Below are 72,089 nucleotides of genomic sequence, written 5' to 3'. Positions count from 1 at the left end.
AGAGGACTTTTTATATTTAATTATTTGTAAATATTTTAAACAGAGTGTGTATAACTCAGATGTTTTAATGTTTTAACGTCAAAATATTCATGAGTTCCACAAGAGACCGAGAGCGTGTGAAAATGAAGTGATTCAAAGGGAGTAGAAGAGCAGTAGAGAGCGATAGACAGGGAATGATCTTACAAAAACAATTCCTCTTATTGTACTGTTTTTAAATATTACGAAGTTCTCTCTCAGTTCTATTACTATAATTATTATTGAAGAGGATTGTAAAAGTGTGTTATGTTGTTCCTGTACGCTTTAAAATACAGAGTGTCACCTAATGTAAGAGACGGTTGAAAAATATTATTGACTCATTAAACATTAGAGTTACAAACTAAACATGCTTTTAATTATATCTTCCATTCGACTTATAATCTCTTTAAACATTTTCCTCTGACTCCTTGCGGGCCGTCCTCCTAGAATGTTGCTATCCACTGAATACATGATAATAATTTGTTATACGCGCAAATAAAATATAAAGTTTTGTAGTTCTTTCTGTAATTGTTAAAGTAAACATTATGCCATTTCCAGGACGAAATTGTCAGCAAGTATACGATCATAATGCTATGTATCTAGTGGTACATTGTATGCTAGGTCTAATAAATGTATTGTAACAAATCATGAGAAAGTAAAGATTGTTATTACGTTTATTTGTTTTAAAAGAAGTATAATAAACCAAACAAATAACTAGTCCATTATAAAGTTGGCAAGGATAATTGTTTGAAATAATTTAATTTTCAAATAAATGTTTTTACTTCGTATAAATATTTATTATGAATATTAATATTGTTATTTGCAATTCCTAAGTAATGCGTAACAGAGACTTTTCGTATGGTTTTTTCAATGTTATGACAACAAAGTCACAACAAGAATCTGTAGTAGTAAATCTCCTAGAGACTCAATACCACAATACAGTCACGTGATGCAGTCTGGTCACGTGACCGCTTATTCTCCCTTTCCTCCTCACTTCCTTCTGTAATCCCCAGACAAACTCAACTCATAGTTGATCAGGAAAAGTGGCAACTATATTTTCACAGTGATTCCTATTTTATAACATGGTCTAGCACCTTATGTTAATATATGTGTTTTATTTTTTTAATTAATAGTTAAAAATATCCATAATTTTACTTATATTGCCATTTAATGTCGTACAATTGTAACATATCTGGGGTTAGTTATATAATAGCTGTGCCTGCCAAATTAAAATTACATTAGTACAACTTATGGATAACCCTTAAAACAAATTAATATATCAAAACTACGCAAACCTCAGGAATATACATTTTTAATAAACAAATTAAATAGGATTAGATCAATGAATATTTTATATTTTATTCACTGCAAATGGCTAATGAAAATAATATAACACAAATTGCAATACTTATCTGTCCTGGTAAAACATAGTATTTAGCTTTGTTCGCATAAAGAGGTATTTTGGAATAAACATCATGACAGTTAAAATATAATTTTTGAGATGTAACATCATGACCAAAAACACAATTATATGTTCTTGTTTTGTAAAAATTCATTGCCAAAATATTTATCGAGTTGTTTTATGAGGCATTGGACCAGTTAAACAATATCGTGTCAGCAATTGCATATCTACGCTAATACAGAGTACCTAAAACTGATGGCTGCTCAGGATTATATAAAATGGACACATGATAAATGTCTAATGAGACATTGGCATTACTGAAATGCAGACATGAGAACATCAATGTTACTCGTATTTTATCTATTCGAATTCTGCTAAGCGTAGCATCATCCATACCTCTGGACTGTCACAAAGGGGAGGAATGAAGTATAAAGAATTGATTGAAATAATTTCCTATTTCCTATGTAATCTTGTAGTACTTATCCAAATGTTGTGTTTAAATTATATATATATTTCAAATGTGTGAGGAAAATGAACACGTATAAAATAATGCAGTATTTTTAAAACTGGCAATAATATAATATAAAATATTTTAGTACAGATATATATAAGCTATTACAATAATGTTATAATATATCAAAAGTGGAGACAGCAAATTACTTAAAACACAACTGGTCAAGTAAAGTGAACTTTTGCTAAACTTAGCACTCACTACTTATTTAATATAAACATTTATTTTGAATTTATTACAATTAACTATTAAGGATAATAAGATTTCTTTGATACGTATGATTGCATTTCAAAAACAAATAGCATTTTAATTTAATGCGGTGATAAATATAAAACGTGGATTAGTTTTCTGAAGCATATCAAGCAACCATTTAATCCATTTACAGTAGTAGGTATGTTCTATATGTATAAGAAAAGTGTAGTTAAAACCTAATTCTGTTGTGAAAACACGAATTAAAACGTATTGTTTTACTCCCATTTTTTGAGAGCAGTAGAGTGGGGAGTAAGGAAGAAATATAATGTACGTACAACTCCGTATGAGTATAACAATTAGTAGCCTGTTGTAAATATCTGCATATATACTTGACGTGTTATTAATGATGAAATGTGGAATATAGTAAAAATTAAAAGGTGAAAATAATTAGAATAATAGAGGATATCTATTGTGCGAGAGGTAGAAAACCCAAAAACTTGTGTGAAAGCTGTTAAATGGACCTAACAGACTGGTCGTGAACAGAACCGATTAGCCGGACAGTCTGTCTCATGACTTACGTTCTGTCTAACCAGGTCTCGTTGTCACTCGCACTTTAGCGGTATTCTAAATTACACCTACGTCTATTCTGATAGGTACTGAAAATACTCTTGTTGTGTGATGTACGAGTATGCCTTGATACATGAATAAACATATTTAATTCTCGTTTACGAATTACTTTTCTAACGGTCATTAATAATTTACGTAAATGAATTAGAGAGTATTAAAAAATAGTTCTTTGGGACACTTAAGAAAATGCTTTACCATAATGAAACAGTAATATATTTCATCGTCAGCGTCGAAAAAAACCGAAATAATAAGGATGTATTTACTAGGGAAAACATAGCTTTATGATTATTGTACAATAATAAACATTTTTGTGATTCAATGTTTATTGAAAATTAAATAGGGCTATTGCTATTTTATACAATTTTAATGTATAGTAATATATTATATATAATTTATATATATATATATATATATATATATATATATATATATATACATAAAGATTATTTGTGAAAGTTTGGCCAAACTAAACGTAATTACAATATTCCGATGATATATATTTATACATGATTTAACTTAGATATCTATATCATATAGTATATACTAGATATATATATATATAATGATAAAATCATATAATGTATAGAAATATATGTATACAGAGACTTTAGTGGTATAACCTATAAGAAAATTAAACAGAATTGAAAAAAAAAAAAATCGTTTTAGGTACTCTGTATTAGCGTAGATATGCAATTGCTGACACGATATTGTTTAAAACTGGTCCCAATGCCTTCGATAAATATTTTATAAATATTTGGCAATGAATTTTTACAAAACAAGAACATATAATTGTGTTTTTGGTAACATGTTACATCTCAAAAATTATATTTTAACTGTCATGATGTTTATTCCAAAATACCTCTTTATGCGAACAAAGCTAAATACTATGTTTTACCAGGACAGATAAGTATTGCAATTTGTGTTATATTATTTCATTAGCCATTTGCAGTGAATAAAATATAAAATATTCATTGATCTAATCCTATTTAATTTGTTATTAAAATGTATATTCCTGAGGGTTTGCGTAGTTTTGATATATTAATTTGTTTAAGGGTTATCCATAAGTTGTACTAATGTAATTTTATTTGGCAGGCACAGCTATTATATAACTAACCCAGATATGTTACAATTGTACGACATTAAATGGCAATATAAGTAAAATTATGGATATTTTTAACTATTAATTAAAAAAATTAAAACACATATATTAACATAAGTGCTAGACCATGTTATAAAACAGAATCACTGTGAAAATATAGTTGCCACTTTTCCTGGTCAACTATGAGTTGAGGTTGTCTGGGGATTACAGAAGTAAGTGAGGAGGAAAGGGAGATAAGCGGTCACGTGACCAGACTGCATCACGTGACTGTATTGTGGTATTGAGTCTCTAGGAGATTTACTACTACAGATTCTTGTTGTGACTTTGTTGTCATAACATTGAAAAACCATACGAAAAAGTCTCTGTTTACGCATTACTTAGGAATTGCAAATAACAATATTAATATTCATAATAAATATTTATACGAGTAAAACATTTTATTTGAAAATTAAATTATTTCAAACAATTATCCTTGCCAACTTTATAATGGACTAGTTATTTGTTGGTTTATTATACTTCTTTTAAAACAAATAAACGTAATAACAATCTTTACTTTCTCATGATTTGTTACAATACATTTATTAGACCTAGCATACAATGTACCACTAGATACATAGCATTATGATCGTATACTTGCTGACAATTTCGTCCTGGAATGGCATAATGTTACTTTAACAATTACAGAAAGAACTACAAAACTTTATATTTTATTTGCGCGTATAACAAATTATTATCATGTATTCAGTGGATAGCAACATTCTAGGAGGACGGCCCGCAAGGAGTCAGAGGAAAATGTTTAAAGAGATTATAAGTCGAATGGAAGATATAATTAAAAGCATGTTTAGTTTTGTAACTCTATGTTTAATGAGTCAATAATATTTTCAACCGTCTCTTACATTAGGTGACACTCTGTATTTTAAAGCGTACAGGAACAACATAACACACTTTACAATCCTCTTCAATAATAATTATAGTAATAGACTGAGAGAGAACTTCGTAATATTTAAAAACAGTACAATAGAGGAATTGTTTTGTAAGATCATTCCCTGTCTATCGCTCTCTACTGCCTCTTCTACTCCCTTTGAATCACTCATTTTCACACGCTCTCGTCTCTTGTGGAACTCATGAATATTTTGACGTTAAAAACATTAAACATCTGAGTTATACACACTCTGTTTAAAATATTTACAAATAATTAAATATAAAAAGTCCTCTACACCAGTTACACTTAGATAAAAGTCAACTTTGTAACGTATAACTAAATTTAGGATAGGTTCAAAAGGAAAAGCAAACGATGCCCATATATCCTCTTGGGAGTACTGCTCAATACCAAAAGAGAAAACAGCCGATCCTCCCTAAACATGTTACGTTTCAAAAGTAAACTGGAAATAAAACCCTTCCTAACATTATTTTGTCATGCTTCGAAAACGTGTATCTGCGATAAGGTAAAATCATGCTTTTACGACTATGTACTTTATCAAATAGTTAAAAATATGAAGCAGAAAATTAATGTAGTATATAATATTATTTCTTATGAAACTTTCTGTGACAGATGAGAGTTATAATTGTTTACTACTTAATAACAGCAACCTTCCAAAATACTATGATCATGATTTAAGGCTTGATTTATATTTCATGGTTGATGTATAAGGAACTGCTATATATTTTTTTAAAAGGCCAATTTTTCAGTATTTAATTAATTCATGTGTTCCTGAGAGTGTATTGGTTTCACACTGCCATGATTTAAAATGAAAAGCTATCAGACGAGAAATGTCTGCTATGGTAAAAAACCAGATTTGATAAAAAACATGTTTATATCTTTTGGTATACTGCGTAAAGTTCTACAATAATTATAACAATTGTATAACAGTGAGACGAGTTGTAAGTTACTGCAACAAACCATGACAGCTACAAGGGACGCCGCAACTTACTGGCACAAAAATAGTAGAGGAAGAGTTAGAGACTATTAAAATGCAAATCTTGAGCTTACTGTACTGCTTTTATCTCCGTGTCCCGTCTTTCATGTTAATTTTTATAAATTTGAGCTGTGTTTCTAAAGCATTAATAGATGTTTTATCTCCTTTCTACAAAACTAAATATACATTTATTGTACTGTTTAATCACAAGCCCAATCTTCATAACTAGTCCCGTCAATTTAGACACTGACCCTTGCAAAAATTCCCAGAAAGCTTAAAATTTGCATAGACGTTAGGGACACCATTGTTATCAAATTGTGAAAAGTCCCCATCGATCCCATGTCTGCACAGATTTTTATTCAAGGTCAAATTTCATAAAATGGGTTTTTGAATTTTTCAGCTAAACGGTTAGTTATATAATAAAATATGTCAGACAAAAATTGGGTGTGTGTTGGTTCCAATACATTATTGACATGTTTCCAACCCATTGTTCTGGGTCTAGTTAATTACCAAGCCACACCTGAACCTGGTAATATACACGATAAAAATGTTGGTGAGCAGAAGCCGTGGTTGGAGGAAGGCCAGCTAATTGCACACGTTTTTTATTACGTGTATGTTTTGCAAAAGATAAGTAACGTGATATGTCTATGGAAGTAATTTTTTTAGAGCTCCATATACAGACAGAAGAAAGAAAATTCCATTGGTGATTAGAGTTTCTGGTGAAGAGTTGATATCTTAAAAAGATTGTTGCACAAGTAACAAATGTTTCAAACAAATTAAAAATTTGTTTAATACCGCCTTTGAAACATTGCTGACGTTGTATCAAAGCCAGTCATAGCATGTAAAACAGTATATGATTGTACGGATTGAATATCTTCTACATTAATTGCTGCCACCGTTGCTAGGACCTTCAATCCCTCTTCTTTGCCTTTAGTTTGTTCCTTTTCACTCCAAGCTTGATTGACAATAGTATCATAATTACCAAGTAAACATACCAATGTTAATTGTCCTTGTTTCTCAGTAATAATTACTCTATTACCATAATTTTAACTCCAATCGTAATTTAATTGTCCTGTTATCAACACTTATATTTGTACAAATATTTTTTAATTCCTCTAACGTAAACTGGTAGTCATCACTACTTTCAATATATGAAAATATTTCCTCCATGGCGAGATTCAATGCTTCATCTTGAGGACGACCGACTTGGCCTCTAGTGGTCGGATTTAAAAATGAAACAAAGCAATCATTATGGTACTAAGCTTCAGCAGCAACTAAATCGTGTTAAAACCGATGCGTGTAACAATAATTTTTGCGGTATCATCAGAACAAGACTGAGCTGTTTTCATAACTGAGTTTATAAATGAAAGAGTTGTAATGTTACAAATTTTTTCTACGAGATTTCTGTGCTTATTTCTTTTTGTATTTCTCATTCAACTCATCGCCGCAAAATAAACATCAATTAAAAAAATTATATGACTCACTTACACGTGCTCTAGTACGAGGAGGACTTTTTGAGAGATACTAGCTGATTCCTCTTCATGTTACTGTTTTGCTGCTGCAATTGTACTCTTTCGAGTGTATTGTTTGCGACACTGCACATGAATTGTCACAGAATTAACGGTTTTCAAGCAATCAGTAAATTGATCCCCCCCTTTGAATACTCGCGTTAATTAACGTCATCATGCTGCAATCAATAGTAACACATTCACAAGAAGATCTAAGATTAGAGCAAATAAAACAGAATTGCAACATATTTTCATCAAAAAGTAAATACAGCACAAACTTTAGCAGAGAATATCTTGAAATAACTACGTGTTTTCACTATGAAAGAATTTTCAAAACTAACGGTGATTAAGGTGCGACCTCAGAAAAGCAGGTAGACAGAACGGCCAAGCGAACGGAATGGCAGGTAGATGTTGTTCAAGGGCACATGATCCCCTAAAATTAGGGACTCCGTTTTTTTTAAGTCATATTCTAAGAATTATTGGTCAATATGAATGTATTACTCTCGCAGACTTTATAGTTTTACTTATATTGCAAGTCCAATGGTGTCATAGGCAGCTTAGTCATGCTTATTATGGACAATTCAGCGGTAGAAAATTTTGTAATTACTTTTTCTAAAAAATGGTTAGTGTCATGAAAAACGCTAATGACAATTTTTGTAGTTAATTGCATGATCTAAAATTGTTTTCTGACATATTTTATCATAAAACTAACAGTTTCGCTGAAAAATTAAAAAACCTATTTTTACGAAATTTAACCTCGAATAAAACTTTTTGCAGACATGAGATCGATGGGGACTTTCCACAACTTCATAACAATGGTGTCCCTAACATGCGTGCAAGTTTTAAGCTTTCTGGGAATTAATGCAAGGTTATCCCTATTTTTGGGCTAGATTGACCGGACTAAATATCTACATTATTGTACAAAAAAGAGGCATTCAAAGTAAAAATTTAGTTGTTTTGCTGTGTTAAATGCCAAATAATTATGAATTACTTCAAGAATCACTTCAAATAAAATAAATTATGAAGCACCTTAATGAGAATAGTTATTATTAGTTTAATACTACTGATTAATATTTATGAGAAATAAATGGTAATTTTGGGGTTAGTGGCATGTAGTTTTATGGTTGTATGGTTCTAAATATATGTAAGTTCAGAAATTCTTGACTAATGTGGATAATGAAAGACAATATCGGTATACCCAGGTTGTATTAGAGGCCTTAAAAAATATGTTGATAGAGTGATTTGTAAACTTAGCAAATAATTCAGTACTGTGAGATAATAAAAGGATTACAAGCCCATTTAAACTGTAAGTCCTTAGTTTTCATTCAATAGTGGAATGTAATTGAACCATAGCATTGATTTGCACATTTTTGTGTAGTAATTTACTAATAGATTTACCAGCTTATTTAAAATGTATTAATTAATTAAAATATTATAACATCATAGGTTAATCCATAGTATCGATGATTGAAAAATTACAACATCCATCATGATGCTCAAGAATCAGTACACTATATATATATATATATATATATATATATATATATATATATATATATATATATATATATATACGGTAATGAAAGAAATATTAAAATATAACATTTATAACTTATTCGTAATACTCCACTTCAACGTGCAATTTGTTGGGGGAATTTCGCTACGTTATTTTACTACTGATCATCGGTACTAAAATTATTATTATTATTACTAACTGAGGTTAGTAGTTACGGAATACATTAGTATAAAAAAGCATCAACAATAAGGAATTGTTTTCTATTTGATATAACAACGTTACATGAAAACAAAATTCGCTGAAATCGAAGATAATAATTTTGATTCTAACTTAAAATGACAATGGTAGTATAAACAATACATTTATTGCCTAAATAAACGAAGGATGTTTGTCGATAGAAATAATGTGTCTGTATTATTATTCTATAGGGTTCGTTATAAATTATTCCTACATAGGCTACTCAGATATTTCAATCGTAGCATACTGACAAGAAAAGTTGTAAGATGTATAGTACACATTTCTCAGATTGCATCTCGAATCGCAGTGTTACTGGTCTCTTAAAATATACGTATTTTGGTTCCAGTTTTCAACAATAATGTTTGAAGAGTTCGCTTAAGATCGTTTAGGACCAAGAATGTCGGGGAAAAATTCTTCAAACAACGTAAGCAACTCCTAGAATTAAAAGCAAAACACTGCTGTTTCCTTTAATAATAATGCCACTCATGCAGATAACAGTTTTTCTAATCCCTACACAAACTTTGAGGCATCTAACCAATTATATTTTACATATCAATGAATTATGCATTACAATCCGCAATTGCACAACAATAAATTTTACAGATTAAATATTTCCTTGTAGTTTGTAAGAAATCAACCTGCCGAATATCTTTAACCATTCTCGTCTATATAAATTCGTTTGTTTACAAACATATCTTAGCATATGAGTACACGTACTTGCTCTTTGAGCCCACTTGTTGTGACATGTTGGATAGTATATATACTATCCTAATGACTATTTGTAATAGTCAGTATCGCATTTACACAGAGAACTACTGCTAATAGAGCTGTGAAGCAATCAGCCGATACAAATTGAACTTTATTAAGTTATTCTTTTTTTAAACGATCTGTTGATTGGTTTTAATGTGAAATAAAGTTGAACAGTGTAAATTTTACTGTATGACTGAGGTAATTTTAAGCACATTCTCATATTAGAGGACTGAGTTGTTGTTGCAGAGTTGGAGCAATGACATTCTGAGCAGTTACAGATTTGTTAGAAAGGCTTTGGGGCGTCATTAGGACAATCGTGAGTGAGAAACCGATGCTCGACTTCGTCACGTAAATAACGCAGATATAACAGTGGATGAGTGGTTCGGAACTCTCAATAATATAAGGAGTCTCAGTTTCTTTTTCTCTCAGGTAGTTATTAATATTATATATTAGGAGTACGCCTAACCATATGTCAGGTATGTCTTTGCTAATGTAAGTTTTGAGGCTATGGGTGTTATATCAAAAACCTACTGGTGGGATATGGTTTATTATGCATTGTAATGCTTTGGCATAACTACCCCTACATTGTATAACCTATGATTACATCAGGGAAAATGCTGTACCTAATGAAAACTCTCTATTTTTTAAAGCAATGAATTCTTCACCAAATGCGCTACCTTCACTAAAGTAGATCTTCATGAATTATTTACATAATTATAAGAGTATCAAGGATTCCAACTAGTTTAAACTTAAAGAAGAGAGCATACTTTCTTACGAGTATTACCTATCTATCATAAAACTTTGGCTGATACTATTACCACATTTTTGTATTCAAAGGTAAAAGTTTCAGTTACTGAATAGGTGAATACATGTTTTAACAAAGACGATTTTTTAATTATTAAAAATTCTAAAAATATTTTTATTTGTTACTTACATAGCTTACTTTACAGCTATCTTTTAAAATATAATGGTAAATAATAAAAGCCAGGGTGAACGATAAAAAGATAAATAAGAGCAACAGCTTACTAAGTGGAAACAAGCAACGTGATTACATGAAACAGTGTGAGTTTAAAGTGAAAAGAACTCTGGGAAAAAATTGCGGAAAGCAATTTCCTGTGCAAACATAGCACGCCGACGTGGTGGCGTGACGTGGCGGAAGAATGCTTGTAACTCATGTGTTTGTTTAGAGAGTTATATCAAAGTTTTGTTCTATAACTGAGTTATATAGTTTAAGTTTTTTCTCAAAATGTCATATCCATACATGTATAAAATTAACAACCTTAGTAAGTGTTAATTAGTATTCTAACAGATGACTGAGAAGGTAAATCGTGTTTTGACTAAGCATTTGATGTTAGTAAACGAATGATGATCGGGGGCGGGTGTAGGGGGCATTGTGATTAGTCAATAATAGTCAACCCAGAATCACTAAAAATTATGTGCTATATTATTGGTTCTATAGCTTATTATACTAACGTTTATCATATTTATGATAAACATGTGTAATCTACACTATTATTCTTATCAATACCTTCTTAGTAAATATGATTACTCTTCTTTAAGAGTAATAGAATATATTGTGGGTATTAAATGGGAAAGAATTGCGAGAGAAGATAGATGATAAGTAAGTAACCTGACTACATACAATACTAAATTATGTAATCAAAGACATTTATTATTATTATACACAGTGTATCGAATATATAAATAAATGCTCTTACACCTTCTAATATTGTTTGTATACAAAAGTTCCATATGTGAGTAGGATATTACACGGATGTTTTTATTTTTCGTTTTCATTTAAAGAGGTCGATAGACTTCACTACGTATTATGTTATATACAATTCTGTAAAGATAAAAAATAGTAAAGTTTATATTGCTTTAAAATTTGTCAATAAATGTTTTAGCCTTTATTCAAAACTTATTCTTTCATTTTGAAAGGAAATTGTGCTTTCAACTTCAAGTGCTGTTTCTCTTCGTGTTTTGTCTTTAGACAGTTGTGTAACAGATGAGTAAAAAGGGTTTGCAAACTTATAGAAGCACAATGTACAAAGTGGAAATACAAAGCAAATTATAGGCTAACATAGCTATGGTGGGAAGATGTGATTCAATGTCAATGTTAAGTTAAACTACGGTCTGTCTGTAACTTATTATATGCTGTTAACACCTTTTCTACGTCACCGTGTGCCGAACTTTAGGGTAACCGGGATAGTAGGGTTGTGCGTCCATTTTAGAAAACATTTTTAAGATACACTTCACCTTTCGCTCAGTGCAGTGTTTTGAAATCTGACACGGCCACAGATCTTGCTCCTGTAATCAGAAGACCATGTTCGTCTAAAGAGATCCAAAAAGTCGGCGAAAAAGGCATCGTTTCAACATTATATATATATATATATATATATATATATATATATATATATACACACACACACATACCTAGACCATATTTAATTTAACGTAGGTTTGAAGGGAAGGGTTTTATTTAATGCGAATGTTTAGTTTACCTATAGTTCACCTTTTGCTACGTCTAGCACTGTCATTTACTTTACTCCTCGGATCTGAAATCCATGTACATCTAAAGAGATTTTAAAAAATTCTACTGTTTTCGTTACAAACTGATCCTGGAAAGAAGTATTATTGTTTCAGTAAATATAAACCCTAGGGAAAATGTTAGAAAATGCTATTTTGTCTGTATTCCACGGAATATAACGGAACCATGGCATTCAAATAGGTATAACATTTGATAAGAAAAAAGTAACTATGGACGAGATCACCTACAGACAATTTACAATTTAATCGTACTAAATGAACAATGGACGTTGAGAACTATTATCTGTATAAGATTTTAACAACAATTCAAAGATAAGCCAGTTAGACGAAGAAATATAGTTTAATCTTAAAGCTCAGGCATCTCAGGCCTAGCAATTGATTTAACAACTGAAGTGAAATTAATAAGGAAGATAATGGATACCAGGAATGTTGATGGTAACATCAAAAAATAATCAGTTTCTTTTTTACTCCTTTGCCATCCATTGAAATACAACTTACTTTGTATATATACTATACTATACTATACTTTGTATACTTTTTACATTATATATAAAGTTTGAGTAATATTACTTTAAGAATACTGCAACCTAAAAATCATATCATATATTTACTTACGTTTCTTGTTGTTTTACATATATAATTTGTTCTTTTTATATTTGATTTAATTATAATCTTTAATTTAAATATTTATAGTTTTCGGACTCTTCATACTACTTATAGTTTCCAAAGCTAGCCGAATTACGTTGCTTAGCAAACTAATCGTCTACTCTGTCCATAGCAAACATGATTACAATATGAATATATCTATAGAGGGTTCAACAGTTTGGTGCTATCACAGCGATGCCTGAAGGCAATTTAAGTAGGTGGTTGGGGAGAGGACCTTGAGTGTGACAGTAGCGGAGGATATATCGGAATGAGATATGACAGTATTGTAAAACAGCCACTAGGGAGCTGTTCCCTGGAATTGTTTTATCCTTCACACCATTGTGGAATTGGCCAGTCTTAAAATTGTTTAGAGCATTACAGAATCATTGTAACAAGTAAATACTTCTTGCAGATATTAGTAATTCTGTTCAGATTTAATTAATTACGCTCATTACAGAAGCGTAAATTTCCAAATGTGTGATAGAGTTTTCGTATGATAATAATTTTAAAAGTGCGATAATATTGATTAAAATATATAGAATATTACATGATGGAGTTTATCTTCTTGAACAATTAGCATCCATATATAATAATTAGTATTTATTGGTATTAAATAGAAGGTAAGCGCATACTTAATACACACTGAGACATGATTTTAATAAAGGGATTTATTTTATGGGAAATATTTACCTACTGCCAATACAGGATAGATAATACTCAAAGCCGGTAACCAGTTAGATTTATTGTGCATTATCGTCTCTTGACTATAAATAACAATATTCATAAGTTTTAGAGTTTTAATTCCTCATTTAAGTTCATAACTAACTATAGTCATAACTTTTGAATGAGTATCTTGAATGAGATAGATTTCTACTGTTTTTTACAAGCCATGTTTTTAATTAATTAATTTAATTTTTGTTATTGTCTTTATGATTGCTAAAAATACAGTAAACGCGTGCGTGGTATTGCCCCAGTATTCCTAGCTTCTAGATAGTGGGCGCCAAATGGGGTGTGATTTGGCTCATTATCTGAACGGTTACATGTCACTCACTAATCATCTCCATTATCGATAGTAGTCAGTCAATTACATTCTGGTGCATTCGGGACAATCACCAAAGGTCTTCTACAGGAATTTAATCAAGAATCATTAACCAGATAGAAACGAGTAATCCAGTACGTCTTTGCCTATTGGGAACACAACTAACTTTCCAAAGCATTCAACTAGATACCAAGGTACCCGGACTGAACGCTCATTGCCTTCTGCAGTACTTTATTCAAATATCTTAACCTAAGTATAAGATGTCCTTGGCACACATATAACCCTTCGGACGAATGCCTACCTCCACACTCAGTCACATTGAAGTGCTTTCATGCCGAACATTCGTGATGTACTACAAGATTGTTACGAACAGTCATTAACTATCAACTCACCATTAATAGTAAGAAGTCTTTTAGCACGTTTCTGGCAGATGGAAGGAAAGCCTGTCACAGTTTAAAGTATCCGGGATAAACCATCAGGGCATTGTACAGGAGTTTGGTCGAACAAGTTTAAAATGTGTCCTAGTTCATCTAGGGATGTCTACTTCCATAATAACTCACGTAGCAATGCGATCGGACTGAAAGTCCGTAACTCTCTGTACTATTGACTCCATTTATTTTATCCGAATCATCTCTAATGCCAGTAATGGCAACTGGTTATATTTTCAAAATTCCTCACTTCTCCCTCCAAATCCCTTTTATATCAACATCTATCCAATCGAGATGCCTTAGTGATATTTTCCTAAGGATTTATAGAATCGCTTAATAAAAGCCTGTCACAGTTTAAAGTATCCGGGATAAACCATCAGAGCGTTGTACAGGATTTTAATCGAACAAGTTTAAAATGTCCCTTAGCGCGCCTAGGGATACCTACTTCCACAATAAATGACGATTGGGCTGAGAGTCCGAGGCTTTCTGTATTTCATAATCTCTAATGCCACAAATGGCAATTGGCAATTGCCGAAATTCCCAATTTCTCTCTTCGAATCTCATCTATATCAACATCTATCTAAACGATATATATATATATATATATATATATATATATATATATATATATATATATATATATTGGGTGATACTGGGTGTACATAAAGTCGTGCACAGGTATAATATTTTCTGAAAGATAAATCAACAAGATTTGGTACATCAACACTACACCTAAAAATCTACTTTTTGAAGGAACTATCAGTTTTCTGTAATATCATGGGGACGTCCCGCAAGGAGTTTGAAGGAAATCTTAAATAGTAGCATAGGTCAATATGCACATCATTTTAAAGGCCTTATCTAGCAGAGTTTAATGCCGCAAAGCGCACTCAAAAAGATTGATCCAGTACAAAATGGCCGCTGTTCAAAGGTTTTACTTGGTTACATTTCATTAGTAGCCATAACTCCAGTGAAGCAAAACTGCAACCAAATGAATATTGCAGCTAATTACTACATTATGCTTGTCAGTTGTACAGATGTGAATTATGAAGTTAGTTATCCTCAAGGGTTACAAATTTGGTCCTAATATATTGATAACGGGGAAAACCTAATAACAGTAACAATTAGAAAGCTCTTATCTTTGTGTCGCAGTTTGGACTTTCCTCTTAGCCAGTCTATTCATAGTAGGCTATTCTAGTTTTCTTGTTTAAGTAGTGCTGTCCAACCTTTCTATCAGTGCGATTTAGTACAAAAGAGTTTGTCGTATTGCTTGTAGTTCTTCAACTACACTATGTCGCTTGACGAACGTGAACGTATAACACTTCTTGTTATGGTTGGTTGGGGAAACAACAGACGATCACACGTGGAAGCATGCCATTTATTTAATTAATGATAGTAATTAATGACTACTTTCACGAGAGGCAGCCAATTTCTAGAACAATTGTAGGGAGATCTGCTCAACGCTTTATGGAAACAGGAAGTGTTTCCGATCGTCATAGGTCAGGAAGGCCCGCTACTACAACAACCGAAGACAACTCTTTAGATTTATTGCAGTCATTTATTGAGAACCCGCAAGAGTCCCTACGCTCAGCAGCACAAACTCATGACATCTCTGTTACGTCTGTTAAAAAAATTCTGAAAGGGTCTAATTTTAAGCCTTATAAAGTTCATTTGTTGCACGAACTCAACGAAGATGATTTCGATCGACGTATAAAATTTTGTGAAACTATGATGGCCAAAATGGATTGCAACGAAATTGATGTAAACAATATTGTGTTTTCAGGCGAGTGTTCATTTATGCTGAATGGAGTAGCGAAAATCCTCACTGGATGCAGGAGGCACATACGCAGTATCCACTAAAGGTGAATGTCTGGCTTGGTGTGATAGGTACCCAGTTGGTAGGTCTTTCTTTATTGAAGGAAATTTAAATGCAATATCATACCAACGTGTGCTGGAAAATGCGACGTAGGAGCCTATTTAAACACTGTTTTTTTGGCAACGGTGGAATGGAAGGCGTGGGACTGTAGAATGGCCAGCGCGTTCATCAGATCTGTCTCCATTAGACTATTTTGTTTGGGGTTACCTTAAGAACAACGTCGACAAAACAAAGCCTTAAAATTGAAATGAACTGAGACAAAGAATACTTCAAGAATGTTAGACAGTTCCTCAAGTTGCCCTGCAAAATTCTGTTAGTAGTTTTTATGTGCGTCTTTCCAACTGTCAAATAACCGGAGGGGAACAATTCGAACATTTACTCTGAAAACATTTGGTAAGTAAACATCTTTTTTAAATAAAACCTTTGAACAGCCGCCATTTTGTACTGGATCAATCTTTTTGAGTGCAGTTTGCGGCATTAAACTCTGCTAGATAAGCCCTTTAAAATTATGCATATTGACCTATGCTCCTATTTAAGATTTCCTTCTGACTCCTTGCGGGACGTCCCCATGATATTACAGAAAACTGATAGTTCCTTCAAAAAGTAGATTTTTAGGTGTAGTATTGATGTACCAAATCTTGTTGATTTATCTGTTATCGTTCAGAAAATATTATACCTGTGCAGGACTTTATGTACACAAGTATACACAAATAGGTATTTATAATTATTACAATAAATCCCAAATATAATAGTCATTAATTAGTACTTCTGGAATATTTATAAGCAGCACTAGCTATACATTTTTAACTGTGGTGCTGACTGGTAGAATTAGGGCGGCACATTTAGAGCTTGCCCCTACCCTAATAGAAAAGTATGTAGCTATATTTTAGGATTTAAATTAATTAATAATTTGAAAGAAAGAAGAGGACACCACTAACTTTAGCTACTCGTATAAATCCAGCTCAGTGTGCCAATTTACTTTTGAAAACTACCCACACACAGTCTGATTCAACTTTGCAATACATTTTCTGCTGTGTTTGTAAATATCGAGAAACGTTCTCATGAATGTTTTCAGTTGCAAAGCCTCTGAACTGAGACGGACTAGCTAGTTCAGCACAACGCAACCAGCCAGATAGGCAGGCGGGATTTACAGGAAACACGTTGTTTACAGAAAATGGTTTACCGAGATAAAAGAGTCTGAGTTAGTATTACTTATCATTGGCAGAGATAGACTGATTATTCTCTTTAAATGTTAGCTCAGGTCCGTTTTTGAGAGCCAAGATAATAGTTCAACTGTTGTACTGGTCGTATACAATATCAAATTCAGCATGGAGTGATTACGAGAGTAATTCGGTGTAGGTAAAGATATTTATTAGTATATTCATTCATTATTTGAATATTGTCGGCTAAAGTATAATACAGGTATATGTACATTGCAACATGTAAATCTTTGACGATATTAAAAAATGACTAATATCTGTCAGTTGTCTGTCTTTCTTTCTTTTTATTTATTTTATTAAATAAAAATTTAAAGCAAAGGTTTTCCGTTTGAATAGTTACATAATCGTTAAAACAATTTATAGACTTGTAGTTTTATAATTTAGCCAAAAATGTAATATCAACTGTGGATCTGACCTTTCTGAAATAAAAATTATTAAAGTGATTATTTTTAGTAAGAATTTAATAGGTACTGAATTATCATAAATTAGAGTCCCCAGCAATTTAAGACAGCTAATTTTAATGAAAAAATGTGTTATACATAGATATATCTTAAAATTTCTCCCCTCCCCTCAATAGCTTTGTTATGAATAGCGGTGAAGTGATTTACTTTCAAGGATGTTTATATTACGAAGTGAGGAGTTTTTTATGTATGAAACTTTTTTACAGCCCCCCCAAGGGTATTTTGGCCGTTAGTCAAAATATTTAAATAGAAACCCCTAACAATTGACACTTAAATTCAAAGTTATTATAAACAGAAGAAGAATGGCGCAATCTAGAGGTATGTAACAGTACTCTATCAAATTTTGTGGCCAATTGAAGTTTGAACTTTTATATAACCCCAACAAGTTATTACAAGATTCAACAACCATTATTAAGGGCACTCCGAACCCATTTAAACTCAATGTTCGCTATAATGCACATAACTTTTTTTCTACTTAAGATATTGTTTTAATTTTTGTTTTGTTTTTAAGAATAACTTTTTATCTAGTTTTTTTAACACAAGATTATTTTTTTACAAGTTCATGGGAATTTTTTTATTAAATTTACCTTATTAGTCTTTAAAATTTTCAAAAAATTGATTAAAAAACTATTTTTTTATTTGGTACGTATAAATCATATTTATAAATCCTTGTGTTAGGAACTTTATTTAGCAGTTATAAAACTACAGTAAAAATTTCAACAAGATATATTGAGTGGTTTTCTGAGATATGTGTAGTGAAAGTTAAAAAAGGTAACTTTTAGTAACTAAACAAAATAAGTTTTATAACAGTTTTAATGTACAATAATACCTATTAATGGCCACCAGCACTGTATGAGGGGTTGTCTGGGGTTTCTAGCTCTGCATATTGGTCTTCAAAGTTTCTTTTAGCCATTGTTCTCTTGATTCTTATTTTCTTCTCGAGTTCATTCATCGCCTTGTCTGCTTCGTTGACTCGCTTTCGATCGAAGAATTCCATTGTTTTCACAAAATGTTTTCCAGCTTGAAGACCTAGATGTTTAAACACCTTTGCCTTGGAGACATATCCATTATTGAAAGTTAATACAGCTTCTGACACTCCAAAATTCAAAGTGGACAGTCCTACAAATGTTCTTTTCGGAATTCGTGACCATATCAAATTATTGAGTGATTCAATTGGGTTCTGCGACTTCCCTTTGAAACATTTATTTAGAAGAACAGAATCAGACAAAGACTTGAATATAGGCTTTATTTCAAGCATTATTAGTACGGTGTTATTAACCTAAAAAAAGGCCTAACCTTGACATCCAAAGTAAAAGTTTTATTCCAACTCCAAATTGTTCTATATAACCCTCTTATTGTTTGGTAAAAAGTTACACCATTTTGAGCGTCGGGTTTGGGGGGGAGGGGGAGAAAAAGTAGGAAATTTAGTAGTTTTTTTAATTTTTTGGAAATTGGTTGAAAACTAAGCTGTTTAGCACAAAGAGTGTTATATACAAAAATATTCTACATGAAATTTTAAACAAAAAATGTCCTATGCATATTCCCTGTAAAATTTACGGTTCATGAGTTGCAGACGGTGTAAAAAAATAAAAATGATATAATTTTCAAGGTTTTTTTTTCCAAATAAAGCTATATAGAAATAAGTAAATGATTTAATTAAAGAGTAATAATATACTACAGTATTATAGTCAAAAAGAGGCTAAGAGGCACCATAGAAGGTTGAAAAAGTAAAAATAATTGTTAGGAGAACGTGGTAGTGGTGGATTGACTGGAGGTAGAGGAATCACAGCGACAACTATTGCCACTTGGATCAATTCCATGCCGACTTGTTCTCGGGTGTGCGAAGCAATGGAAGAGTTTGCAGGTGTTCGCAGCCTCTCTTTCAGAGCAGCACGTGGAGCTACGAGATGCAAGGCAAAAAAGAAACAGTAAGGACTTGCAAACCTTCATTTCTTGGATTGAAGAACATAATCCGTTCTCTAAATCACCTGAACTCTCTTCCTTGTCAACAGGGGTTATAGGTGATGAAACTGTAAACTGCGATAAAGCATTTGAAATTTCAGCCATATCCATCAAAGCCATTGAAAACAAAACATTTAAAGAAATACACATGAAAAGAAAGTTTGCTGTCAAGTCTCTAGCCTCTATAACGAAGTCGGTGAAAATTAACAACGACATGGTATGTGTAAATCCTAACACTCTCTTACATCGGATGGTGTGTACAGTAAGGAGTGATGAGAGATTAGAGGACATTTTTTCAGTTTGAACTCTGTGCATATCCTCCATCACTGTTTGACGAATCTGACTTGATGAGGAAGGGGAAAAATCATCAATGGTGACGGTTTTGGTTTCAGATTCAAAAGAATCATCAAACATCGATTACCCAGTGAAAGTGTCCCTATATAATTGACGGAGGCCACCTCCTACATCGCGTTGTCTGGCAACAGCCTGCTACATTTAAACAGATTTGCGAGCAATATAGTGATTACGTATGTACTCATTATGGAAAAGCGACTGTTGTTTTTGATGGTTACGAACGAAAGTAACACAAAGGATCAAGAACACCTACGAAGATCACGTTCCAACATTGTGGTCAAAGTAGACGACTCAATCCATGTCAACATAAATCAAAATGAATTTTTAGCTAGTGCTAAAAACAAGATGGTTCTAATAACCCTCCTTTCATCGCACTTGCAACAATGTGGTTGCACAGTTCTTCAAGCATCGGGTGATGCTGACCTATTCGTAGTCTTAACAGCTATTGATGAAGCGAAGAAAGATGTTCAAAACGTGTGTTATTGGTGATGACACGGACTTATTAGTACTGTTGACTGTCCACGCACCTTCAGGGAATAAACTGAAAATGGTCGTACCAGGAAAAAGTGTACATTTATTTCTGACATTCAGCAAGGCATTGGGATATGAAAAGATGTACTTCTGGTTACATACGCCTTCACAGGATGTGACACTGTGTCTGCTGTCTATAAGAAGGAAAAAATTGCACCTTATAGGAAAGTTCAAGCCAACAAACGTTCTTCGTGAAAAACTTCTGGTCTTCAACAACCCCAAAGCCGACCCCAGTGCAGTGGCTGAATGCAGGAAATTACTTCCTACTTGCAATGTTTGGAGCCAAGAACACTGAAGATCTAGATTGTCTCCGCTACCAGTCCTACTTGAAAGCGATTGCAAAGCAGCCTATACATGCATTACTGAAGTTGGATGCACTACCCCCCACTTCAGGAGCGTCCAGACAGCATTCATTTAGGACCTACCACCAGGTACAACAGTGGCTGAATGAAGATAAGGATCCACTCGAGTAGGGTTTGGAAGAAGATTGGCGACCACCTGACACACCAATTACAACAGCACGTCCTGCAGCCCCCAGGAATTACTGTCCCTTATAATGTGTACTTGCAAAGATGAATGCGTTCGTAATTGTGAATGCAGAAGGAGTGGTCTAAACTGCACTAGCATATGCAGCAATTGCTCAGGCCAAGCATGTGATAACATGGACAATAATAACATCTTAGACGACGAGCTAGAAGAGGAGGATAATGTGCTGGAGGATGAGTGAAGTTAATAAAGACATTGAACATTCCAAATTTGGAAAGATATTTATGCTTAAGAAGTGAATTTATGTTGCAAATGTTTCGTAGAAAGTTCAGGGTGGGTTTCTCCGTACCAACAGGTTTATATGGCCTAGGCCTGTGGAAGCCTCTTTTTTCCCTTAAAAAAAGAGTGCCCCTTGATAAGGTGGTGAGGTTGTCGGTCCTTCAAGGGCTTATCACTAACATACCACCGGCCACTGAAATAGCAACATTCTTTTACGAAGCTTATTTTTTAAAAAAAATTATCAAAAATTACGAAAAAGTTAGCATTTACACAGTCTGTAACTCTTGAACCGTACAATTTAGAGTGATTATGAAAATGACCATTCTTATTTAAAATTTAACGTAGAACATTTTTGTATATAACAATGTTTAGGATAAACCGATTAGTTTTTTAAATATTTACGAAAAACTAAAAAAAACTAGTGATTTTTCAAATTCCCCCCCCCCCCTCACCCCCAAACCCGACGCTCAAAATGGTGTAACTTTTTACCATAGAATAAGGGGACTATGTAGAGCAATTTGGTGTTGGAGGAAAACTTTTACTTTGGATGTTGAGGTTTAGGTCTAATTACACCGTACTATATTGTTTCAGGTAGGTGAAAATGTTTTTAACGATGATATGTGAGACCCAAAACCATAGCTTTCTTGTACTTGCACCAAGTGTCGTCTCCGGATGGGCAGAGTTCGTGCGTTGGTTTGTTGTTGTTAGACATTATATGGTAGAAGGGTAGCCCATACAGCTTTCTGCATGTCTTTCTCACTTGTTGTATTCCTTCTTATTGCTAATCCATAAAACAATTGAATCTTTTGAATTGCCAGGTCAGTGAGACGGTTTTTTTTCCGGATAATGGTTTCCCATCTGACAGTTTTCCTTTATTTCGATGATTTCAATTTCCGTAACCTAGTTCCCATGCGTTTTTGAATGTGACCAATGCATTCAAGTTTATTTATGTCACAATTCTCATAAGGTTTGCTATCAACTACTGACTTATAAGCAGCAGAATCACCATCACCCAGGTAATCTGTGTATCGAACGTTGTACTTTTGGATGGAACGATGGAACAAGGTAATGGCACCGTCAACTTCCATACCCCCACTGGTCCCTATATAATTTGCAGAACATGTATCAAGGTGTTTCATTTTCATTTCTCAAAGGGCACTGGCAGTATTTTGACATAACATGAAAGTCCAGTACTTTACCTGTGTCGACGGATGTGAGAGTTATAACACCATTCAACGACGTAAACCCTCTCTTTTGCCACGTCCCATCTAGGGCGACACACAGATCTCGATTCTGATTTACTTCAACAGCTTCTTCAACTGAACAAGCCATTGACTCTTTCACATAAAGTTGTACATGCTTCTCCAATAGCATTCTGATGTGAAGTAAACAGTGTGGGCGGAGGGGGAAGATTTTAGAATTCCACAAAGGCTCTGTGCCGCCATGTAACCTTTACCGATTATTCGCAAGCCGTAAACCAGGCGCAAGTTAATATCATAAAACGTTATAGGCTTAGGTGTATCACCTGACTTAGGCCTCTACTTACTACTGAAATCTTCTTACTATTAGTAAAAGATGTGTCAGATTGTTTACAATTTGTACAAAATAATCTAAATTTGGTGGCTAGCCCCTACTATGTTTGTTTTGGTTATTTTTAGGCTATGGTGGCAAAACCTACATTACTGCCCAAAGCAGTGAGGGCATCAGATAGTTCATTTATGTTTCACTATTTAATACTCCAATTTATCAGTATTCTTCCGATAATATTCAAAGTTCTTACCTAGCTTTCAACCTAGACGAAGAAATAGGTGGAAGCCTAGGCCTACTTTGTTCATTATTCTCAACAACTAAGCTTTCATTAGGTTTAGGCTTTCCAACGTTTTTCCTCTTCTTGTAACAACTTCTAAAAGACCCCACCTTTTTATTATTACCCATTATAATGGCTAATATGATATATTATAATATAACACTTCACATGAAACAGTTATACTTGTTGTATCTATACTTGTTGTACTTCACTTTTCACTAAATGCAAAGAAATGAAGACGATAATATTGTTTAGAGCAGACAGCTTGAGTTCACTAATAAAAACAACAGCTTGTAATAAGACAGAATAGCCAACCTGGAAAAGTAAAAATATATCTCAAAAATAAGTAGAAGCATTGTGTATAGTGATGAAAACTTATGATGTCGTGAGAGAACTAGATTTTTTGTTTCCATAGTAGCGTACATCACCATATATAATCAAATTTTTCAAAATGAAATAAAACAGCTACCTATATGTATTGTATATAATTTTAAAGGTAATATTTCAAGGAATAAGAATCAATAAAAATCTAAAAATGTCAAAAAATTAATATTTTCCATTTCACAGTGCCCGCATTTATTAGGTTTTGCTTTCTCTGACTAAAGCTCATTTAAAAAGTCCTGGGAATACCCAAAGCTGGTTTGCCATTACATTTCTTACTGGTTACTAGTTAGTATGTAGGACACAATTAGTCCAGTTACTGTGTCAAAGTGGATTTGAAAAAATAGTAAATTTTATTTATGTGTTGTACTTATGAAGGATATTAATTTCGATATCTGATGTTCATAAGCATTTTGAAATATACTTATTCTGTTTGTTGTAGCATATCCAGGCCAGGAAACTTTTGAACAAAAATGTAGTGTCTGATATAATATGCTTACTTCCCCTTGCCGTTATTTATCTAAGATTGCAAGTTATACCTTTCTTACATTATTGCAGTAACAATTAACAGTGTAACTATCTAAGAAAATTTTACAAATTTTTATTTTATTTTCTTTAGAATAGAACCCTAGCAAAGGCCATTAATTTAAATTATATTTATTGTGTGACCTATAGTTTAATGCGTCGCTCAAATATATGGAACTAAAAGCTGGAACTCAAAGAATGTTATCTGTGCATGCATTTGAAATGAATGAGCTATCTCATAATCCAATATGTAACCATATTTGACGGCACTTTATCTGCCAAGGTCCCACCGAGCTACTTTCGCTATCACTGTAAGGGTGGAAAAACGATTTACCGTAACGGAAGGATGACCGCCCGTTTATGGTGCAGAAAGGGTTAGTGAGGAGGAGTGTGACACGTGATCGATGGCTGTCCCCTGTATCTCGGCTTCCTTTGTGAACAGTTACATGTATGTGGGTAGGGAAAGTGATATTAATAATGTTACTATCGCCCAATATAATTGTTTAAGAAAGACTATCACAAAGAAAAAAATATCTAGTTCATAGAAAACTAAATAGCGAGGGTTCAGGCTCCTATGTAATAAATTTTAATTTTAATGCAAGTTTATTTTTGTTACTTTTATAAAATGTTGCATGATTTTAGAGGATACTTAACCGAGCAAACTGATTTGTTTATAATAAATTAATAAAAGAAAGTGAAGGATACATTCATTATTAAATTAATTCGTCAAATTCGTTTAAGGTGATATAGTAATAATTTGAGTTACTTTTGTTGTAAAAGCTCATAATATATATTGATCAGCAAACATTGCACTCATATTTTACTAAAACTAAATTATAATTAACAGCATGTGCACTTACCCTGTCCTTGGCAATAAAATTCGGGCATTATAACAATTTTTAATTTTTATTCTCGTCTTAATAAAGATTGGTTCTCAGCAAATATATGTAAATTGGTTATTTTGAGACTATTTACCGTCACTTTTTTGTGATAATATTTTGATACTCACATATTATGAGGTAGAAATACACCTATATCTATATTCTCTATTCTTGAAAAAAACTGTCGCTTTAATTAGACTAAGCATCTTGTCTAGGGAGGCGCTCGAAAGAGCCTCTCTCGAATCAGTGTAGTCTAGAGTAAGTTGCTAGGGTGAGTAAAGGTCTGTCCAAAACAGTGCGTGTTTCAAAATGGAATATGGACGAAAACAGTTTTGATTTAAGTAACCGAGTAATCAAAGTAATTACATATTCAATAAATTAAATATCAATATTAAATCCACAGGCTTTTTTATTTATTTTAGAAAAGTATTTTACCTGGATGATCACTGTGTTTAAAAAATAAAAAGGAGGCTTTAGGAGTCAGATGAGTTGCACAAACCTGGTTCCAAAGTTTTCACGTTTATTCTAGTCTATTAATGAGCATTCGTAGTAATCCGTACAAACAATGGAAAATTATATTCAGTCTGACCTGAGTTGACACAAGCAAGAGTATTGAGCGAGCAGTAGAAACCGGAATAACGGAACCGGCAAAGTCGTGTTCGAGATAAACCAGTTTTAGGTGAAAGTTCACGTGGATATCGATCCGGCCGGCTTACAGACAGAATTAGAGCCGGACCCGGGTTGGTTCGGTTTGGGAATGGTTTTATTCTGAAATACGAATAGAAGACAACCTCCATTCCTTCTTTACCAAACAGGATATCGGAAGAGGTACAAAGTAATCAAAAGCCTAAAATTAAAAAATATCCGGTTAATTAGTTTAAATATCTAAGATGCATTTTTAGACAAAATAAAAGTTTTAAGTTTCCAATCCATAAATTATAAATATTTGCGCTCGTTGAGAAGTCCTGGAATTGTCTATTTTTTGGACTAAATAACAATGGATACTTTGTCTGAGCTTGGAAATAATCTTTCCCTATAAAGTGATTGTTCAGTAACCTCTATACTGTTATAGATAAATTTGAAAACTATATAGATAAACTAAAGATTTAAAATCACTCTGGAGTCGATATGTTTAGTTAATTTTTCGTTAAAAGAAAATAATATTTATAGGCTGGCTATACCGAGTCTACTAATTGATTATCGACATTTTTGTGCAGTACTACGTCGAGAAACGTTTTAGCAATGAAGTTAAAATCTGCTATTGCATTTTATTTATGAACCAAAGCGCCAGACATATAAAAATACTACTTTTGAGTTTCATATTGGCATGTTCTTTTCTGTTCGTTTAATTGGTTAGGTTTTGAGGGATTGCTGAACTTGTTTTAAGATTTGAGAATTGAAGAAGATAGCAGAAAGGTTCCTAAATGAGTCAGCCAGACCTTGCGACGTTCAGACGGGACTATATCAGAAGGGTTTAAAGCAGAGTAGGAGCAGATTTGGTGAAGATGCTAGTAACATTCAAGGACGTACGCCGAACCAAGAATACAGATTTTCAGAATCCGTCTCAACATTTATATTTTCACCATTTTAATTATTTGCTATATCCAATAATCATGAAATAGTGCCTGATACTTTAAAAATTGCATTGATTTGACCAGATAATAAATACGCTGTTTCAGTATTTAGCTGCGTGTTGGGAGCAATTTAAACATAGGAAATGACTTGCTGTTGGAAAACAGACTACTTGTGAAGTTTGAACTTTGCTAGCGATAATAAATCTAGTTGTCTTGTAATAAATATTGAATGTTTGTTATTGCTGTTTGTTTGAGTACAGTATCTCATTTGTATTTATTATTATTATCAGTTACTCACAACTTCTAACGCAATCGTCAGAAGAGAAGGGTTTAGCTTTCTTAATAAAGGCATTTATGATGGAATATGATAGAGCCCTCTGTAACTTTTGAAACAGAAGGAGATATATATCTATAGTATATATTATTTCATTATCAATCGTTAAGAGATTCCAAAGTTAAAACCAAATTTTCTCGTTGTCTACTGTAGGTTTTGCTGTATGAAATAGGTTTCTAAAACATAATTCGGGGAAAGGATAATTCTTTGTCTTAGTTGAGTTGAATTTTGCACCGATCAAGAAAACATATACCAACGAAAACAATTCGATTATAAAGCTTTTCTAAACCAGTTTCCAATACCCGACTTGCAATCAATCACAGCTTGTTTATCAAGATAGGTTTTACATTAGCGATTAAATATACTATTGCCCAATGCAAAAGACGGTTTAAATTTATCACCACTTTACCATTGGTTCTACCCGTAAAGAAAATTTATAGTTTCTTTGTCTTTCCAATCAGCATTACAATACTAACTAAGTATTGTACATTAAATAAATTTTAATTTAAATGAAAACAAAAATATTTCTGACTCTTCAGTTAACTTCAGCTGAAATTGTCAACAGATGTTTAATGTCAGTTTAGATTACGTTTTGTAAATATTATATTAATTTTCCTGAATTATAAAATATTCCTGAAATTTTCTCCAATCTTTATTTATGATGAAACCTTCCTTGAACTGGCACAATATATTTAATAAAGAGTTAGCCAAATTGGCCAAGTCGTTATCGAGAATAGTGATTAGTAAAACATTTAGTGATTTATTTTTATATATAAGATAGGCATTTACCCGCTGTTTTACACTCAATTCTGTAAATCAGAAAAGGGTGTAGACTAATTAATTAGTGAAAACATTTATGATGGAATATTTTATATACATGTATATATATTATTTCAGTATTCATGATTAAGAGATTAAAAAGCGAAATCAAATTTTTTGACTGTTTTTCTATACATAGATATAGGTTGCGGGAACCTTATTCTGACAAAAAGCGCCAACTTCCATCGGTTGAAATGTAGTTTCTCTCTAAGGTATTTCCAATAGCATAGTTGAGTTTGCTTTGTACCCAAAAGTAAGAAAATATATACCGATAAGAACCCAACTTCTATCGATAAGCCTCTACTTTTGGCTCTATCAGTATACCTCATTAAAATAATATTTCATGTATTGCAGTTAATTATAGTTTTGCATTTTATCCTGATGAAGAAATATATATATATATATATATATATATATATATATATATATATATATATATATATTTATTTATTTATCTTAGATTTATCTTAGACGAAGGAATTAAATAAACTCAACTGTGCAACTGTAAACCGTTTTTTTACGGTTGCACAGTTGAGTTTATTTAATTGCTTCGTCTAAGAAACATAATGTCGTCGGAGGGAAAAGTAAGAAATACTACTAGTCTCTTGAAGGCATTTTTCACGACTCTACAGGTTTTAATTTTGAGATGGTTCCAACAGCTCTTTTTTGTACCCTAAACTAAATAAAAGTCAGCATTATACTATCTTAGGTCATGTTTTCTATCCACCATCTCTCTAGTTACTTGTAAAGATCAGGTCAAAATGTATCCTCACTGTATATTACAAAAGCCATATAGGCTATCAATTTTGACTATAATAAGAAAAAGCACAAAGAAACTGTATTGAAAGTGTGATATGTTAAAAAAAAATTAAAAGCTTATTAAAATATGAATCTATTTTAAATTTTAGACTACCCTTTTAACCTTTTCACCTCTAAATCAAACGAGTTCTTAATTGGACTAAGAGGAACCTATGTATTAAGTTTTAAAATCTTTAAGACCTTACTAGAGTTATCTCGTAGACAAAACAGAAGGACGAACCACCAATTTGCTTCTTGACCCAAACATATCAGTAAGATTCTTCATTCAACTATGATAAAGAACCTATGCATCAATTTCAATTATCTAGGGTAGTTCCACAGTTCAAGTAGTTCCATAGACGAGTATAATAGACAGACAAACGTACATATTGAAGGTAAACTGCTCTTTTCGTAATGTAAACAATCGAAACCAACTACCACATTACTAGTCTGAACGAAGACTGTAATTTTAACAACATATTCCTCACTTGCAAATTAAATTAAATTAATAAGCCGTATACTCTGGAATCGAAAAACTTTAAAAAACATTTTTCGTTACAATAAGGTTTTATAGGGGATTGTCGTGTTGTTTTTATTTATATTTTGTCTCCTAATTCACCATCATTATGCAATTGGAATGTGATTTGTATTTTAAATAGCACAAGTAGACGCGTGCTATTTATTTTTCTGGGATAAGACTCAATATCTGCATCAATTAACATTTCTTATTTGATTTAGAAATCCAGCTATCTATTCAAAATAAATAAAACTTCTAAACAATTTCAAGTAGAACTCAATATAGTATAAGCTTTTAGAATATGATTTCAAATAAATGGAGAGAACATATCTGTTAAGAATGTATTTGTCTCAAAATAATGCGCCTACGACCTCATAAGAATGAGCCTTAACTACTATGTGTAAAGTGTCCAAGTCTAAATTTAGCCTTCTTTAGTGTTTCGTTTAATTTGAAGGTTGTACTCTTTCAGATAGAGCAAAATGCCAATGGCCCAAGTGGGGAGAGGAATAGAAAGTCGAGAACTAACTCAATTTCTCTTCTGATATGTTCTTTCTTCAATGTAAATTTGGTGGAACGAACGATTTCTGTATTGGCGAATGCCATACAAAAAGCGAAAGGATCCGCTATCAGGGCTGAATTGGATCAAATCAAAGTCCTGCTGCGTGGCCTTGACCGTGACTGAGAGCGTAATGTACGAAGGGAAGAGAATGGTGAGGGGACGGGTGCACACGCAGACGTAGGTCAACACAGAACAGATCAGTACGTAGTAGTAACGAGCGCCTCTGGGTTCTGTAAACAGTGCTAATCAGCGACCTTGGAAAGAAAGAGACTGGCGCAGAGCCGATCAGTTTCGACTACTGCCGACAAACCACGAACATCTCCGAGTCGGTATGGGAGATCGGAACGGTTCTGATTTCAATCATCTACTGCGAATGAATGAGTAGTAAAGTTTTAATATAAAAAAATACAAATCCATTAACATCAAATGCACTTCCAAACCACCATGAAAACATTAAAATTATATACAACTTTTAGTTCAGTAACGTTTATTTAATTAATTATTAACCATATTAAAATACATTATTTCCATAGCATTATTTACACTTTATTGATACATCCAATAATACAAAAATGTTTGTGATGGTGACAACGGGTATTGCAAAAAATTGTCATGATTTCATCATATTTTGCACGTAGGCTAAAAATTATGTTGCAAATATTTTTGTTCTAATGAGTTTTTCTAATGCGATTGATAATAATATAAATGACAAAATAAGTGAATGATCATGCAAAAGTTTGGTTTAGAAATTTACAAATACCGTTTATGTTCCGTAGAAAATTTTAAAGCTTAAGTTATATGTTTCTGGCATGGGTCCAACCAACATGTATTGGCAAACATTTATTGCTTTAAGTACATGTCGGATAATATGAAACACGCATTTTTGTGATGGCTCAACACAAATAATTGTAGGAAATCAGATTTTAAATTCTTTTCCGATGATAAGTAAAGTTTTGTTAAAACTTTGGTATGTCTGGTCATACATGGTATTTCTCGTATATTTTTAAGCATTAAAATTGTATTAATGAAACATGTGTGCAGTCAGTTTTAACTTGTAGTTATATATTTTTGTTATATTCGGCTGTCATTAGGAATATAAATGATATATTTATTATGAAATGAGACGAGAAATTGTGTGTTCAAGTTCAACTTTGCTACACTTCATGAGTTGTCTGACGTACTCTTACCTAGTATCCTGCTGACATGTTCTATATAATATTACAACTATCGATTCAATCCTAATTGTATTTATAATATAAAAGTTACGATTACTTGATCAAGACGGTTTGCAAATGCAAAGAAACAATGTATTAAGTTATAGAACAATTTGATTTAATGAGATTTTATAATAAAAGATTCTATGAAGAATGGTCTGTAAAGGCTGTTTTTAATTTTTACTTAAGTCCACAAGGATCTTTACTTAACTAGTATGCTAAGAACGCAGGTATCAAATATTTTTAGGGGATTTAACTTTTCAGGTAGGCAATTTTTATTAAATTACAGTTAACTTCTTTAAAACTCCGTTGTATGGTTTATTAGTATTTATTTAACATTAACTTTAGTTAATTATTAAGTTGTAATTCAATGTAATGTTATTATGCTGCATCCTACTAGATCCAATTTGAATATGTAATTAAAATATATTTATACTGCACCAAACTACTGGAAAGTGTTTAACTCATATTACACAATGGGGTATTTTAACAGGTCTACTAGGTAGTATTATATATCCAAAATAATATGGAGTAAGCACGCGTGACGTAATGATTCCACCACATATTTCAATACACAGGCTTTCTGTAGTTGACAGGAGGGGCCCCTCCATCCCCACTCTTTCGCTCCTAGGTCGCTGAACAGCATTATTTACAGAAGCCGGAGGCTCTCTTGTCTGTAGTGAGCGTCCGTCCCAGACCATGTTCCGGCCCGCACCAGTGTTCAGTAGTTGCTTGCAGACCGCGCCAGTGTTCAGTAGTAGCGTGTAGTGCAGTGGTGACGCGTCGAAATGCCTCGTTCGAACCGATTAGACCGCGCGGTCAGCATGGACAGCGACAACCGCAGATACTTCAACGACATCAAAACGAGGCCTTCTTCGTTGATGGGTCGATGGATGAGTTTCCGTAACTCTCTGTCCAACCAAGACCGTCTGCCGGTAAGAGATTCGCCGCCAGCCTCAGACGATGAGGAGATGGGGTTTCTCGAGACGGAGGACAAAGATGTTCCCACTCACGACGAACTCAGTTCCAAGATATGCAAGGATACCATCAGACAAACTATACTCGACAACATGCGCTTGGTGTCCAGGGATGTAAAGATTCTACTAGACATTGAAAGTACACAGTTGGTGAACAACGACTTAGAAGATATCTTGAAAAACTCTGAGATGATTCAGAGAAATATTGTGTTTTTGTGGTGTGCGTTTTTGAAAAAGTTTGATTTACTTGTTGCAGTGGAGCAATTAGGAGTAGATGTACATTTTTTCATACTTGGAGGACTTACTGCTGTGCACTTGAGTGCTTTCAGTGGGAGTGTGAAGTGCTTGAGATGGCTGATACACAAGGGATGTGATATTAATCTTATGTCAGAATCTTATACACCATTACATTGTGCCGTTTTAGGGAATTCTGTGGAAACTACTAAACTGTTGCTAAGAGAGGGAGCTGAGTTGAAAGACTCAGTTTTACATTCTGCTGTACGTGTAAATGCTGCTGATTGTTTAACTCTTCTACTTAAGCAAAATGTAAACGTAAACTCCTTAGACTGTTCTGGAATGGCTCCTTTGCACATTGCAGCTGATCGAAGAATGGAACAGTGTCTAAAGGTTTTGTTGGACTGTACAAAAATTGACATAGATTTAGAAACAAAGGACAAAAGAAATACTGCACTGCATCTAGCAAGTGAAGGGGGATATGCTGATTGCGTTTCCATGTTGCTCGCTAAAAAGGCCACCGTTGACAAACGCAATGTTAAGTTACAGACACCTTTGCACCTGGCTGCCAAGTGTCAAGGAGTTGAATGTGTCGAGGCTTTGCTTAAAGCCGGATCAGATGTTAATGCAGTGGATGAAGATAATAGTACGCCCTTACGTGCTGCTGTTGGGAAAGATTTGCTGGCACTCAACACTGTTGAGATACTAATTGCGTCGGGGGCAGAAGTGAATGTAAAGGACAAGTACGGATTCACTGCCCTTCACGTAGCTGCCCTGAACGAACTGTCTCAATGTGTAGATGCTCTGATTATGAAAGGAGCTGATGTGTGTGCGAAAACGAATGGGGGACTAACATGTCTTAGTATTATACGCAGAAAAACGCCTGCATGCATAGCAACAATAAGTAAAAAGTTGGACAGTTCTATTTCACTTCATGTTCCTGAGGCATCAAACCGTGAAGTAGAAGTGAAGCTGGACTTTCGTTATCTTTTGCAACACTCTTCGATAGGTGAGGTTGGGCTGTTGAAGACTCTTGTGGATGAAGGACAGAAGGAGATCTTATCTCACCCATTGTGTGCTGCTTTTCTGTGCATTAAATGGCAAAAGATAAGAACGTTTTATTTTTTTAGATTGTTTTTAAGTACAATTTTTTCAATCTTTTTCACACTGTATGTAATGAGTGCGCTCGCTCACAACTGTTACAATGCCGCAATGAATATAAGCCTAGGAGACAAGGAACTTTGTAAGGAATACTCAGTTATTGGTAATTTTTTAGAAGGCCGCCCTAAAGTTATGGAATTGTCGTGGTATATCTTGCTTTCGATAACTTGTATTGAAATTTTACGCAAACTACTAGGTTTTGCCGGTTACCGCAGTTTCAAACAGTATTTTATGAAATGGTCCAATATAATTGAATGGTACACAGTGTTCAGTGTCTTTGCAATATCCTTTATTTATACAGGAAGGACATACACGTGGCAAAATCATGTAGGAGCATTCGGTGTGCTCTGCGCATGGACTAATCTCATGTGTATGATAGGCCAGCATCCCAATTTCGGAACGTATATTGCTATGTTTACAAAGGTACAGGCTGAATTCGCAAAACTGTTTCTAGCATACGCCTTTCTTTTGATTGGGTTTACAGTGAGCTTTTGTGTAATATTTCCAATGTCAAAAGATTTTAAAAACCCTCTCATAGGTTTTGTTAAAGTTTTAGTTATGATGACTGGGGGTTTGGATATGACTATGTTGTATGCTGATTCAAATAATTCCAACAACTTAGATATTTTAAGCAGTTCTAATAATGAGTTGAGTAAAAATATCCTACTGGATATCAGCGCCCATGTTACTTACGTATTGTTTGTATTATTTGTAACTGTTGTACTGATGAATCTGTTGGTTGGAATCGCAGTTCATGATATTCAAGGACTCCATAAGACTGCAGGACTTTTAAAGATAGTTCGACAAACTGAGCTGATTTCTTTCCTCGAGCTAGCACTGTACCAAGGCTATGTACCACGACAGATAATGAATGTGCTGAATTTGACAGCGCTCGTGTCTCCATCAGCGTACCGCGTGGTTCTACTCGTCAAGCCTCTGAATCCTCGGGAGAACCGACTGCCCAAGAACATTCTGATGGAGGCCCTTAAGATTGCACGGCAGCGTCGTAGGTTTAACAACAAGGCAGTGAACTACCGCTACAGAGAACCAGCAAAGGAGGATTCCACCATGCAGCTGCTGGAGGAAGTGAGAAGTATGAAGCTTCTTTTGTCAGAACAGCAGCAGAGTCTAGCTGAACTGATAAAGATGATAAACATAAACAGTGGTAATGTGTAAACTTTTTTGTGGTAGCAATACAATATTTTTTAATACTGTCTGGTTCATATGCAACGGTAATGGAATTATCTTTGTATAGTAAAATATTACGTCAGTGTGCGTATGTAAGTGAGTGCACAGCTTGACTATTGATAGGGTCTTCTAAAATGTTTACGTGTACATAGTCTGCTAATATACATAATTCCTTTTTAAGTTATTTTTATATAAATATATTTCGTACTAAAATACATTTTTGCACCTTAAAATCAATGTTATAAAAATAGTTTTAATTAATTTGATTTATTTATGTTTTCAAATATTGTAAAAATAATAGTAAGACAAGGACATACAGCTTAATGTGTAATCCAGGCCTTACAAGAAATGGTCTGATTATATTGGCTGATGGACCTTAACCCCTATTATTCAGGGTTGAGCCAATATTTACACTTCTCTGTTAATATCTAATGACTACTCTACTACTCTTTACTTTGACAAAATATTTATAGAAACTTTTAGCGATACGAATCAGTGTTCAAACCTACAAAAATTTACATTTAATAAAATGATTAAGTTTTGTTGGATAACAGTTCCTAACTCTAAAGTGTATAAGATATTATGAGTTTCAACCATAATATTGAAACACAATACTTTGTACCAATAAGATGTTCATGGTAGGAATCTCACAATACAGTAATGTAACTATTAGGGCCCCTTTTCAAGAAAACTATTTATTTATTAATAAAATAATGTTAGTTAGCGATATCATACTAACTGTTTTTTGTAGATCTTATTAAATAATAAGACTGATTGTTATAGTTATTTATTTATTGGAGAATACATACCGTTACAAATGCATTGGCCGAAACTTGTTTGTGTAACCAAAAAAATAATTGAACATATTTTAATAAAAAAAGTAGAAATATAAAATGTATTATACAAGTTTCAACGTTCTAGAAATGAAAGTTCACACATTATAAGTGTTGTTAGTTACTCAGTAATACATACATAAACATGTAATGTTGTCTTTCATGTTAAATTAATTTTAGGTTAACATTGTTTATGTCTAGGCAAATGATAAATAGATGTAACAATTACAAAGTACGGAATAAAGGTTTTGACAGTCAGCAATGTTATTGGTGAATTGACTCAATAGTGTTGTGACTGCCACTTCTTTTACAGAAAAAAAATTTAATATTATAAGGAGAAATATAAGACGAAATAAATTTTAAAGCATTATAGTTTAAAAAATAAATTATTATTAATTTATGACTTAATCCTTGTATACTCAAGTAGGCAGTAGTTTTAATTCAGGAAAAGGGTTTTACAATAGGCTGGGAGAAGTGCTGGATTTAGGGTACTTGTAGCGGCAGATTAACCCGAGCGGCCCCTATCCCCTATGTGGAACTTTCTGGGAGTTATCGTCAGAGAACACAAATTGTATTGCAATATGAGCAAGCAGACTTTGTTGTTATTGCATGTTTAACTTCTACTGAGGGACTGGTGACCGACAATGTCACGCTACTGGAAAAATATCAGGTATGCCGATTCGCAGCAAAACTTAAATCTTTTGCTTTGCTACCACGGTATGTAACCAATATTTTAAATATGCTTAATTGTTATGTTTGGAATCATTGTAGCATTATAAAGTACTTTAATTTAATATAATTTTCAAACAAGTTGAGTATTTCAGTTATCTTAAGTATAATCACCAATTGTAAAATAAATTTACTTTTTAAAATTGGTACAACGTAAAAAGTATAAAATAATTTAATAGAAATGCTATAATGTTTTATTTAAATACACAAATAAGTTGAAATAACGAAATCACTACAACATTAATGTTGTTTGAAAAATCTGGTTGAATCCCATAATAGCACTACACAAATTAGGCCTATATACTTATTTAGAGAATTATCATTTAAAAAGTTAGCCGAATATTAATTGTTTTTACAAGTGAATAATTTTGCTAAAACTCTTTATATTACACATTATAAATTTTAATTTAATAATAAATTGTTAAAATTAAATATTATATTAAAAAAAACACAGTTTAAAATATAAGTAAAAGCGAAATAAAATGAACTTGAATAGGCTATTTAAAAGGAATCATATTAGGAATACAACAAATACAGTTTCAGACCGTTCCATTATCACACTTCTATAAAACTGAAAAATGTGATGTTCTTAATGTAGACAAAGTTAGATTCGTAATTAAGACCCATACTTTCCATTCTTTTGATAAAATATAAACGCTAAATTCTCTATCTTTTTTCTGAAAACCTGTAATGAAACAGTTAAAGTAAAAGGTTTTAAAAATCTCAGCATTTATAAATAAAAGTAGCTAAGCTACACTATCTAGAATCTGCGTCAGAAGTTGAGTTTCTCAAGTAGTTTTTTATTCTTTTCATTTAGCTGAATAATCTTTTTCCAGATGCCTTAGATGTCATAACGTAAAGGAGAATGCGACAGCTTCTGTACACATTTAAAATTTCCTTATTAAGAGTGATATAATCTCAGACCTTTTATTCAATTCTAAATCAAGCCTACCAAGTTAAACATCGAATGTATTAATTCTTCGCTATTAAAATGGAGTTCATTTCTTTATCTTTGCCAGGAAGAGCTTACTATGACTCATTTGGTTGATATTTTTTTAGTTTACAAAAGTGTTTATTCCATCACAAGGTAGTTCAGCATAACGCAAGGAATTTCTCTTCCCACAGCTGCTGTGTTTTAAAATATCGATATAATATCTTGCTAAATATTTAGTAAAGCACAGCCTCAAAACTGAGACGGAAAAGCTAGGCCAGCACAACTGGACTCAACTTTGCAGCACACAACTGCTGTGTTTGAGCTGCAGGGGGGGTCAGATCTCAGACGGACCAGGTAATCCAGCACAAAGTGAGTCAATTTTGGAGCACACGTCTGCTCTGTAGGTAAATATAGATACTTTCTGGTTGTCTGTTTACTGAAGCAAAGTCAAAGCTCTGTCAGACCAAGTAATCCAGCACAAAGTGAGTCAACTTTGGAGCACATAACTGGTGTGTTTGTAAATATTGAAAAACTTTCTCACCGAGTCTTCTAAAAATGTTTATTGCATACCACCAACAATACGGTTACCTTCTAGTTTTTTTAAAATAGATTTGACGGTGCTGTAAGGTCAAGAAATGATATTAAATTAAACAAACGTAGAGAGCATTGTCTGATGTATGCTATACGGCTTGTATATGTATTAAAATTAAATACAAAAAGTTTTGGAATTGATTATCCCATTTCATCACACTATAGGTCTACATATCGAACAATAATACATTTTACTTAAGTGTTGTACTCATAATCGATAATTATTTTCTTTATCTGATGTTCTTAAAATTCTTGAAATATAATGATTTCGTTTTTGTAGCGTATGGTCAAATTTACTCAGGAATTACCTAAATATTGTCGGAGTACGAATTTCGTACTCCACCCGCACTATTCTTTTCCAGAATTGCAAGCTATGCTTTTTTTGAAATTTTTTCAGTTACTATTTGTTATGATACAAACAATATCACATTAAGCTAAATTCTTCACTACTTAGCTTTAACAATGTAAATATTTGAGAACTTTTTCAATGCTGTATCTTATTTTCGTAAAGAAAATCCCAGCAAAAACCAGTAGTCAATATTATATTGATTGTATGACCAATAGTTCAATGTGTCGGTTAAAAGTGCGGAAATAAAAGTTAGCCATTTAGCAACGAAATTGATGTGACTCAATTTTCTTGTATTTATTTGGTAAAGAATGTTTCCCGTGTATAATTTTTGGACGAATGTGTTATTACATAATAAGATAGATTACTATTTTATTAACACACGCTGCTCTCTGCAACTGCCAAGGTCACGCCAAGCCACTTTCGCTCTCACTGTAAGGGGGAAAGCGATTTACCGTAACGGAAGGATGACCGCCCGCTCATGGTGCAGAAAGGGTTAGTGAGGAGGAGTGTGACACGTTATCGATGGCTGTCCCGCTGTACCTCGGCTTCCTTTGTGAACAGTTACGTGTATGTGAATAGGGAAAGTGCTACCCTAATAATGTTACTACAGCCCAATTTTATTGTTTGAAGAAAGATTATCACAGAAGGAAAAACATTGTTAGCACAATACATGCTTAACAAAAATGTGTTTTAATGGGGAAGCGCATTGTAAATTCCTAATTCAATTTTATTATTTTAAAAATAAGTAAACTTGTCGTTACATACCGTGAACCGTTACAATATTACGGTTTTTATTATTTTATTATATTTTCTTGTGCTGACATCCAGTTTAATAGTTTTAATTGGATTTAATTTCCGAGATAAAAAGGTTCTATTTGTTTTACAGCTTCACGAAATTTTAAGGGAACATTGTTAATAACAGTTCCAAAATTAGTATAATAGATAAAAAGCTAGCCAAGGATACACGTTAGCCCTTGGATCACAAAATGTTTATGAACCAAAAGTAATAAAAGAAAGAATTACTATAAAACCTACAAAAATACCTTATCGTTATATTTTTGAAATATAATTCAAAAACTTTTGTGTAAATTAAAAAGCTTAAATATATTGTGTAAAAATTAACATTATTTCAGTCTATTAATCAGCATTAGTAGTAACCCGTCCAAACAATAGGAAATTACATTCAGTCTACCGGAGTTCACTCACGCAAGAGTAGTGAGCGAGCAGTAGAAACCGTAATCACGGAACCAGTAAAAGTCGCGTTCGTGATAAACCAGTTTTTGGTGAAAGTCCACGTTGATATCGATCCGGTTGGCTTATCAGGACGGAATCAGAGTCGGATTCAGGTTGGTTCGGTGTGGGAATTGTTTTACACTGAATCCCAAATAGCAAGCAATGTCCATTCCTTCTTTAACAACTCCAACCACGTTTTCGAATGAAGTAAAAGTAATAAAAAATATTAAAAAATAAAAAATTATCAAGTTTTAGGAATGTAATGTAATTTTATTAAAAAATATATGTTGCTCAATAGCACCAGTTTCGGTCCATTTAATAAATTTAAGTTCTTGGAAAGGTATATTTCTACAAAAACCTAAATTAAGTGAGATTGTTCTTTTACAGAAAATATAAAAATCAAAATAGTAGACCAATCAGTCTTCTCTTAGTATTTTCCAAGATAATAAGGGAATATAATTAAAAGAAGATTAAATAGAGTTTGTGATAAGATATTTGTTTATTTATAATAGGCTTCTAATAAGGAAAATTGACTGGAATCCACTCTTTTTGAAGTAACGATGTAATTGAAGTTATTACATATAGCCTACAATAAATTTTACAACAATATCAAAATTAAAAAAACATTTTATATATTTTTAAAAGCATTTTGTTTGGTTGATCACTGCATTTTCTCAATAAAATGGAGTTCTTAGGATTCAGAACGAGTTGCTTTCTACTAGTTCAAAAATTTTCTTATAAGAAAACAAAAAGTAGGAATTGGTATCCACCTCAGTACAACCCTCCCTGCTAGAGTAGATGTACCTCAAGGATCGTTAATTTCTGCTACTTTATTTTAAATATCCATAAATGACCTTCTGACACAAAATTTGCGAGGAAATGCGTTTGTATTTTCTGAATTACGTAGAAATATTGTATGCAGGAAAGATGGAGGAATTGGTTCACGAGTAATAAAATGGAAATACACTTTTTAAAAAAACTAAACGTATATTTTAATCTGAAGCCTTGATTTGAAAATTTCTAATTTTTCACGAGGTAGAGGAAGTTTGAAATTGCCATACAATACAGGAAGTGCATTTATTTAAATATCAGGGATTTAATTTCATACTAAAAATTAACTTGGGAAAGCTAATCAACAGACTAAATAACAAACTGAAGTTTTCAATCAGTAAATTCTATTCTCTATGGAGGATTTGCAATATAAATACATTGAGAACGTTGTACTGCAATCAAGGTGGCAATATGGCATAAATTTTAGGGTGAAATTTTTTAAAAAATATGTAGATAAATTAAGAACAACCAAAAATCCTTTTCTAGGGATAACTAAACTACTATACACAAGCTACTAGAAAAAAATTGAACAAAATATCTTACCTGCACAACAATTATTCCGTTTTAAAGTATTGTGTGTGTTTGACGAAAGAAGTGGAAGCAAGTTACTGATAGTATGTTTTACCCTACGAGACGGACAGTTAATTGTTTTTTTTATCTATAAAGCTAATAATACAAATGTTTTACATTTATTTGTCTGTTTAGGACTTAAATATGTTAATAATCTTCATACTGACATTAAACAGTACAATTTTATTACTTACTGTTTGCATAAAGTTAAATTATAGCTTTGGGATTTTGTCAATGAAGATTTGCGTTAGTGTAAAGTAAAACATACATATTTATGTATATTTGTTTAACTTTAGATTTATAATTTAATTTGTACAAAATGAAAGTGAATTTAGACTTAGTTTAGTGTTAGAACTACCCCTGCTAAAGATGAGGACGGGGATTTTTGGTTGTTTGTCGAAGATAAGAACTGGACTTCTAACACAAATATTATTTTAGTATTTTAGTAATTTGTGTAAGCAATTATTTACACACTATTTGAAAAATGTTATATCAAGGCATAAGATATGTTGTAAATTAGTTTATGAAAGGAGAAATAAATTATTATTTCACTATTCCAGTTCCCTTCAGAGGCAGGTATAGTAAACAAGTTTCATTGATCAATTAAAAGTGTTTGTCGAGTCGCCCTAGTCGTTTGAAACGAATTTTAACTACCCAAAGCATTTTATATGTTTTAATTGTTTATGTTGAGTTAATGGCATACAACTTTGAAACTGCATAGTCAAGAAAACAGAAATCCGCCATTGGAAATGGGGAGATTGGCAAGAATAAGTGTGGTACTCTAAGTAAAATTCAGCATGTTTTGCTGGGTTTTCCATGTGATGACCTTTTTCAAAATTAAAAATAAATTACATATCATCCTGGCGATCGCTATACATTTTGGTTTTTCTGGTAATAAATTCTTTTTGAGTCCTCGACTGGAAAAAGAAATTCAACAAGTGGCAAATCTAGTCTATGATAGAATTTCTTGACTATGACTATGATAGAATATATATATATATATATATATATATATATATATATATATATATATATATATATATATTTGTAAATCACTACTTGTCCTTCAACCACGTAATTGTAGGTATACTCAACTCAACAAATGTAATCAATTTTAAATCCTCTCGTGTAAGAAATTTTGCATATGAATTTCGATCGACAAATTTTTCTTGACCTTTAATAAGAAACGGTTGTGATAAAATGTTACATTATGATTGATATAATAATTATTGGTTTCAAAGAGTAATTTCCAAGATACAGAACGGTAGTCGTTATGAAATGCGAATGTTGTTATTACGACGTGCCAGACAAGGAGAGAGCTAGTCAGCAAGTCGTGGTGTATTCGAGTAATGAGGTCATTTCTACTTTCAGTGAAATATCTAATACCGCACATTCATAAATAGATACACTATAAATACATATCGTTCTATTATTAATTGGTCAAGTTTTATTTTGCAGAATTTGTTGTTGCACAATTTCGAAAATTCACCAATTTATAGTAGGCTATTCAGTGTTTTCTTCAGTACAAAAAATATATTTTAAACTTATGTTAATTTTGATTCAAACACATTAGTACCTAACTCGGTTTTTAAAATTATATTTACTATGTTATTTATAAAATTGTAGTTTATAGTTCAAACTCCAAGTTTGTTATTGATGAGTAAGTATTGAGATTTATCTACTTAAATGGAGGAGTTGGCAAATTCATATACAGAAATAAATATCGTCCCGCAATGAACTTGATCAATCTCGAGGCTCGACATCATCCGGGTAAGAGGGAGGTGGGCAGAGTGACATATAATAAATGACATTTATTACGGGTAAAAAGATCATTTTAATTTGCAAGTCAACAGAATTTATAATAAATCTTCCTTTAGTAGTCTTACAAATTTGGGTTATGTTTATTTTGGAAGACTGCACAGTTTACACTGGTAGTATCAGATGGAAATATTGAAGGTCAACCTGATGGTCTGGAAAACTTGGCGTTGTCTGACTTGTCTTTCCGTTATTTTGGCATCAAAATGGTCATTTTACCCGACCAGTCTCTCGAAGAATATATTTCCTTTACTTCTGTGTTTATTTTAAATACACTGTACTTATAAATAGGCTAAGGTGATGTATAAAATGATGAAGTGACTCAAATACGCAGATTTTAAACCGAGAATCTTTCCTGAAGGGTTAAGACTATGAAATTCTAACCTTGCGTTTTGTTACATTAATTTATGAAAAAATATCATAAGGTTGAGATATCAGTGTTATGCTACTAATTAACGTCGAAACAATTTTTATTTTTGGCATCATCCAAAATAATGCCAAACTTTAAAATCAAAAACATTTGTTTATTGAAAGCTATTGTTAGGTACGTTATAATGAAAGTTATAACTTGCTATTTTAAATTTATATGTTAGAAATTTCCATATGAACAAAATTTTTTAATATGATGAGAGTGACAACTGTAAATGATTTTTTAGAAAAAGTACTTCTTTGGTAACCTTTAATAAAAATTTAGATTTGCTAAAAATTGTAATGAGGTAACTGTAAAAAACAGTGAAACCGTAAATCTTTGACATAAAATAAAAATAAATTTAACCTTTTTTTCTAAATAATCAGTAGCCTAACCTTTAAAATGGGGTACGGCTCGGCATACCGTTATATTAGAAAACTTTCCACAATGATTTTTACCTCCCAAAAGTACAATTTTGGAGTATTTTAGGTGGTAAAAATATTCATCCGAATCCTTTGGGGTCAAAATAGCAAAAAGGTAGGTATCATACCTCAGCGACTAAACATCGCAGACGGATGGTCTAGCTCAACCTGTATAACCGGTTCACGTAACCATTTATCTAGTAGTAATTCTTCAATGGGCGTTATTAATGTGGTAAACTGAAGGACAACAACGCATTACTCACTACCTCCAACACATCCAACTGGCCTTCTGTCAGTGACGCGAACGTCTGACGCGTAATGCACACACTGTTCACAGAAGTTCAAGCTACTGACAGACTAGCCCAGTCAATAAAGGTTTCTGCCCAAAATATACTGGGGAATCTGATTTTGTATTGTCTTCCAAAGAGGAAGAAATAATGAAATAAAAATGTAAGAATTGGGCACATTTGAGAAAACACGTCTTTTGTGACGATTCATGACACAAAAAAAGTATCTATCCTGGTAGTCCTTTTTACATTAGTTGAGTGTTGGCCTTTTATTGACTGCGATTTATACTTCGAGCAAATAAAACTGCGGAAAGCCGCTTAGGGGGTGTGAGGTATGTTTCTGCTACTGTCAGTAAACGAGATTAGAAGTTTTGTCCCAAAATACGATAATTTAATAGAGAGAGACCATAGCTTAGTCAACATTAGTTTGTTAAGTGTTGTATCACGGTTTAAATTTTAACACAATTGGAGCTAACTCTTATTTCCTCTATTGATGGATATATTCTTCTCATTGAAGTTTATTACACTCACAAAATACAATATCATACAACATTTGATAAGACGCTTATTAATATAATATATAATCCTTATAATATAGTGTCTAAGGCAAACATGCTCGTAACATGTGTGGAACATCATAAAGACAAAACGAACTGAATAATAATGTTAATTTATGCAGCTGCTTCAGTTGGGCAATACTATTGTCTCTGGTTGGCCGTACGTTAGCTCAACCTATCAATCGAGAGGTGGAGAAATTTAATTTCTGTGTACCCGTCCGCACGTTATCGCTACAAATTAATAAATTACCCACAGACTTGAAAATTTGCATGAAGCTTCATATATACAGGGTGTCCCACGAGTGATCAAACAAAATTCTCAGGTGAATTCCTCTCATCAAAATAATGAAAAAAGTACATATAAACGTATGTCCGGAAACGAATTATTGGCAAGCTACAGCTAGATATCACCCGATGTTCTTGGAAAGGGCGAAGTAAAGGGAAACTAATGTTTTTATGGCGTAAAGATAATCGTTAAATTTATTGGATTTTCATGTAAAATGAACTGAAAATTTAAATATACTTTGTTCCAGACAATGCAAAATTTGGTCTCCCAACACATGCCTTATTTAAATTTCAAGTACATAACTTAAATAATTAGGTAATAATCAGGCAATAGTGTTAAGCAAAACATTTAGATTATTTAATACCGAAGAGAATTATATAAAATAGGCTAATCATAAAGAAACACAAAGTTAAAAAGGTAATGTTTATTTAATTCAACACATGTGAAAAATAAAACAGAAAATTATATATCTGTTTATTCAATTAATGTTCTTCGTGAAAACAATACATTTAATGGTTTTTTTTCAGTGAAGTAATTGGTTAAAAACATTTGCAATGTAAAACAATGTATGTTGAGAAACAAGATTTTAAAAATACAGTGTCATTTGAATTTCTTTTAGTTTATTGAAAATCGAGAGTTGGCAACACTGCTGCATCAATGCCTGAATACAAGTTATTATTGTACAGCTGTCCAACAATTCAGCTGTTTCAGTAACTCGTATATCATCTTTTGTTTTTGCAGTGTATGTGTATTATCGTATTATTTGCTCTTTATTCGTGTTTTTTAACGACAAGAAGGCATTTACATTTTTTAATCAATAGTACCCAGATATTGTTTTAGTCTATGGTTTTGCCAATGGAAATTAAATAGTCGTACCACTAAAAGTGAATATGAAAAACGATTTCTGAACAAAAGGACACCTATTGACATAACGTTTTAATAGTTTTTCAATAAAAAATGGAACTTTTCCAACCGTTAATTGTTCAATAGAACGTCCTCTAATACCGCCTGTATGCAAACAAGATAATATCATTGACATGATACAGCGCAGTCCTCAATTTTGCACTCGCCAACATTCAAATAGATTAAAGATATATCGTAGTAAAGTATGGAGGACATTGATGAAAACTACTTTTATCCATATCGCTTCATCGCGGTCAAACTGTTCATCCAGGTGACAGTGCATTCAGATTACAAATTTGTCGATTGGTGTTAAAAATCGAAATAAAGTAAGTTCTCCTTAATTCATAGACAAATCGTTTATAAGATACGTAATTCTAAAGTTGTAGAGTCGAACTTTCAATTTCTATTTTTGATAAATGCACGGAGTGGTATAATTGGGGACCAGTTAATTGCCTCCTTTGTTTTAAAAACCGCATTACTGGTCTTTTTAGAGGGTCATCTGCCAGTTATACTTGAAGATGTACCACTTGAAAGAAGATACCAAATGATATTCCTACTTAATGGCGAACCGGCACATTATTTACAAAATGTTAGAGAGCACTTGCAGATAAGATTTTCCAAGCAGATGGATTGGTCGAGGTGGACAAAATAATTTGCCTCCTAGGTCTCCTGATTTAAACCCCTCAGATAATTACCATTGGGGTTGTTTAAAGCAACTTGTATATGCAGAACCAGTTAATGCCAAAGAATATTTATTAATCAGAATTTTAAACGCTTATGAACTACTTAAGAACGATCTATGTGAAGATCCATAGAAGAACCAAAACCGATCACGTGTTTGTTGTGAAACCAAAAAGTTAATAATCTGACGTTGAGAATCTACTGACTGATGAGCGACTTGTTTGTACAGTACATGGAGAGGTGTTTTAGCAATAATGTTAAAATTCATTATTCATAATATCCTTTATGACTTTGCAACAACACATGGTTGTTGAATTTCTACAGTATCGTTTGAAAGAAGAAGGGTTTTGCAGAACAAGAAAATACCGTAATTAAAAATTATTTTTTAGTTTTGAATGGGATTGGAATCCAAGGGGATAGAGACGGGTTAATAATGCCAAATCGTATTTGTTCATATAAAAACATTTTTAAACTGATACCTCAACAAATGTAACGTAGTGTCAATGGAATCAGTTACTAAACTCGGTCAAACGTCCAGGAATGAATTTTTTTATACACCTAAAAGCCAGATAGGTAAACACTATTTTTGAGTCTCATAATGGTATGTTAATCGGTGTTTGTTAAAACGGTTTGTTTTTGTAGATGTTGAACGGGTTTTTTCGATTTGATTTGAAAAAGTTAGCAGATACCAGTTATCGAACGTAGTGTTTTTCCTAGTCTGACGATGACAAGGGTTGGCAACCTGGTTATGCGTTAAGGTATCATTGAAGCGGGTTTGTTAAAAATAATTTGTGACCATTCCCTATTTTTTGGGAGATATTATTTCTTAGTAATCTGATCAAGTTCCAAGGTGAGTGAGCCAAACTTTCCGACAATCAGAGTATATCAGAAGAGTTGAAAGCAGAGTATTAATTGGTTTGCAGAAGATGGAAGCAGAATTGAAGGACGTGGGTCAAACCAAGAATGCTGGAGATGATCAGAATCCATTTTATCATTTATCTTTTCCATCATTTTAAATATTTGACATCTATATGAAATTTAAGTATGTATGATTTAATAACGTAAAGTATGAAATAACGCATAACATTTTACAAATATAATTGAATAGCAGTTTCACTACTTTCTTAAACTGAGAGCAATTTAAAAATAGGAATACACTTATTGTTATCAACTCGTCCTTCTTGTGAAATTTGAACTTTGCTAGTTAAAATAAAACTAGTTATCACATGATAAATATTGAAGTTTGTTGTTACTATTTGTTTGGGTACAGGGTCTCTAATTTAAAAATACGTAATGTTTATCAGTTATTTATTATTATCTAGTTAAATTATTATTATTTTCTTAAATTTTATAATACTCTTAAACATCTCTATTCGTCGTTACAAAGCTACTATCCTCTAAATTACATTTGGAACGAATTATTTAATCGTGAGTAGTTAATATCATACATAGTGAAGTAATAAATCATCGGCACCCCTACAATTGAACTCAACCAGTAAAATTCACTGTTGATTGATTTGTAATTATTCGCCTTTAACACTTTTATGCTTTTAATGGGAAATAAATTATGAGGTATAAATTTTCTTTCCGTATAACTTCAAAATCATACCTTACTGTTTATGTATAAAATATCTCCATCTCTTCTAGTGAAATCAAAGTCGTTGAAAGAATGCAAACTTAGCCATTTTAGAGATGTAGCCTCGAAAAGTGTTTTATAAATATAAATAACATAATATGAATAAACCTTTAACACTTTTTAAACTTTTATTTTAAAAAGATTTAAAAAGATTTTGTACCTGAAGATGAAATCACTGATTTCGAAATGTACATCGTAAGAAAAATAAAAGTTTAAAAAGTGTTAAAGGTTTATTCATATTATGTTATTTATATTAGCCATTTTATAATTAGGCTCAAAATTAAAAAACTGCTAACGATAAAATGTGATTTTTTTCCGGTATTTAAATGATTATTACTTGGAAAATTATATTTTTCCAAAATTGAAAATTAAATATTTATTAATAGTTATGTTCTGCTGTTTTCCTGGTTACTAACCTAATGAAACCCCCATGATTGAATTGTTTTGCACGAAGAAGATCCTATCATCAGACATTAAAATTCCAATTTTGCGTCAAAAATTGGCATGTTCATCGCTATGTGAATGAATATTTGAGGAAGCTGATTTTGTTTTGGGATTTGGGTCTTGAGGAAGAGAACAGATACTAGCTATCGAAACGCCTTGTTTGTGTTATCTATGAGGATAGCAAGTGTTTGTAGTACGGTTATGCCTTATGTTTGAGTAAATATTCAAGCGGGTTGAGTTTAATTTGGAATTTTGTAACTGATTTTCTCTTAAAATTAAATTTGTAGTAATCTGGGAAAATTCAACCATATTAAAGTTCAGACTTCAAAACTATATTAGAAGAGTCGGAACAGAGTAGGAACAGGTTTGCAGACTATGCAAATTAGAATTAAAGCATTGGATTGAACCATGAATGCTTAAAATTGTCAGAGCCCGTATCATCGTAGACCTCTTTCCTCAGTTTGATTATTTGTTGTCTATTAAAAATAGTGCTCAATAATTTAAATTACTTTACTTTACCTATGTAATGAATATGGAGTTTCAATATAAAGCTGATTAGTAAGCAATTTAAAAATAGGAATAGAATAGATGTTATCAAACAGCCTGCTTGTGAAGTTTGATCTTTGATAGTAAAAATAAATTTGTTGTCACATGATAAATATTATATGTTTGTTGTCGTTTCTATTTGTATGGGTACATAGTCTGTGATTCTTGTATTATCTAATGTTTATCTATTTGTATTTATTCATTCAGAGATAGACTATTTTAGTAGTGTTGATCTCCTACACCGACGGGAGGGAGGGACGGAGAGTTAGGAGAGATGGTGTTGGAGAGAGGAAGAGGGAGAGAGTGAGTGAGAGAGAGCGCGCGCCACTAGTTGAAACGCGCTGATAAAGCTAACCACACTGATGTAGACTATCTGTGTCAATACGACTTACATATGCCTATTAAAATATTGCAGTTAAGAAGAGTTTGTCCCTTTTCCACCCGTTTAAAATACGCCCAGAGTTATTTATTTAGGCCTCTACAGTTGCTGTTGCCCTGATCAAGAAAATATAAACTTTTATTGATTTCTTTAATATTCATTGTAAGAAAAAGCGTTTACTATCACCAAATGATTTTAAGATGTTACTCTGGTAAATAAAAAACTAATAGGAATAAATTCAAACGTATGCTTGAAAGACTGTTTCCGTCTAAAAGAATCTTCTTCCGTCTCTTGTGTTCTCCTTAAGGCATGAGGGGAACAATTTTTAATATCTACTTTTCTTTAAGCGATTTTCAAAATATCTTACACAATGTTAAAGGGAAGCCAACCTTTTTCTAATACCTTACGTGAAAACATTTACAGCTTTGTTCTTTGAAATGGGTTTTACGGCAGCTTTTAGATAGTCAATTCTTTGCATTCAACAGTTAATTTTAATGCTTGCACATACAAGAATACAGCAAGTGACTTTGTCTTTGAAATCTGCTACACACTACATTGTATATTTAATATTTTCTAAATTTTAAACGTAAAAATATATTCAAATGCAAATTATTTTTTTTTATTCACATATACACAAGAATAACATATAAAGAACACATCCATAATTTCAAATACAACAGTCTCCAAATACACAAAAGGTCTGTCTAGGGGTAAGAGTCCATCAACCAGTCAAACGATACAAATGTGAAAATTCTCCAGTACGTGAATCAGTTCAAAAGATTAAATGTTTTCATTTATTTATAACCCATCAAATTAAATTTTCGATAATTAAAAATTATTAAGAAAACCATATGTGTTTCATGTATTATCCAAGCAAAATTATTTTAGTGTGAATAAATAATGATTTGTATGAAGTTTAATTATTTTCTAATATTTATATCAATGTTGATACGCTCAAGTCCATTACTTGTCATACTTTCAAGTTATATGAAGAACGCTCACAGTTTCTGAGCTCAGTCATTTACGTAAATTAATTTTACAAAACATTAAATTATGATGATAACAATAACAATTAAATTCGAATATAATTCAATATAAATATTGAGTCCCATTTTCCTTTTTAATCAGAATGCAGACATTCATGATTTAACAATGTAATTAGACTCATAAGAATATTTGTTGCGTTCTCGATATCCACCAAATTATACATTTCAGTATTTTATTGTATTTAGTCAAGTTTTCCTATCCAACATCCTTTTAGTGGCTTTTAACGATCAATTTTCAATATATACTCATTAAGTTTTAAAAAATCACGAAACTTACATGAAAATTTGCAAGCTCGTAGTAGTAGATTGTATTAGTAACCAACCAGGCAGACAAGCTATCAATGGTGATTATTTTCAGAAAAAAAAAAACACAAAATAACTGTACTGCAAGTCTCTATATTGCCAAACTATCGCACAAACGTACAGACTATTACACTCTAAGTCAATAGAGTTACTGCTTGGACTAAAGGAAGTTCCAAATTCATAGAGCCTTCCTATCAGTAGTTAGCATATAAACGGGTAAGCGGATAAACGTACAGACGGACGGTCTGTCTTTTCACTGTTAGACACCAACATCAATAGGGTTCTTCCTTTTACGATGAAGGGTCCTATGTACCACATTTTAAGTATCTAATATCTTTTAATAAGTTATTGCATAGATAAGTTATACGGACAGACATTATCATGATCCCAAGAAGACCGTTATCACGTCTTTATAGACGGTATACTGTCCTTTACATTATACGAATAATCGAAACCAACTATTCAGAACTATGACATCTTACGGTCTCTTCATATATGTTCCTTAAATAATGTAAATTTATCTTTTAGATAAATTAATGTTTTCCAAACAAACAATGACTGCGATGCGGTCTTCTATCAGGACTGAATTAGATTAGATCAAAGTCTAGATGGTGGCCTTGAACATGACTCAGAGCGTAGTGTACGAAGGGAAGGGAGTGATGAGGGGACGCGTATACACGGAGACGTTGGTCAACACAGACCAGAGCATTCGGTGGTGTACGTCCGTCCCAGATCATGTTCCGGCCCGCGCCATTGTTCAGTAGTAGCGTGTAGTGCAGTGGTGACGCGTCGCTATGCCTCGTTCGAATCATTTGGACCGCGCGGACAGCATGGACAACGACAACCGCAGGTGCATCAACTATATTAAAACGAAAATTATTCCTCCTTCGTTGATGGGTCGATGGAGGAATTTCCGGAAATCTCCACACAACGAGGAGAGGCTATACAAGGGAGATTCCCCACCCGTCTCTAACGATGTGTTTTTTAAGACGGAGGACGAAGATGTCTACACTCACGACGAACTCAGTATCAAGATTTGCAAGGATACCATCAGACACACTATACTCGACAACATGCGCATGGTTTCCAGTGACGTAAAGATTCTGCTGGACATTGAAAGTTCACAGTTGGAGGACGACGACTTGACAAATCACTTAAAAACCTTAGACAGAAGTGAAAGAAATATTGTGTTTTTGTGGTGTGCCTTTTTTAAAAAGTTTGATTTACTTGTTGCAGTAGAGCAATTAGGAGTAGATATAAATTTTTCTATACTCGGAGAAGGACTTACTGCTATGCACTTAAGTGCTTTCAGTGGGTGTGTGAAGTGCTTGAGGTGGCTGATACAGAAGGGATATGATATTAATCTTAGTCCAGAATCTTATACACCTTTACATTGTGCGGTTTTAGGGAATTCAGTGGAAACTGTAAAGATATTGCTGAGAGAGGGAGCTGAGTTGAAAGACTCAGTTTTGCATTCTGCTGTACGTGTAAATGCTTTTGAGTGTTTAACACTTCTAATTAACCAAAATATAAACGTGAACTCCTTTGACTCTTTTGGAATGTCTCCTTTGCACATTGCTGCTGATCGAAGAATGGAACATTGCCTCAAAATTTTGTTGAACTGTGAAAAAATTAACATAGATTTAGAAACAAAGGATAAACGTAATACTGCACTGCATCTAGCAAGTGAGGGAGGTTATGCAGATTGCGTTTCCATGTTGATTGCTAAAAAGGCCACCGTTGACAAACGCAATTTTAAGTCACAAACACCTTTGCACCTGGCTGCCAAGTGTCAAGAAGTTGAATGTGTCGAGGCTTTGCTCAAAGCCGGATCAAATGTTAATGCAGTGGATGTGGAGAATATTACGCCTTTACGTGCTGCTGTTGGGAATGATATGCTGGCATACAACACTGTTCAAATACTAATTGCGTGGGGAGCTGAAGTGAATGTAAAGGACATATATGGCTATACAGCGCTTCACGTGGCTGCCCTGAACGAACTGTCTCAATGTGTAGATGCTCTAATTATGAAAGGAGCTGATGTGAGTGCGAAAACGAATGGAGGACTAACATGTCTTAGTATCATAAGTAGGAAAACACCTGCTTGTTTAGCAACAATCTGTACAAAGCTGGACAGTTCTATTTCACTTCGTGATTCTGAGGTATCAAACCGTGAAGTAGAAGTGAAGCTAGATTTTCGATATCTTTTGCAACACTCTTCTGCAGGTGAGGTTGGGCTGTTGAAGACTCTAGTGGATGAAGGACAGAAGGAGATGCTATCTCATCCATTGTGTGCTGCTTTTTTATGTATAAAATGGCAAAAGATAAGACGGTTTTATTTTTGTAGATTGTTTTTAAGTACAATCTTTTCAATCTTTTTTACACTGTATGTGATGAGTGCGCTTGCTCACAACTGCTACAATGCTGCAATGAATATAAGCCCAGAAGACATGGAACTATGTAAGAAAAATTCAGTTTTAGGTAATTATTTAGTAAATCATCCTAAGGCTATGGAAGTGTTATGGTATATCTTGCTTTTGATTACTTGCATTGAAATTTTACGCAAATTACTACGTTTAGCTGGTTATCGCAGTTACAAACAGTATTTTATCAAGTGGTCCAACATAATTGAATGGTACACAGTGTTCAGTGTTTTTGCAATATCCTTTATTTATACAGGCAGGACATACATGTGGCAAAATCATGTAGGAGCATTCGGTGTGCTTTGCGCATGGACTAACATCATGATTATGGTAGGTCAGCATCCTATTTTTGGCACGTACGTAGGAATGTTTACAAAAGTGCAGGCTGAATTTGCAAAGCAGCTGTTTTTGGCCTACATCTTTCTTTTGATTGGGTTTACGGCAAGCTTTTGTGTAATATTTCCAATGTCAAATGACTTTAAAAACCCTCTAATAGGTTTTGTTAAAGTTTTAGTTATGATGACTGGCGGTATGGACATGGATATGTTGTACGGTAATTCAAATGATTCCAACAACGTAGATATCTCAGGCAGTTCTAATAATTATTTCAGTAAAAATGTTTTACTGGACGTCAGCGCTCATATTACTTACGTATTATTTTTAGTATTTGTTACTGTCGTACTTATGAATCTGTTGGTCGGTATCGCAGTTCAAGATATTGAAGGACTTTATAAGACTGCAGGACTTTCAAAGTTAGTTCGACAAACTGAGCTGATTTCTTTCCTCGAACTAGCGCTGTACCAAGGATACGTTCCGCGACAGATAATGAATGTGTTGAATTTGACTGCGCTATTGTCTCCATCAGCGTACCGCGTGGTTCTACTCGTCAAACCACTGAATCCTCGGGAGAACCGACTGCCCAAGAACATTCTGATGGAGGCCCATAAGGTCGCACGGCAGAGTCGAATGTATAACACCAACACTGAGACCTACCGCCAAGCAGAACCAGCGAAGGAGGAGTCTACCAACCAGCTGCTGGATAAAATGCAAAATCTGGAGGCTCTTCTGTCAGAACAGCAGCAGACTCTAGCCGAATTGATGCGGATGATGAACAGAAACAGTGATAATATGTAAACTTTATTGTTATGATAGCAATACAGTATTATTTACAGTCTGGTGCATATGCAAGGGTGAAATTTTTCTAACGAGAAATTGTGTGAAGAATATATAAAATAAAGTGTAGTGTAGTGCATTCACAAACATATATACAGTAAATGTTTTGGATAAGTAATGAAAGCATGTTTTTCTAAGTGTTATCATTTAATAATAATTACAAAGAAAAAGAACAGTATATCAAAATAGGATCTGGTGTTCAATGAATTCATGGCCAATAATTATTCCATAACATAAGTGTGCTTTTTGTTAATAAAACAACCTTTCAAATGTAAAAAATATTTATAAATTTTACACTTTTCAAAAATTGTTTAATATGTTTATAATATCCTGGGCAAACATTGTTATATATTACAGGTTCCATACTATTAAATAAAAAAATATCACAGTGTTTTATCAGTTGTTTAGTCCAGTTGTTTAGAGCTGGTTCCACGGGTTTTAGGACATTTTAGAAATCAAATATCCTGGTAAATGCTTACGTAAATTGTTAAAATTTGAGTTATTAGTAGGTAGATTGAATCATGATTAACTCTAATTCTGTAATAAATATATTTTTATATCCATGATTAAAAGTCAGGTATTAACTTTTTTTAGAAAATTAGTTGCTGTTGTTTTATACATTTATTGTTCTACATATTTACCAAAATAGTTTAAGGGGATTCTCAAAAGCTATTAAGTTTATCACAAATCTTTCTATGTCACTTGTAGAGTATACAAAATAATATCGATTTGATTATTTAGGATTAAGTTTGTTATAATTAATTATTTGTCTATCTAAAACTTGTGCTAATCAATACAATTTTTATGTGGTGTTTCCATATAATAACAGTGTTTTCCTCATTTTACAAGTCACATATAAATGGTAAATTTATTTAATAAATATTTCATTATTTATAACTACGATACATATGTGATTTTACTAGTGATGTGATGTGTCATGGCTTGGTTAACAAATCTAGTGAAATAATATACGAGCCTCATATTTGAAATCATTTAGTTTTTATATGTGAAGTCCTTATGGGAGTACAATGGAATCTAGATATATTTTGTTATCTTCTCTGTGTTTACTTCATCCATAGGCATTAACATGAATTCCATATAATTAAATATTAATATTTAGTTGCAGGTTTTTAATATTCTCATGATATAAAACTATGCAATGGGAGTCTTGATATAATTGTTAGCAAATGTGTATGTATATCCATTATATTATATGATTGTGCCTAATATTCTTTGAATATTTAATGAATTATCCAGATATAAATAACTTTTTGAGTTTTTTACATGTTTTTTTAGATATATGCCATTTACTTACGGTAAAATATTGAGCCATTGGTGTATGTAAGTAAGTGTACACTATATTAACTATTAGTATATTTTTCTCAAGTTTTGCACCTGTACATAGTTTGGAAATACCCATACTCGATATTATATATTTGGTATCGAAATAAATGTTTATGTCTTAAACATTTACCTATATCTATTTATTTATGTTATTGTGGCGCATAAAATGCCTAATAAAAACGAGAAAAGAATATGCAGCTTATTGTGTAATCCGAACCTTACAGGAAATAGTCTGATCTGATTGTACTGACTGGTGTACCCTAAGACCTATTACTCATAGTTGAGCTAATAGTTAGACTTCCCTGCTAATATCTAATGACTACTCTTATACTCTGTATTACTTTTAGGGGGGGGGGGAATTATACAGATTATATTGGAAATATTTACCAGTCTTTAAACTTTTTAAAATGTTTCATTCAGTTAAAAATTTATAAAATGGTTTATATTTGTCGAATAACGATTACCCAACACTAAACTGTATAAGGCGTTTTATACACTTCATGACTTTTTAACTATAATGTTAAAATACAAAACGGCGTTGGAATAAAATTTTTAAGAAAGTGCAGTGTATATACATACAAAATTGGGACCCCATTATAAAAACATATTATTTAAAATAATAAAATAAGTGCAAGTTTAAAGAGGTTTCATACAAATTGTTCTTTTTGGCACAATGTTCAATAATATGACAGACTAATACATTTATTCACTGAAACATATTCGTTGAAATAGTATTTTTCCAATTCACAAGACGAGATTGATTATATGTCCATAAAAAGTATTAATATAAAAATAAATGTTCATTTAGGACGAATGCAATGCAAATATTTAAGTTTCCATCAGAAAAAATGAATAGAATTTAAAAGTATTTCTTATACATGAAGTAAATTCTAATAAATTTCACGAAAACTTTATGTTACATTAGATTTTAACATGAATTATACTTTAATAATGTTTATGTACACGAAAATTGTAATGAATGTGTAAAACTTCGTATTTTATTTATGAACATAAAGTATAAAATAAAGTTACTGAAACAATTTCAATGGAGAATTGACTCAATAATATGCTGAGTATCATTTCTATTACAGAAAAAATATAAGGAAAAATATAATATGAGATAAATTACAGGATTAATGTTAAATAAACATAAATAATACTTTATATATGTACCCAAGTATGAATTTTATATTAAGTTTGAATGAAGGATATGGGGTTTTTACAATAGCTTAGAACTGGAGAGACTAACGCCAGGGTTAGGACGATTCAATTGGTTTGTAATTAGTGTTAATTTATAAAATATTGTAGAATGTAAAGAAATCTGAAACAAGTAAGAGAAAGATTTTACCATATACTATATAGATACTATAAAGTTGATTTTTTCTGCTTATTTTACCTTCAGTCTCAATAAAAGCAGCCCAAGGTAAAAAAGTGAAGTTTCTGGTTTTTTTCTTAATTATTTAGACTTTATTTAACGGCGTGTTTTTGAAGAATTTAACACTTAAGGAGGTGAGATTGTTTAATCAAATACAATTTTAGAAAGCCACCTTAACTCAGCAAGCTGTCTATTGCATGGGAACACTTGGGAGGGATGTTTTTTGGCGCAAGCATCGTCAGATGCTATGCTTTGGCCTTAAAATATGAACATATAGAGTCATGCATTCTATTTAATTACGTTAGTTCTATTTAAGGAACTTCTCTTCAGTTATACGGCTACATGTAACATACTAACATCAGGTATGTCTTAAAGATTATCTCTTTAAAACAATACATGTTAAAAGTATACATTTTAAACTATGACATGAAATAGTAAGTAAAGGTTTGTCAGCAACCTATTCCAAGTAGCCTACATATAACAAAGTTACCTGTTTTACGCTTTTTAACATAATTTAGGCATAGATTTGCGTTTATAAACTTGGTTAATCCAAACTGCCCAGGCTAAATACACTCCTAACTAAAGTGGCTTAAGAGCAAAGTAACAAGAGTTGCCTCTCTACAGTTTTTGTGCTGTAAAGAATAATCAGGCCTAATTAAATTTGACTCATTTTGTTCCACTCTACAAAGAACAACAGGGGTGGCTTTAAACTGCTGTTATTTTAGGCTGACGTTTTCAGCAAAGTGAGAAGCTGTGTACACAGGGCAACCTTTTACCGACTTTAATGCTTTCATTACTTTCATGTTATAAGTTAGAAATTGACTGCATCATGAAGCATTTAAATTGGTTTGCTTCTATTAAGTAAAATTATTAGATATCTCCTTTCTATTTCTCGCAATACTCACATTAGCTTTAATACTCATATTAATATGTTTGCCTCAGCCTAAGTTATCAAGATAAAATATTAGGACCATTACTGTCCTTCAATTTCCCATTAATAAATGTTTCATAAGTTTAAGTGATAGGCTTCGCTGACTCTCAATCATTTATAGTTTTCTCATGATATTCGTTTCACTGTTCTCAGATAAAATACCAAAATAACCACACAATAAAATATAGCCTATAGCATTAAAATATCTAATATTATTTAGGACCATCAATGTTCTTAAATAAATTATAGGCTTTTAAAATACTACAACTATAAAAAAATATACGTTAAGTCTCATATTTTATCCGCAGTTACAAGCCGTCAGAACGTTCTGTAACCTGTATATTTGATTTATTTTAAATTTTCTTCACGGAAATATACGAACGGGAAAAAGCTTGGGACGTAATACGTATCTTCAAGATTTCAATACTCTAAATAATATTTAAACCATACATTACACAGTTTTTAATTCCGCTTAAGCACAGAGGTAACAAAAATAATTGGTGAGGTTTTTATTGTTGAAATGCAATATTTCTAATTGTAAGCAGTAAGTATCAATATGTAATCTGTATTATAATATACCATTTTAATAATGTCGCAGAATTTTTATTAATTTGATTTTATGTACAGTAATAATTATAAATTGACCTTAAAGTGACGTCACTTAAAAACGGCCGTATTAGAAACGAGATTGGCTTTTATTAACATTAGAAAAATAGGAAATGTTAATATTATCACTCAGCCCCTCCTGTCCTTATAAATAACAACATGTTCCTTTAAAATTCAGTTTTTTAAAATTCCAAGTGGGCAAACACTTATTTTAACTACGTAAATTGTAATTGCATTAGTAACAACATAGGAATTATCCGCTCGAATTATACGCAAAATTGTTTAATCCATTAATAATAGAAACTATAATTAATCGAAGTTTTGTGATTCTAAAATTATTCTTTGGGTCAAAAAGGTTTTGCGGAAAGAGAATACAATATCAAGACGAAAAATGCCTTAATACATTACTTTTCTCCCAATCCCAAACCTCCTCGTATCAGCGCACATCAATGTATCTCCTCCGTGTTGAATGTACTACCGAGACATTAGCCTCATCGGTTTCTCTTGTCAATATTCATACAGCTGAATCAACCATGAAGATAAGTATATTAATTTTATAATAAAAACCTTATAGCCATTATTAATTATCTAAGTTAAAAAATGTCCTTACCCCACTATTTTGGAAGAGCTTTCTTTCCGAGACCCAAAAATCTACATTTTTAAGAATAACAGGCTTTATTTGACTTCCTGATAATATTGCACGTCATTATGATAATCGGTTCTTGTTTTATGCCTCCTAAAAGGAAGCGATGTCGGCGAGAAGGAGGCCACACTGACCCTATCTACTATTTGTTATTAGGATACGCATGAAGATATACATGCGTATTATAAATATAGAAATTTTACAAGCGCTCACGTGATCTGAGCCTGAATTTAGGTACTATCTATAGTTTTTCTTTTTTTTCCAGAACGCTGGTTGGCACCGAAAGCAAACAGCATTTCCGACTGGTACTTTCCCGACATAAGGTCGCGTACCAGATCACCCAATGTGATCTGACGTCAAAAATGTTGGACGATCTGATCGTCATCTGAAGTCGGAAAAGTGCAACCCCGCGGAAACTGGAACTGGCGGAAAAAAGAAAATCATCCCTTGAGATAGTAACAAAATATAAACTCATATCGCGTGAGCGCTCGTTAAGGTTATCTTTAACATTGGTACTACTAGTAACATATTTATGATAATGTACTTATATAGTCAAATAACAAATAATCGATAGGAACAGTGTGGCCTTCTTCTAGCCAACATAGCTTCTGTTGGTGAGACAGAAAGTAAGAAAGATTATACTAAATAGTTTGTCATTCTCACCGTAAGTTAAGTAAAGTCTGTTATTCCTATCTCTACCGAAAATAGTGGTTCCCACATAATAAAAATGCACCTAAAAATGCTTCTTTTAAATACTCTATTACAATTACACTATAAAGTATAATTACAAATTATGTCGTGAAAGATACTCGTACAAAGTCCAACACTCCGCATATAATGAGCAAAACTTTTCTTTGGGTCTTCATTCGGAATTCTAATTTATTAACTTCTTAGATTGATCTTAAGTAATAAAAATAAAAATATTATATTCTGACCCAGCATCTTTAACACAAACAACTGGGAATACCTGACACACCTACTTAGTTACTGCTTAGTGTTTATCATAGAAATCTCGAAATTCCACATTTACTGTATACAATGGAGAGTAAAATTTTAAATCTTATATACCAGCATGTAATATATTACTTATAAATAAGTTATTAATTTATTAACAACAACTACATGTTAATAATTGTCGTGTGTTCCAAACTAAAAGATATCATATATAAATATATACGACCGGCATAGGAATAGTAAATTAGGGGAAAGGAATTAACAATAATATCAAATAAATAAAACATAAATTGTTGCTTTACATTCAAAACGACTTCAAACACAAAATGTTAAATGTTAAGATTTCGTTCATTAAAACTGATTCAACTCACAAAACTATGCGAGTTAAATAAAATAATTGTTAATGTCATTGTTATTGTCTTTCACTTCCTTTATATAAACAGAATAATATAGTTTTTTATAATTTTTTTAAAGTTTTACTAACAAACACATTTTTGTTACTCAGAAAAGAACATGGAATTTGTAGATATTTTTTATTAATGAGGTAAAAGGTAACTCTGTGACTACATTCAATGCGATAGGTAGCGTGTTATAAGTATTGTTTTAGCTGCAAAAATTAAATTAAGTTTGTGGCATACTTATATTTATAAACTTTTGTATTAATAACTACTGAAGAATCCTCTATTATTCTTGGAGAAATATATTACAAGACCATTTTAGTTTTAAGTAACAGTAAGTAACATTTCTCATAGAGAATAACGATTCAACTTGTAACATACTATTTTTTTATTCTCTGCGTCGTCGTGTGTTGTATTTCACACTGCCTTCGTCTAGTGAATAACTTAATGCAGATTTCACACTGCTTTTAGGGTTAAATGTACGTCATATTCGATCAAAACAATTATTACTGGCTGAGTATAAGCAAAGCCTTCCGCAGTGATTGTTTCTATGTTAATATTCCTTGATATGTCCTCTTTATGACTAAACCTCTTTATGCCAAATATGTTGATCCTCATGCAAAAATCGTTAAACATGTAAGAAAAGATCCTACTTAAAAGATAGACCTATATTTTTTATAATTAGTGTTTTGTTATGTACATTAACAAACAATTGTGTCATATACTGGATTCCCATTTAGCGGTTTTGTAAAGAGCTGTCTCGTTGCATTACAGGCTGTTAAAAATATGAGTGTACGATTTGTTTTAGATATGCAAAGGCCAATTGGGGATCCGGTTTTACTTTGTATTACGCCTTTTAAGATAGATGTCTCTATCTCAATAAAGGTCAAGGTGATTTAGGCCATATAGTGGTGATAAAAACCAATTAAGTCCAGGCCTAAGATTAAGGCAATTATTGAAATCGTTTCTCGGCCATCAAAGTTATTATGATATTAAGGTCGAGGAAGTTTTTATTCCAACTGACCAGTTTTATAATAAAATCTTCCTACAGAATAGGGTTTAATAAAAGTATAACCACAGTTGCAAAAATGGCACTTTATTGCTCAGAGGTAACGCTATCAAACCCAGATACCAATGGAAGAAGATTCATAGTGAAGATCATCTTACAGGTCATTGAATTTAAGAGGGAGCAATGATTATATATTCTTTGGAAGTTTTTGAGAGGTGTTAACTCCAATCTCTTCTCCATTTAATCCTTAAATAGAATTCTCCACTAGACGGCAGGTGCTTCGCTCGTTTGCCTTGGATATATGGAGAATATATATTACATACGGTTGTCCAAGTATGGACTACGATATCCATTGAGTTACGAGTATATCTGCCGTTCACCTTATCTGGGTGCCGATCTTTGATAATAAATAAACAGACCGATCTTATTTGGGGATGATCATATGTAATTTGATCAAGCAAACCCATCAAGGTCAACTGAGACATGAACAGTAAGAGTTACAGGTAATGTTTATGGAGGTGTCTGGTGGTGGAATGCAAATCTTCTGTGAGGGAACTTCCAAGTTCATAATATTTTTTTTTTCAAAAGTTTAATGGCCAACTGATGAAACAGAGCCTCGAAGAATGGTGAGTCAAACCACCCTTCTTCATTATCTTTTGTCGAATACAATAATCGCTGTACCATATAGTACGACGTACTTTCCATGAGATGTACGATTAATTTTCACTGTATATGAGATTATGTAAAACTCAAAAAGAAATAAGTTATTTATGCAAAATATTTCATTCCGTAAGCCTACGACAGGAAACGTTCACTAACTGCTAAAATTATACTACGTTGCACCGTATCATCGCTCTTCCAATTTTAACTTCGCTACGTTTGTAAGAGAATATTACTCAATGCAAGCTTTCCTGTTGCTCCTAGTGATGGAAATAATATTTTATTAAGAAAGACTGAATACATACAATATTTTGTGTACATATCAATATATTTTTTATTGTATTTTCTTTTTAGTTGTACAAAACAAAGAGTAAAAAACATAAATTTGTCAAAGGTAATCCTTTAGAATAGGAAAAACGTATGAACAAAGAAATTAAAAAGTAATAATAATTTATGTACGGTTTTTTTTTAGTAGGTATGTAAAAGTCGAATATAATACTTAAATTAAAGTAAATACAGTATTCGTTTCAATCACGAAAATGCTCAGATACATTCTTGTGGAGTTATTTCATCAGATTCCTCTAAAATAACCATCTAATCTTGTTTTACCCATCCTGCCTTGTTATTACAGAGGAAACTGAACAAGAACTCACTTTTCTTACCTAAACACAATAATGTAATCATAAATTTGCCTTCTTATAGGGTATAATGAAGGTAATGTATTTTTCATATTGTAAAAGTAGAGAGTACAATGTGAGATTAATCCTGTGTATTTTTAGCAGTGCTTAAACCCTGGAAAACTATGCAAAACACAACCTCATAACTGAACACAATATTTTTAAAACAATAATAGATATCATACGAGCAAAGGTAGACATTGTTTAGCTATTTTTACTCATGGAATTACCACCGATGTTACGTACAATCAGTAGAATGTTAGAAATGTAAATCCGTGAGTGAAGTCACTGCACCCAAATTACACGCTTTACATTACAAAAAAAATAAAGCTTCACATTGTTATGAATAGCCAACACATTGTTCTTAAGATCCTCTTTTTACATACAAAGTTTTATGTCTTACCGATACACATATTAAATTTGGTTAATTGCAATTATCATATGTAAATATAGTAGATACTAACGTTGCGACATAGTATTTGAGGTCCATGAGGACGCAACGCAGGTGAGGCTGGCATATCGAATAATATATTCAAATCGAAGGAGATATTTTGAGATATTTTGGTACATGGGGGTAGGCTGGTGAGGCAGAGTAATCTAATAACATGAGACAGCCACGAGTTTCGCTACGGTATTCTCTTGACACACGCTTTCCCCCAATTTGAGAAAATTACAGAGATTTATATTTAATTGCCTTTCATCCTTTCTCTGAATATCTCTTAAACAATTTATTACGTGCCTAACGCATGACATTTGATATCCACGCACAAAATGTAAACCTTTCTAAAGATAACGAGCGCAATTTTATTTAGAAAAATGAATATGCCATGAATATGCAGCAGGAACTGCTAGTTATGTTTGGTTATTTAAACACATTTTTTAGAGAAAGGGCTAAATACTAAATAATTAAATCGTAAAATGTCCCTTACAATGGTATAGTGGTAGCATACCTACCTGTAAAGTGAGAGATCCGGGTTCGAGTCACGGAGGAGTAAGTCCTTTTTGTTTCAATCTTTATTGAAATTTAGGTTAACCTAAGTGAAATACTACTAAAGAAAAAACTATATGGTAGCACTTAAAAAATAAATTTAATATAAAATTTAATTTAAAAAAAATAATATAAAATTTAATTTAAAAAAAAATTAAATTAAATTAAATTTTTATAAATTCCAATTTCTGATAGTAATAAATAGGCGAGAAAAAAGGCCTTGTGGGTTAGAATTTAAGTACACTATGAAAACTAAAAATGGGACGTAACGAAAGCTTATCTGCAAATTGTTGTTCTGCATATCGGATTGTGCCTTGGAATCAATCAATTATAATAAATCCGGAAAGTAGTTTTATGAAGAAAACTACCCATGCCATTTTGAAGCATGAGGTACTAAATTATTGGATCAAAGATTCAGTTAGATGTATGCTAAAATATACCGTATGCTAATTCTAAATTAACTAACTGAAAAGGAAACTTATGTTAAAAAGAATAGAGCGTTTATATAAAGTAACTCGCACAGTAACATACAGTCAAAATTCGGTCTTACGAGTAGCCCTCTTTTATGATTATCTACTCTTATTTATGTGGTGGCGATCGCCGTTAATTGTTTTGGCTAATGGTACTTTATTCTTAGTTTGTTGTTATGCGCTGAAATGTTGTGATCCGTGATACTAGTCCAGTTATAGCATTTCGTTTTATTATGTATATTTTAGATACAGCATGAATAAATTTGACACTTAAAAAAAAATTTTTCTTATTGATATCTGCATTGTTTTTTTTACTTTAAGTGACATACAGCAACATCGTAAAACAAAATTTAGAACAAAGTATTGGTTCTCATTCGTCGACTTGATAATTATGCTGTGGATATATGTTTTTTTTTATAATATTGAAATTCACTTTAAGACGTGGGTATAAAAATGCAAAGAACAATAAAGGTGAAGTTGTGTACACAACTGTTTACTTAGCTTGAAACATTTCACCTTCAAGTAAACATCTGAAAACAACACCTTTGTTGTTATTATTCTCGTGTAATGGTTTAAGTTAATTACCATTTAACTACACCTCAAGGGAGTGCTGCTGAAGTGATTGTTTTATGTAACCCTTCCCTCGTCTTTTGTCTGTAAACAAGAAACACTTAATAATAAACACTAAAGACAATTTATAAATCAGTACAAAATAAACATTAGAAAAATAAAAGTGTCAGGGAATTAAAACAAAGAGATATTTACATACTAGTTGATCCCTTATATGCCCGAATTTATGGAGAAAATTAGAACAGTAGACAGATAATATAATATTAAATCCACTTTTAGAACACAAAACCCTTTTCGACAAAGGCTCGTACCAAACCAAAAAGTGGCACACAGGACTCAAAAAACTGTGTTTAAAGTATAACAGGTTCATATAATAGGGTATATATAGACGAGACAAAAATACCACTAACTGTAATAAACAAGGAACTAAAAGAAAATACGAAAAAGAACTAATGAAAATGTCTAAAATTGCTCAACATTCCTGGTCTGAAAATCATCACAACAAATGGGATAAAGGCAAGATAACACACCGATATTTCCCCCCTCAAACTTACTGAGGCTTCATACATAAAATTAACAGACTAATCACTAAGTCAAACTTCCGTAGAGGTTATGACACTTTAGGTACCAAAAAGAATATTATATATGGTATATTAAAAAGAACTAAATACGAAACCTAAAAAGATTATACCAACAAAACAAAACTCAACTAAAAAATCATACACACACTATAACAAGACCCAGGACCAATACATAGGACCGGAAGTGCCTTGCCTCTACCCCTTCCTCCATCTAACCATCGCCTTCCTGTTCCATTGTTTCAGATGACACGACGCGGTGCCGGATAAAAATCCGACATCGAGTTTCTTATCGTATCCCATGCTAAATAATAAATAAATATAAGTACGTTTAAAAAATCTTTTACTTTATAAAATATACTTTTTGCCGCTTATCATAGCAGCATCACCTTGGTATAGGCCCATCAGTAGTATTTGATTGTTTATTGTACGTTCTTCGAGATAATTATTAAAATAAACTACAGCTGCAGCAACACAAATTACCATCAACATAACATGACATTTACTGATAATGCTTGCATTGTTCGTGAGTCTATAGTTATCAGAATTGTCTTACGCACTCGTAAAAGCTTCTGCGGTTAAATGCTTTACACATTCCGTAGAATAAATCAACCTCAGCTAGTGAAACACGAATCGTAGAACGATACTGGCCCAATGTGGAATTGTAAAGAGGACTTGCAATCCTTAAACCTTAATTTAAGATAATGAACATACATTGTTGGCTCATTACACGATTAAGTCTCACCCAGTGATTCAGTGATACCAACTTATATCCTTAAAAGTGTTAAACTTGTCCTACCATCCATTTATTCTCCAGACCAATTGGTCCCTTAAGTAAATAATAACTCTTGTATTAGTGCCATAATTTAGTTCTGGTTTATCCTCGTTTCGATTTGTAGGTAATGCCACTCTAAAAACATGATATTTTCTCATATGACATTTAATTCACAAAATTTTATTTTATTTTCTTAAATCATAAGAAAAATACATGGTGTCGATAAATTATGCTACTAAACCTTACCATTTGAATTTTCTGGTTAAAATAAAGAAAACGTTTAACCAAATAACACTTTATAAAAATATAACACGTTGGCCCAAACAATTTTCAATTATATTTTATTATTATTACTTTAAATTATTACGTTTAATACAAAAATATCATTTATCATTTAACTAAAATTTAGCTGCTTATTATATTTAAATCTACTAAATAAATAGCTTGATCAGTGTATTCTAATTCAGAGATAACGCACAGATAAATCTGTATTATTTGGTTGTTATTTTTGCACTTAATTAAATTTGTTATACAATTTTTCATAAAAATTTAATCCAAATTTCGTGTAGTATATTCTTAAAATCATACAGCTTCTATCTTATCAAACAATCTCCTGCTTTATATGATATATTTCCAAACTTATTTATAAATAGGTCTTAATTGGACAAAAAACGTTTGAAAAAAATCAACTTTTCTCTTTTATTTAATTTAAATAAACAATTTTAATCTAAAAATCAAACATGCTGACAAACGGTAAAGGAAGCAAGATAGAACTGTACTTGATACAACATTCCATGTTTATTTTGACGTGAAAAATCAAATGGTTAACTTTGATAGAGTAGTTTATGTTTTCCCCTAATAATTTTCTGTACGTATACCTTATATACATATTGTAAATAACCCTAATTTTGTCTTCAGTTGCTATATTTGAAACAGGCTAAAATATTGCTTACGTTATATATTTTAAATACCAGTTGGTAATGAAATAATTTACTATTTTTCTATTTTACCCGCCTTCATAAAAAGTATGCCCAAAATGTTTAAAAATAATAAAACATTACCCAAGCCAAATATATTTGCACCACGTCCGTGTTAGTTTGTAAAGTAATTAGAGCCTTGACATTGGACAGTGAAATATGCGGTTGCACGTATCTACAGTTTATATCTCGTTACACGGGGTTTGCGCTTAAAAGACTGAGATGACCGGACGAAGAAGGAGAGCGGGAGATAAGCCTGTCACGTGACCGGACTATCGAAACAGATTACGTGACTCATTTGTTGTGTCGACTCTTCCTAATGTTAAAATATTACACAACTGCCTGTCATTTAGTAACTTTACTTCCGTTAGTATATCATTACAAAGACGGATAAATTGAGTCCACAACGAAGAATCGTGATATAAAGACAGAGAATTACAAAACGAGGAATTAATATACAATTCCAATGTCAAAATATCATAAGTAGATGTTTTACAACGAGGCAACCTACAATGATGAATCATATAGTGGATAATATCATAGTTGGGCGTCCATTAGCATGGTACCAAATTAGAGCGTGATTTCATGTGAGATGCTTCACCAAGAAACTCTTTACAGTTGGTTCCTAGCTTTGAGGCATATATTTTAAACATTTCCCTTAAGTGGATTTCACGCTATGAAAACAAGCCTTTGTCTGCAAAGTTACGATTAGAACATCATACTACGATTAGAACTACATAACTCTCCATTAATATTCTGGAGAGTTTATCAAAACTCTTTTTATATTTTTAATTAACAAGTTGAAAAGAATAACGTTTAAAATATGTTCATCCACTGTAAAAAAAATGTTACATAATTTCTAGCTAAAAATAATGTAGTATGATTGCTTTTATAAAGCCCATACAACTGCATATTGAACTGTAATAGAGGAAAACTATATGTCCTAATTTAGCGTTGTTTGTAAAGAAGTATTAAAAGAGGAGAACATGATTTTTTTGTACTTAGTACATAATCCGTGTAGTAAAAAATGGTTTGTTTTCCTTTGTATTTTAAATGGTATCTATTAGCCTTGGTTCTGTCACAACATATAAATTTTTGTAATTGCTCTAACTTATAGAACGTTCATATCTATAATTTGTTGGGAAAGGTAAAATATTCTAAATTCCTCTAAAGCAGAAAGATCAGTTTATTCTAAGATTTTTCCATGATTGTTTTACACAGTTTAACTGTATAAGTAATGGTATAATAGTGTTCACTAATGACATTGTAAAACGTAAAATTTTTAATATTTCATTATATAGATGAAGTGATTAAACTTTACTACAGTATACCAAATAATTCCTTGGTTATGCAGGAACATAATGTGGGTAGTCTGCACCTAGACCGTTACCCGCTAGGTTCACTGCACCGTGAATAAGGTAGATGTAGATTTGTACAGGTTCACAAACATACAATATTTGCCTTTGTAATGTTCTACTGTATGAGTACATTGCGTATTAGGGCGTTATTGATTAGATGTTAATTTCATTTAATTCATTAGATAAAAAATTTTTCTACGTTTAGACAATTCGTGAATTACTCATTTGTTCATAGATAACAGGATTTCAGATATTTGCCGTTATAAAACTAAATGTGACATGAATGAATTTATTGTATTTAAACTTACACATTTAAATTATTTTTTTACCGGTTATTTATAAAACTTTTAGACTGATTCCTAAACGGGAAGAAACCTGAGACTAATGATGCACGGTTTTCATGAAAACTACAACTAGTTAGTTATTTGTTATCTAATTTTAACATTTAGACTCTTTTTACTGGCTGATAAAAAAAGAAAAATTGACTCTCGTCACTTCTATGGTAAAATTAATTAATTTTTTTTTTCTTACAGTTATTCGAAAATACGACAAATTTTGCATTGACCCATTGTTTCAACATAAAGACTGTACTAAATTTGATTAATGTCCGATAATAGGTTTGAAAAATATGACTTACAGATATATATATATATATATATATATATATATATATATATATATATATATATATATATGTATATGTAGAATAAAAAAACGTATACAGATAGGAAAACGCCAAACAAAGGTATTAATTGTATTTAGTTTATAGAACAATATACTACAGATTTTTGTGAGAGATTTGGAATATATTAGATTTCTTAATAATGACCCAGAATAGTAAATTAATAAATAAACTACATAACATGTTCGACTGTTCGTATTCAAATTTACACACTTTTAACAATATTTTATGTTGCCAAATATACTACATATATACTGTTGTGAAAATCCAAATTAACTTAAAAAAACTTATATAAAAAACCAGACATCCTTAAACCATAAAGAGACTAAAAGTAAAACGTTGTTCTTTACTAATGATTCTCTTTCTACAGATCACATAGTTCCAGACAAAGATAAACATTTTTGTTGCGTTCTGAGGTCGATCGAACAGGATAATGTAATTAATCACTTATCGACCTTATAACACGTAAATAACTCTAAGCTCATTGTTTCAGGAAATATATGTAACACGTACATTTACAATTATTTAAGTAAATATCGTCTTAATATCAACCTTTGAAGTGAAAACATTTAATTTGCAGCTCCAATAGCTATTCTTAAAAAACTTCTAACCGTGGTTTTGTAAGAAACTTCCTACTGAAAACAGTATCTTTGTAGGACATATTTCCTTGGAATGAAGTTGTAAACTATCAGGAGAATGGTTATGCTTTCTGAAAGATATTCTAACCTGCAGAGGAATTTGTGATAAACATTTAATTTGGGACTCGGGGAAATTTCGTAAGTACCCGTGAACTAATTAAAAACTCACTCCAATATTCCATGAGGTTTTATTGAATAACTCAAACAGTTCCAGTAACAATTAAACTGTTTTAACCGAACATGAAGAACCCTAAGTTGAAGCTCTTAGCTGTTCAGTAGAAAACTTACGATATAATGAGTTGTGGCACTTTACGCAATTTGTAAACAGAAATATGCATGTTGCAGTTACAAATTATTATGATTTTCATGGTTAAGAACTTCTGATGTTAAATACAATTAGGTATGACTTTTATTTTGAGGCTTTGCTCGTGTATAATCATTTTTGGTTTGAATGAATTATATTTCCGACGCCTCACCCAGTTTTCCTATTCAAGAAAATACTACACACAGTCTATAGGCCTACTTTTAGCAATTGTAATTTACTACAGTTCTGGTGTTTATGGTGACATGCTTAAGTTTGCTTTGTTGAACTGAAAATCTAAACCTACATACATACAGCTGAGAAGCATATCTCGGTCATAATGAGTCTTATTTCGATTATTGCTTTTGACTTAAAGCCTGTGGTGTTTCTGGTGTGTTCATATATTTCTCCTGTTGAAAGTTAATATCAAGAAACATCTTCCAAGAAATTTGCTATTACGATCCAATTCAAGGCCAGGAATAGGATATTGATAACAATACTGGACTGCGGGTCATGTTTTCGTTTCTGATAACAACACATTGTGAAAATACCCATAGAAATATGATCACGCACGCAAATGTCTGCGCGTTAAAGACGTTGTAGAGCATTATTTAAGCTCCTATTTTAAATCAATTTTCTTAAAATTAGTAAAGAAATTCCCTAATTCACAAAAGAACCATTGCAAAGATTTTCATCTCCCATTCAGGCGTAAGATATTTACAAACTTTTGAGAAAAAATGTTAAGCAAATATTAAGCCTGCTCCTTCAATAATATACACATTTAAAAAGTCTTTTGCAAAAGTTTAGCTTAAAAAACAACTAATTATTCTTTCTATTTAGTAATTTAATTAGTTTTGTTGTCGTACTAAAACTCTGAGTAAAAGTAGTTGCGAGGTTTTAAAGCAAAAGTTTAATTATATAAAAAAACTGTTTAACGTAGAAAACTAGTGAACTTACATTTACTAATACTTGATATTATGAAATAATTATTTAAAAATGTAAAAATACTATTTATTAGTTGCTGAATTTATGTAACATACTACGGGGCCAGTAAGAAACTGGCTGTCCATTCTTTTAAACTATTAAATAGTCTTTAAAATTTCAATAGAAGTTATTGAAAATTTGTGAATTTACAGATATATTTCCAAAATTCATGTTACTACACATGAATGTTATTGACAGTTATGTTGTTCTATATGAGCGATATGAGAAAGTTCAGAAATTTCATAAGGTAATTAAATAAAATAAAAAACCAATATTTTGCTAGCACATGAACGATTTCTTCCAATAATTATATAACTCAATATTGTAAAATTGTGTACTGAGTATAATAAAGACAAACTTGGGAAACATGACACAGTTTTCGTTCTTCATCAAAGCGAATCTTTCATTTGTGAACTAAAATCCGCAGTAAACCCGCTACGCTCTCACAAGAGTATTACAGGAGAGTGCTCTGCTCAGCTCGTTTTTATCTTAAACCCTTGTTTTTCTTTTTTGACGCTTTTTATCCCAGTACGTGTCTATTTTTGTTACTTTCAACACTCTATATTAGCAACTGTTTGTTGAAAATCATGATTATGGTAAATAAATTTATATATTAATATCATTACATATTAATTACGAATATGGTTTCATCCTTCAGTTTTTATCGCTATGGTATAGGTATTTTTTTTTGTTTTACAAATCAGTTAACAATATGTCAGAAAAATATAAACAACCTTGTTATAATCCATTTGAATTATGTATCCTTTCATTAGTTACTTTCAAAATCATACAGACACACGAAAGTTTGCTCTAACCTGACATACAGTTCTAGAGGTTTATGTCTGTTCTAATAAACTTGTAACATTTCCATCAAAGTATCCCGTAAGATGTTATTAATTATAAATTTTGAGTTTCTGCGGAAACAAAAACAGGCAGCGAGTGATATTGATGAGCTTACTTTTATAACAAAGGTGTAAACAAAATAAGATTTGAAAGACCTTTATCTTTCCACTGCATACTTCGATGTATGTAGGCTTTGAGCAGGACAAATCTCTTCTTCTTCTGTGGCTAGAATAATTAAGTAATCTAAATAAGTATGGATCTGTGTACACGACTCCATCTTCTTTATTATTGGGCATTTTATATTCACGTTCGCAAGCTAATAATTAATATTATGAAAAAATATTTGTCTTGGTAAAAATTATGTACTAATTGGAACCAATC

The 72,089-nt window shown here is 32.2% G+C and overlaps 1 protein-coding gene across 1 annotated transcript; it reads left to right on the top strand.

Moving 5' to 3' along the window:
* Positions 1-31,816: 31,816 nt before the first annotated feature.
* LOC124361180 lies at positions 31,817-59,235 on the top strand. The gene is made up of 3 exons (XM_046815219.1): positions 31,817-34,551; positions 51,181-53,904; positions 59,112-59,235. Exons 1-3 carry the CDS (start codon positions 31,832-31,834, stop codon positions 59,233-59,235), a joined length of 5,568 nt encoding a protein of 1,855 aa, XP_046671175.1. The 5' UTR covers positions 31,817-31,831.
* The last annotated feature ends 12,854 nt before the right edge of the window (positions 59,236-72,089 follow it).

Source organism: Homalodisca vitripennis, chromosome 4 (genome assembly GCF_021130785.1).
Source record: "Homalodisca vitripennis isolate AUS2020 chromosome 4, UT_GWSS_2.1, whole genome shotgun sequence".
Taxonomy (NCBI): Eukaryota; Metazoa; Arthropoda; class Insecta; order Hemiptera; family Cicadellidae; genus Homalodisca; species Homalodisca vitripennis.
This window is presented reverse-complemented; position numbering and strand designations above follow the sequence as displayed.

Excerpts from the sequence above, each read along its gene's own strand:
- LOC124361180 (XM_046815219.1), top strand. The coding sequence starts at position 31,832 with ATGGACAGCGACAACCGCAGATACTTCAACGACATCAAAACGAGGCCT. Across the intron at positions 34,552-51,180 it reads AACATAAACAGTGGTAATGT|CATGGACAACGACAACCGCA; the intron begins GTAAACTTTTTT and ends CCGCGCGGACAG. Across the intron at positions 53,905-59,111 it reads AACAGAAACAGTGATAATAT|AACGCTGGTTGGCACCGAAA; the intron begins GTAAACTTTATT and ends TTTTTTTTCCAG.